The 72,089-nt window shown below is 39.0% G+C and overlaps 3 protein-coding genes and 1 non-coding gene across 7 annotated transcripts; 1 reads left to right on the top strand and 3 right to left on the bottom strand.

Moving 5' to 3' along the window:
* Positions 1-21,895: 21,895 nt before the first annotated feature.
* On the bottom strand, positions 21,896-24,893 carry LOC111919643 (uncharacterized N-acetyltransferase ycf52). Of its 4 annotated transcripts, XM_023915206.3 has the most exons (6): positions 24,234-24,893; positions 23,995-24,053; positions 23,744-23,800; positions 23,555-23,652; positions 22,111-22,252; positions 21,896-22,038 (listed from the first exon to the last, which is right to left on the bottom strand). In XM_023915206.3, exons 1-5 carry the CDS (start codon positions 24,744-24,746, stop codon positions 22,215-22,217), a joined length of 765 nt encoding a protein of 254 aa, XP_023770974.1. In that variant the 5' UTR covers positions 24,747-24,893; the 3' UTR covers positions 21,896-22,038; positions 22,111-22,214. The 4 variants fall into 4 exon arrangements, with proteins under 4 accessions (XP_023770974.1, XP_023770972.1, XP_023770973.1 ...); XM_023915204.3 differs by lacking the exons at positions 21,896-22,038; positions 22,111-22,252 and adding an exon at positions 23,240-23,417; XM_023915205.3 differs by lacking the exons at positions 21,896-22,038; positions 22,111-22,252 and adding an exon at positions 23,240-23,417 and having other exon boundaries at positions 24,285-24,893.
* A 432-nt stretch (positions 24,894-25,325) lies between these two features.
* Positions 25,326-26,885, top strand: LOC111919642 (probable nucleoredoxin 3). The gene is made up of 3 exons (XM_023915203.3): positions 25,326-25,560; positions 25,658-26,122; positions 26,205-26,885. The coding sequence occupies exons 1-3, from the start codon at positions 25,471-25,473 to the stop codon at positions 26,784-26,786; spliced, it is 1,137 nt and encodes a 378-aa protein (XP_023770971.1). The 5' UTR covers positions 25,326-25,470; the 3' UTR covers positions 26,787-26,885.
* Positions 26,886-27,525: 640 nt separating this feature from the next.
* Positions 27,526-33,124, bottom strand: LOC111919641 (cytochrome P450 714A1). Its single transcript, XM_023915202.3, has 5 exons — positions 32,765-33,124; positions 28,998-29,224; positions 28,661-28,914; positions 28,224-28,572; positions 27,526-28,148 (listed from the first exon to the last, which is right to left on the bottom strand). The coding sequence occupies exons 1-5, from the start codon at positions 33,072-33,074 to the stop codon at positions 27,723-27,725; spliced, it is 1,566 nt and encodes a 521-aa protein (XP_023770970.1). The 5' UTR covers positions 33,075-33,124; the 3' UTR covers positions 27,526-27,722.
* Positions 33,125-54,049: 20,925 nt separating this feature from the next.
* Positions 54,050-54,156, bottom strand: LOC111921520 (small nucleolar RNA R71). The gene has a single exon (XR_002860195.2). It is a non-coding gene; the product is annotated as a small nucleolar RNA R71 (small nucleolar RNA).
* Between the last annotated feature and the right edge of the window lie 17,933 nt (positions 54,157-72,089).

Raw genomic sequence — 72,089 nt, 5'->3', positions numbered from 1 at the left:
AATTCCATTCAGTTCTTCGGGTAATTCGAGCTTGTAAGCTTGGTTCCCAACCCTCTGAAGAACTTTAAACGGTCCAATAAACCTTGGACTCAACTTTCCCTTTTTTCCAAATCTTATAAGTCCCTTCCACGGAGAGACTTTAAGCAAAACCGAATCTCCAACCTCAAAAGTCATCAGTCTTCGCTTTTTGTCAGCATAGCTCTTTTGAGGATCCTGAGCTGCTAACATCCTTTCCCTTATTATTTTCAACTTTTCAGCAGTTTGATGAACCATCTTCGGTCCCATAAACTGCTTTTCCCCAGCCTCAAGCCAACAAGACGGCGTACGACACTTCTGTCCATACAAAGCTTGATAAGGTGTCATCTTAATGCTCGAATGGAAACTATTATTATAGGAAAATTCTACCAAAGGTAAATGTTCATCCCAATTACCTAGGAATTCCAAGGTACATGGTCTCAGCATATCTTCAAGTGTTTGTATCGTTCTTTCACTCTGACCATCAGTCTGCGGATGGTAAGTTGTGCTTAAACATAACTTGGTACCCATTTCCTCTTGTAGACTTTTCCAAAACCTTGAGGTAAAACGGCTATCACGATCCGATACAATCGTTAACGGAACACCGTGAAGCCTCACAATTTCCTTCACGTAAGAATTCGCAAGCTTTTCCATAGAACATTTCTCCTTGGCTGCTATGAAATGCGCACTCTTAGTGAATCGATCAACGACCACCCAAATCATGTCGTGACCGTTCTTTTTTCTGGGCAGTTTAGTGACAAAATTCATAGCAATGTCTTCCCACTTACCCATAGGCACAGGCAATGGTTCTAAACTCCCGTACGGTTTCTGATGTTGTGTCTTGACTCTCGCACAAGTCACACACTCGGCCACATACTTTGCAACATCAAGCTTCATCGTCGGCCACCTGTAGTAGGGTTTCAGGTCCCTATACATTTTAGTGCTACCGGGATGAATCGAGTACATGGTTTTGTGAGCTTCTTCCATCAGAAGATCCCTAATTCCTCCCGACTTAGGTACCCAAATACGATCTTGGAATACCTTCAGTCCATGACCGTTTGTACCAAACACCAACATTTTACCCAAACGTTCCTCCTTTCGGTCATTTTTCTCAGAAGCTTCCTCTTGAGCTTTCTCTATACTTTCCACAATGGTCGAGACAACTTCAATTCTCAACGCTCTTGGCCTTTTCCTTTCAAGATTGACTTTCCGACTGAGAGCATCAGCAACAACATTAGCTTTACCGGGGTGGTAAAGTATCTCGTAGTCGTAGTCTTTAAGTAATTCTAGCCAGCATCGTTGCCTCATATTCAATTCCTTCTGATCAAAGAGATATTGGAGACTCTTATGATCAGTGAAAAGTTTGCACTTCGTGCCATAGAGGTAATGCCTCCATATTTTCAAAGCGAAAACTACCGCTGCTAACTCCAAATCATGAGTCGGGTAATTCTTTTCATGCTCCTTCAGCTGTCGAGACGCATATGCTATCACCTTTTCTCTTTGGGTCAAAACATAACCCAATCCAACACCAGACGCATCGCTATAAACAGCGAAGTCTTCAACTCCATCGGGTAGAAAAAGTATCGGTGCCTCGCATAGCTTCTTCTTTAGCTTCTCGAATGCTTCTTTATGCTTATCACTCCAAGCATAAGTAGCTCCTTTGTGGGTCAAAGTTGTCAATGGAGTAGCGATCGAAGAAAAACCTTGGATAAACCTTCGGTAATATCTGGCTAATCCTAAAAAGCTTCGAATCTCTGTGGGACTTTTCGGTTGTTCCCACTTCATCACAGCTTCGATCTTCGCTGGATCAACCATTATCCCTTCTTGGTTGACCACGTGAACCAAAAATTGGACTTCACGAATCTAAAAATCACATTTGGAGAACTTAGCATACAACTTCTCCTTCTTCAAGACTTCCAACACTTCTTGCAAGTGTCTGCCATGCTCCTCCTGGCTTTTCGAGTAAATCAGAATGTCGTCTATGAACACTATCACGGATTTATCAAGGAACGGATTACAAACCCTATTCATTAAATCAATGAATGCTGCGGGAGCATTGGTTAGTCCAAACGACATAACCAAGAACTCGTAGTGTCCATATCTAGTTCTGAATGCAATCTTCTCGATATCTTGCTCTCTTACTTTTAGCTGATGATATCCTAACCTAAGATCGATCTTCGAGAAATAGCTCGAACCTTGCAATTGATCAAATAGGTCATCAATCCTCGGCAACGGATATCTATTCTTTATTGTTGTCATGTTCAGCTCTCTGTAATCAATGCACATTCTCATACTTCCATCTTTCTTCTTTATGAATAACACCGGAGCTCCCCTGGGCGATGAACTAGGTCTAATGAAACCTTTGTCCAACAACTCCCGAAGTTGCATCATCAGCTCCTTCATCTCCGTCGGTGCTAATCGATAAGGTGCTTTTGCTATTGGCGTGGTTCCTGGTAACAAGTCAATACGAAATTCCACTTGTCGATCAGGCGGTAATCCAGGAAGATCTTCGGGAAATACTTCCGGATACTCACACACCACTGGAATACTCTGCGTCACCTTCTTTTCTTTCTTAGCATCAATCACGAATGCTAAATATGATGTACATCCCTTGGTCAAACACTTTCTGGCTTTCATTAGGGAAATGATTCCAGAATTCACTCGCCGTTTGTCCCCATACACCATAAACGAATCTTTCCCAGGCGGGTTTACTTTAACTATCTTCTTCTTGCTTAAAATTTCGGCATCATTGGCGCTAAGCCAATCCATTCCCAACACGATGTCGAAACCATTTACTTCGATGGGCAATAATTCCTCATGAAACTTATTCCCATTAAGGTTGATTAAGATGTTTTTCATACGATGGCTAACAGGTACAAACTTGCCACTAGCTACTTCGACTAATAAAGCATTATCTAGTCTATCAATAGGCAAAGCTAGCTTTCTACCAAACTCATGCGAAATAAAGGAGTAGTTGGCTCCAGAATCAAACAAAATTTGAGCAGGTAATTCGTTTACGAGAAAGGTACCTGAAGCGACATCAGCTTCATCTTTCGCGGCCTCAAGTGTCATCTGGAAGGCTCTCGCCTTCGGCTTTGGTGGAATGTTGGGCCTAGCTGCCTCCTTCTTCTTCGGAAAGTCCTTCAAAATGTGCCCCTCTTCATTACAACCAAAACACATCCTTTTGTTGTTCGGACACTCATTGGCAAAATGTTCAACCTTTCCACACTTGTAGCAGGTTACATCCTCGCTACATTTCCCAAAGTGCTTTTTCTTACACTTATCACACCACTTCGCTTCGCCTCCTTTTCCTCCATACTTTTTAGAATCAGGTTTCGAAAATTTGCCTTTCTTACCGAAACCAGATGTTCCCTCAAACTTTCTCTTCTCACCAACCTCAACCTTGTCGGTGGTTCTCCCCTTAATCATGTTCTCAACAGACTTGGCAGCCCAGATAGCTGCCTCTAGAGTATGTGCCTGACGTACTGGCACCTCGTACTCCCATGGGAGTCCCTTCGCATACCGGTCCACCTTTGTCAGCTCGTCTGGGACGATACGCAAGGCAAACTCCATTTTATCGGTGAAGTTATTGGTGTATTCATCAACTGACATGCTGCCTTTGGTCAATGCCAAAAACTTGTTCTCCAATTCCAATAGATTTTGAACCGAGCATAACTTATACTTGAACTGCACCAACAACTCTGCCCATGTCAATTGTAGTGGCTCATTAGGGCTTAACGTCTTCCGTAGATTGTTCCACCAACGAACGGCTCCACCTCGGAATTGACGCACTGCATAGATAGTCTGTAACTTGCCTCTGCAGCCACAAGACATGAAGGCTAGCTCCATTTCGGAGATCCAATCCATAACTCCAATCGGATCCTCCTTTCCATTGAAGGTCGATGGTTTGCAAGTTAGAAAGTCCTTGTACTTGCATCCCATTCCATCATTCCTTCCATCATGGTTATCTTGCCTAACTATCGGTGGGTTGGCTTGACCAACAAACCCACTGAAGTTTCCACCTTCCGAGTGCCCTTCATTTAATTCAGGCTCTTCCACACGAATTGACAGTTCTTCACGATTCTGTTGAAGCAACCGTCTAGTTTCATCCATCTGACGATCCAACATCGTCTGAATCATCATTTGCACACCAGCCATGGTTATTGGCTCATGTGCTGCTGCTACGACAGGTATTTGTTCAATCACTGGTGGTTGATTCCTATTTTCGTCAGCATTTTCCAACTCCACTTCTTGTTCTCACCATTTTGATCTACACACCAATAAGGTGAAATTAGATCCTCAATCACGATAGATATTCGAATCATCCTTATCACTACGAAACGTTTACATGCTAGTTCTAATATCGTAGACGCACGCTTAGAATCCTACACACATAAAGTTTCTAGATCCGGTCGGCAACATACCATAGATCCGAACAAATAATATCATATATGGCAACATATAACATTTAGCACATAAAGCATTTTAGGCAACTTTCCTAAAATACACTAGTGCTCGTGTCTAAAACATAACAGACACACATCTCAAAACTTCACTTAGCATTCTAAGTTTAAGTCTAGAAATCCTACAAATTCCTAGTTCGCTTAAACTAATGCTCTGATACCAACTGTGACATCCCCAAAATCTCGGCCAGAAAAGACCGATTTTCATTTATGCTTTTAAAATAATTTCAGAGTAAATCCTTTTGATTTGAAAGAGTTGCAGAATTTGTTCCCAAAAACAAAACATGATAAAACAATGTTTACCAAAGCATTTCATAAAAGAAATGTATTTTCATTATATAATCAAAACTCGGGGTGTCATGTTCCGATACAGACCAATAAGCATAAACGATAACATTACAATTCATTCAACAAATATATACATATACAAACTTGTAAACAAAACAACTTGATGGTTCATCCATCTTATGCCCTCGCGCCACTTCCTATAATACAAATAAAAGTGAGTGGGTCAGGCTTGGGAGCCTGGTGAGCATATAGGGTTTTCAACCCACAATAAATAATTAAATTTAATTTCCACCAACCAACAATAACCCAATTACCCATTCCCGTTATTCTCACTTTATGTCCCTAAGACAACTAACATAAGGGACCTAGTCTAAGAATATTTCATAGGGGCGACAACACATGCTTCGGGGGTTCCTCAGCACTATAAGTCAAATAAGGCAACCATGAGGGGGATGGAGTACAGCGAATGAACACCCAAGTTCATTAACACCTACAGGTGGCGAAGCTGCTAATGTTCCACAAGACTGTCTAGAAAAGTCCGTGGTCGTCATCTAAACTCCGCTAGATGACTGAATCAAAACAACAACAAGGCCTCTCAACTGTTTATTACACACCAACTATCTACCCATGTTCTACCCAACATATTAGTAGATAAAAATATACATTTTTATACATAGTTTAAAAACCTGTATAGCATGCTTTAATCAATACATATTCCACATAACAGACGAGGCACATAACACGTATTTCATAGAGAACAAATCAGATCCATGAGATAGAAGAGAGTGAATATACATTCACACATATAACACAAAATATACACATAACACGTATTTCGTATAAAATACTTCATAATTATGCGTTAGAAGAAAGTAACCGCACACTCACACCTATAAACAACAATATACTTAATACACTCAAACCATACTTATATTATTATCGTCTTTATGAAAGGTAGTATACACTCACTTGATCAGAAGATGATCGGACAGCACTACGACTTGCAGAAGTGGTAATCTTCAGCAGATCTGGAAGATCTTCACAAAAATCGAACTTCTCGCGGGTAGAGCTTCGGCTCGGGAACCGCACTTCTCGGGATCTTCGGGATCTCGGGACTTGCTTCGGGGCTTGAGAATAATACCGGGGCTTCGGGATGGCTTCGTGGGTTTACGCGCAGAGCTTCGGCACAAAAACGAGGGGAAATGAGCAAATAAGCCCAGAACTCTCGCATCCTATTTATAGGAGGCTGGAGCCTCGGAGTACGCGGGGCGTACTGCTCCGAAATCATCATGGCGTTCGTCATCCGAAGTCCTCGAGTGCGAGTGTCTACATTCCTCGGTGTACGCGGGGCGTACACGAGTACGCAGGGCGTACTTCGGATGAGTCCGATGACTCGTCCTCGGATAATACCGGAATTAAAGATTAAATTTAAATACAAATTATTTAATAAACTTTGTAAATTCATATCTTCTTCATACGAACTCCGTTTTCGACGTTCTTTATATCCACGCGAAGGTAAGACTACGCTCTACAACTTTCGTTTAGACTCCGTCGGCTAATTTTAACTTTATTTTTATTATTTATTTTTAATAGGCCGGGACAGAAAAACTTCATTATAAATTCATAACTTCTTCGTTTGACGTCCGTTCTCGCCTAACTTTTTGTCGCTTCGATACCAACAACGAGACCATCGATCCTCGTTTAGATTGCTTCGGCTAAAAACCGCTCGATCTCAAATCGAGTATTGCAGACTGCATACCGCTAAGCCGAAACTTCGATAAATCATAACTTCCTCATACGAAGTCATATTTGGGCGTTCTATATATATTCGGAAACCTCGTTTCAACTACTACAACATTATTCAAAGATATCAAGTTTATTTTACACTTAAATTTTGACGCTTATTTTTATTCTTAATTAATCAAACTATATAATTAAGCAATTAAGCACAAAACACATAATACTCAAATAATACAATCTTATTATTTCCAAACGGGTTAGAAAGGTTAACCTAGACCATTACATTGCTAAAAATGGCAAGCCCGGAAACACAGGCGTTACACCACACCCTGTGATAAGTGGCAGTTCTGGAGCTACCATGTGTCGTTCTCTGATCGACATGTCTTCTCGTGACTCACAGGCGCGCCACGCCTTTGAAGAGGCGCCCCGTGCTTTTACGATTTTTTTGACTTTTTTTAATAGCAACATACTTTTTGAATGACCATAACTTTCTCATACGACTCCGTTTTTGAAAAACTTTATATCCCCGAAATCATCTCCGAGTGAACTACAACTTTCTTAGCTTTACTCTTGCATAGAGTAAATCGATTCTCAAACTTCTAGGTCGTTACATCTTAAGTCCTATATTTCAATGACCTTAATAAGTATTAACCATTATCTAGGCATATATACTTTTACTTTGTCTTAATACAAATGATCTATTTAACCTCGAACGATGTCGATCATGGCAACCGACGACATTACCACCTCAACGAAGAAGATCGATAGAAGGTGCAGGAAAAACTTTGTAGAAGGAGACGTGAAATTAATTTGGGAGAAAAAAACGAACGACCGGAAGGCCTTCAAAAGAAATATGAAATCGGTAAAGAAGAGAAAGATCCCTTCAAAAATCTTTTGGAACAATAAAGATAAAATGGAAGACAGTGATAAGTAGAAAATGATGAGGAGACAATACGGTGTTTATCTGATTTTGAAGACGGTGGTTTCTACACACAAGAGCAGGGACTAAAAGTGATAATCTATATAATATAATGTGGCAAAAGTCTTAAGCTGATAAACTATACTATTGTTAAGGGCTTTAAGGATTTATATATATATATATATATATATATATATATATATATATATATATATATATATATATATATATATTAATAACTAGTATTTGGTGATAAATGTTAAAAGATGGTCATTTTGTGTAACATTGCTCCATTTTTGGCCATTCTAGTGATAATATATATATATATATATATATATATATATATATATATATATATATATATATATATATATATATATATTAAAAGAGAAACCTGATTACACTATCTTCAACAATCAGACCCATTGATTGCATTTGATTCTTGTATTTTGTATCCTTGGATCATTTTGCTGACATCATCATTTGGTCAAACTCTTTTACTTTTTATCCATCAATTTGATAAAGCGTGTCTTAGGTTTAAAATTAAGAAACCTAATAAAGAAAACTAAGACTCACCAAAAATAAAAGGTTTAAAATTATGAAACCTAATAAAGACAATTAAAACTCACCAAAAATAAAATTAATAAGACATAAGTGCCTAATTCAGTCATGTGTCATTCTCATTAGCATGCCTCCATTCTTTTCTTCTCATCAACACACACATGGAAGTAGGGGTGAGCAAAAACCGCACCGCAACTAAAATTAACCGCAAAAACCGCAACCGCAATAAAAACCGAAGGTGAAGTTTTCTGTTTTCCGAAAACCGCAAATTTGCGGTGCGGTGCGGTTATTAGTTTCCAAAAACCGCAAAAAAACCGCACCGCACCGCATATATTATATACAATTTTTTTTATCAATTATTAGTTTATTAAATATTAAAAATAAGACAAGTTTCATAAATGAAAGACAAATAAAATACTAGAAAACAAAAGTGTTGGTTTTTTTATGTTTAACTTTGAAAAATGATGAAATTAGACAATTTTAAGATATTTATTGTTAATTACTAATGATTTGACGTTTTTAAGATATTAGTTGTTTGTGGTTTAAGTTAAATAGTTAATTGTCTTATACCTTATGGTTTTTTTTTCTATTATTACAAGTAATATATTTGAACTCTTAAAACTATTTGAGCTTTAAACTGTGGTTAAAAACCACACAAATTAATCGCACCAAATCCATGCGGTTAATAACTGCAACACTGAAAAAACAAAACCGCACCGCAAAAATAACCGCCCATGCGGTTTTGAAAATGGATTAACCGCATTTGCGGTTAGTGGTGAGGTTTTGGCTAATAACCGCACCGAACCGCACCGCGCTCAACCCTACATGGAAGTGTCATAATCCTCCGTCCTGAGCTGTTGAAGCTTCATTCCTCCTTGCTAATCACATACCACTGTGTTTATGTTTCAAATGTGATGAACAAAATCCTAATTCTACTCTTGCTTTCAGGATTATGAAATCGGTAAAGAAGAGAAAGATCCCTTCAAAAATCTTTTGGAACAATAAAGATAAAATGGAAGACAATGATAAGTAGAAAATGATGAGGAGACAATACGGTGTCTATCTGATTTTGAAGACGGTGGTTTCTACACACAAGAGCAGGGACTAAGTTGATTAGTTTTAGGGATAGATAGATAATGATAATCATATGTTTTTCTAATCATTTTTATTACAAATTCTTACTTATCCATCCACATCCTGATTAATTCTTAGTTTCCTAGATAAATTCATTAATCAACTTGCCTTAGTTTCTAGATTGAAGATTTAAACAAAATGAATATTATGCAAGTATACCATGCCATATGTTATTGCATATTGCAAACATTTAGAAAACAAATAGTGTCACATCACTTTCTGTGATATCACAACTCACAAGAATTCTATCATTTTTGTATATTTTTGATCTTATGTTATTCAAATTAGCAAAGTCTTGGTTAAGCGTGCATGACTTGTTTACTAGCATAGTTTGAATGTAGAAATGTGCGTGGAAACATATATTCTTTGTTTGATGAAATTGAAAATGTTGGTATTATAGTCTCATCTTATTACCCTTCCCATGAAATTGATAAAGAACGGAATGATAGAGCAATTGATGGGTTGCAAGATAAAGTCAAGCACTTTCCCACGTAGTAGCGATTCCCGCCTTCATATTTGGCCCCAATAGAGTTTCTTGAGGTCTAGTTACATCCTATCCAACCCAGGATGAACAGAGTACTTGGTCTTGTGAGCCTCATTCATGACAACGTCTCTGTACCCACCAAATCTCGATGCCTAGATTTGACCCATTAGGTAACGAGCTCCGTCATCCTTGACCTCAAGGTTTTTATCCATTCCTCATAAGGCTTCACTTGCGACATTCTCGGGTTTCAAGGCTTCAAGTTGTGCCTCCTTGATATGTGTGGACAAGTGTGAATGGATGGTCATGATCAATGTATTTACTTGGCGTCCTGAGTACTCCTTTCAACTTAGAGCATCTGCTACTACGTTGGCCTTGCCCGAATGATAGTGAACTTCGCATTTGTAATCATTTAGAAGTTCCACCCATCACTGTTGTCTCATATTAAGTTCTTTTTAATTGAGAATGTGCCGGATACTCTTATGGTCAGTTAAGATTGTGCATTTTGTGCCATAAAAGGTAGTGTCTTTAGATTTTCATGTAAACACTATTGCCCCCAAAATCAAGGTTGTGTGTGGTGTAGGTTGACCTTATGAGTCTTAAGTAGTCTCGAGGATATCCTCTTCCGGAACTCTGAGCTTATGGTTGTTGGATTAATGTCTAAGTCCATAACTATATTTGGTATGTACTTGATGCGACCCGACATGGTCCATTTGGGTTGCACTTCACCGACACAATTTATATGGATATTTGAGAATAATATATTTATGATTTATATTAATATATTATAAGTTCTCATATATTAATATATAATCATATTATTTAATTAGCATTGATCAAGAATTAATTTATAATTAATTAAGTGATCAAAATGAACTAATTAAATATGAACTCTTAGATATATATGTGTAGTGGGCCAAGTTCATTTAGGTTGGGCTAAGTCTTCATGGATAGTCCATGGAGCTTTAACCCATGGATCCTAGGAAATGAAAGGTCATGGGTATTAGGGTTTAACCTTAATCCTCCACACTATATAAAGGGTCTTATGGTTCATGAAATGTGGCTAGTGGCTAGTCTGGATACACTAAAGAGGGCAATAACCGATTTCATAAGTGTGAGCCAAGTATCCATATTCTCTAAAGGTTTTCCAAGGTGTTTTGGTGATTTGTGATTCCACTTGAGGCTTCCACACTATTGGGGCTAAGCTCTTAAAGTTCAAGACTTCAAGCTTCATTAAAAGGTATGTATTATAACTTGTTATATTAACCAAGTATCAAGGATTGGATGCTAGATAGGGTAATACCTTAGAATATTCTTATTTGCATGTATAATAGAGAAAACATAGATCCAAGGTATTTAGGGTTGCATGTACACTTAGGAGTGTTAGAATGCTCAAAACCCAACAATGGTATCCCGACCTTAGATAAACTTTCTAAGAAAAAGCTCTTTCCTTGAAGTTAGTTGAACAGATCATCGCTTTAGGGTAGTTGGTTGAACAGATCGGTACTTGAAGTTGGTTGAACAGATCAGTCCTTGATGGTGAGTTTGTTCGAATCCTGACAGCCATCACACATATGGAATGATCTGCCTTTCTTCTTTATGAAAAAGATTGGGGCTCCCCAAGGTGAGAATCTCGGTTTGATAAATCCTTTACTCATTATTTTGTTCAGTTGACCGAACAATTCATGCATTTCCTCTGGCGCTAATTGATATGGGGATTTGGCTGTGGGAGTGGCTCAAGGAATCAAGTCGATTCTGAATTCGACTTGGCGCATGGATGGTATTCTCGGAAGGTCTTCTGGGAATACATCGGGAAAGTTACAGACTTATGGAATGTCCTTGGTGTCTTTCACTTCCTATTTCTCATCCACAATGTGGGTTAGGAAGGCGTGGTACCTCTTGTGTAGGTACTTCTGAGCCTTGATGCAAGAGACGATTTGGAGGTCTATGTCGGGTTTGTCATCATAGATGACAAGGGTTTCGTTATTTGGTAAGTTAAGTTGAACGACCTTTTCATAACACATGATATTGGTATGGTGAGGACTTAACCAAAGCATCTATATGATCACGTCGAAGTTTCCTATTTTCACTGGTATTAAGTCAATTTGGAAGAAATGATTGTTTAGAATTGGGGTGCATCCTTGGTATGTGTCGTTGGTGGTTTCAGTTCTTCCCCTAGCCATCTCTACTAGGAATAATTTAGTGAATGTTTGAGGTTTTTGTTTGAGTATGTATTTATACTTCATGACTCACAAGCCTCCTCTTCGCACCCCTATCGTAAAGTATGCATGCATATGAGTTATTTGAGGAGAAACATACCGGTAACCACTGCGGGGTCCCTCGTTACTTTCTCATGTCCCGTTGTTGAAACTCTCCTTACGCATCTGATATTTTTGTTTCTAGTCTTTGGGCTCTCCCTTTTGATATGCCCCGCCTCTCACACATCTCGCGAGTGGCCTCCTCCGCTCTTTGTTCCGCTATGACCGCCCTAGCTTCAGTTGGAAGGATTTGTTTTCTCATGGCGGCCATCTCCTCCTCTAAGGAGGGTAGGCGATACTTATTGCTCTCCTGATCCGTTTGTAGGTTCAGCATGGCATCCGTATGGTTTTCTTGTTCCTCGTGGATGTGTTGAATTCACACCTCCGCATTTCAGGCTTCACCACTGATCTCCATTACCTCATGATGGAGAGCCTGAACCCGAGTGTCCAAGCGGGCCACTCGTGGTTCAATAAGAGGTAGTGCTCGATCTATGGGGGTACCGGGGCCCGGAGCATGGTGTAGTGGGTGCATGTCAAATGTGGACCGTCGACCATTTTCTTTAGCCCATGCATGCAACTGGGTTGCCGATTGTGGGGGCACTTCCTGGGTAGAGGTAGATGACAGCAATGAAGTTTGCCTTTGAATGGGAAATATTCTCTTACGAGGAATGTTCATCCAAAGAGGACCCCCATTGGGGTGTATATATACCTGGAAGGAGGGGGTGGAAAGGGCTCATGCCTGCTCCTGATAAGGTAAGGTTCATTAACGATCTCCCCAACGCCTTCCTCCTCGTCTGATCCCTCAACAGAATCCTCATCCTTATAATCCATCTCTTAGTACTCTTCAGGATCCTCTTCTGGATCCTCCTCATGAACCTCTTCTAGTTCCTCCTTGATCCATCCATTGGCTGCTATGGCAGGGTAGTAGGGGTCTTGGCTGTGAAATTCGGCCATGTTGTCTGTGTGAGAATAGAGGTATAAGAGACACATGAAGAATCTAGGTGTATTGGTCTATAGTGTCATAAAATACTCCTATAGTATTTTAAACTTTATGTTTGGTTCTTAGAGTTTCTTTGTATGCAGGGTTGGTAAGTTTTAGATTCGTTGTTCACCACGACCATTCCCAAACACATGTTAGTCATATCCCGCATAAATATGGTTAATCCGACCATATTTATCCCATATATGATTACACACTATCTAGGTTTAATCGTAGCGTCCAACTTATCTTAATACTTTTTATATGGTTCTTATTATGACACTGTTCTACGTAACACCCTAAACCAGGTTTGACTTGAAAACCGTCAAAGAAGTTACATTTTATATAAATAGTCCCTTGAGTACGTTGGGCGTACTTATGAGTACACTTAGCGTACTATGCATGGTTGGTCGCGGAGGAGTTGGACGTACGTTGGGCGTACGTGCTGAGGGTGCAAACCCTAAATTTCGGACTTGTGACCTATTTAAACGTCCTTAACCTACTTGAGCCTCACCCTCATCATGTCTCTTCACCTTCAAACGTTCCTGGAAGCCCTAATAGCCTTTGTGAGTGTTTTTTAGCCTTAAGAGTGCATTGTGGTCCTTTTTAGTGTTCATCCCAAGAGGAAGAAGCGGTCAAGCAAGCGTGGGACGAGTTGGAGCTTCAAGAATCTACATCTTGGTCATCTTGAAAAGCTTCTGGATGTAAAAAGCTTGCACCTTTCCACTTAAATCTCTAGATCTAGCTAGGGTTTTCTAGTGTTGTCCCTTTGGTTGATTTTGGACCTCCATCTGCGAGTTAAGCAACTCCAGAAGATGGGAATGGCAGATATGAGGTCCCTTGGTCCTTTAGTATCATAAAAATGGAGTCTTGGTGGTAGTTTTGGCCTCATGCATGGGTTAAAGACTTTGGAAAGGTCTTAATAGAGGTGTTGGGTGTATATGAGGCATGCAAAGGCATAAAGTTGCCAACTTTATGCCTTAGGACGTCTTAACAAACTTATATCTGGCTTTTGGACGTAAAGGAACCGAGTATTAAGTACTGAATGGAGAAAGTGCTTAATCTGGTAGTATGCTGGGTGTAACCCAATGTACGTTGTGCGTACCAGGAAGGTACGTCAAGCGTACACATCTCAGTTGGGCCCGAATCTGTTTTGGGCCTTTGATACTTTGGGCCTCATTTGGTTATTGGGCATGATGGTATTCTGGGAATCATGAGTCATATCAGTTATTATGGGCCATGGACATATTTATTGGCACTTATTGGGACAAGAGGCCCATTAATGACCTTGGACTTGGAATTTGGGCCCATTAACAAGGAAAGGATAGTTGGGCCTCATGGAAGGGTTTGGAGTTTGGGTTTCTTTTGAATAAGTAAGGTTCTGACATTGATTAATATTATTATTCCGCACGGGAGGTTACAGACTGTTAAGAGAGCAGATTCTGTATTCAGCAAACAGAGGTGAGTCTTCTCACCATACCCATGGGTCTAAGGCACCAAGGCCGGCCCATTACGTGATTATGATATATGTGTTAGTCATTCTGTGATTTGATATGATATGTGATTGTATGTTTTGCATGGAAGACCCCGGGGGAAGCCCGTAACATTGGATGTAAGACCATGTGGGGTAGCCCAAGGCAGTCCTAGGTAAAGACCATGTGGGGTAGCCCATGACATTCCTAGGTAAAGACCATGTGGGGTAGCCCATGACATTGGATGTAAGACCATGTGGGATAGCCCGTGGCATTCTTACAGGTTTTATGTATGCATGGCTTATGTGATATGTGTGTAGCTTTAATAGCTAATAGGATATGTGAATGTGGATTGTGTGTGGTATGCTCTAGGGAACTCACTAAGCATTCCGCTTACAAGTTGTTGATTTGTTTCAGGTACATCTGAGCCCAAGGGCAAGGGCAAGGCGTGATGGCGCGACGTGCACTCTATCTCTCTTTCACTGATATGGTTTGGGGACACTCTGATGTTTTAAAAATAAAATTGTAATGAATGTGGATTAGAAAATAATTGTGTTGGGATTTCATGATTTATGCAAATGTGTTTGATTAATTAAAATGAAAATTTTCTTTGTAAAATTTGGGTCGTTACATTCTAGTATGTATGCATGTACGTATACTTCTATAAAAAAATACTATTATATTTTAGAAGTATACTTCTTAGTAAGAGTGTTTTAGTCACATTGTATTTATAGTTGTATATCTTACATGGTTTGATATACTTAGTTCACTATAAACAATGCTCAGATACCAATCTGTCATATCCCCAAACCAGAACGGCGGAAACGTATGAGGGTGGATGACTTCATGTACAATATCATAACATAATGAATAATAGTGATCAAAGTCATACAATCATCATGATATAATTAAGGAGATTACATTGTATCCAAAACATTGTTTGTTTCAATACCAAATACATATGACAAAAGTAATTAACATGACGTTGTGACGCCTCATCCACAAAATCCCTTTGATACCTGTTTATTAATTTCCTGAGAATACAAGTAGTTTTGAAAAAGTGTCAACAATTAAGTTGGTGAGTTCATAAGAGTTTTGTATGAGAAAAATCGGTAACTTTTCCTTGTAAAATGATAGAATGCGCTTTTAGAAAATCCAATATATTCTTTTTTTTAAATGAGTTGTAAGTCTTAAACCCAAAGACCAAAAATGTAAGTAGTGTTGTACTGGAAAATAGTATTATGTAGTTTTATAATTATATAAAACTAACTGAATGTATGTTAGCCCCGTAAACCAAATGTATTGTTAATACTCCATGTGAGTTATTATAACTGTGCTAACAACTAGTTGGTCTGCTACGGCGTTCTTCAGGCGTCGGAATGTTAGACATTTGTCACTCTAGACCTACCGGTCTAACTATAGCTAACTACTTAGATGCAGTGTTGTCAGTTCCGTATAGATCTATACACAAGTGTCACGCTCTCTTACGAAGACTCTGGTTATAATTCAGGAACTTTAGTATGTACTCAAGTAGGTACGGTGAAGGCTCTGCCTCACAAAATTGTATTAACATGTTTACGTCTAGTGTAATGAAAACCCTTTTTGCAAATGAAAGTATTACCCTTCCATAGTGGTTACATAGTGTAAAAATAATTATACCTTTAAATAATTATATGGTTCGTTCAAAATGATAAAGTAGTATTTGTGACCCATAAACTATACCAATTATTGTTTATTATGAATTTTTCGTTAAGTTCATTTATATAATCCAATATATAAATACATGTAAGTTATCATGTCTAGATGTTTTAAAAGATTATAAGATATAAACTTCCATCTAAACACAAGTATAAAAACATTTAGTATGATAAAGACAATTTCTAGTTTTTGACTACTCTGTCCGTGTTTTTAGAAAAAAAATATAGAAAAACCATAGTAAGTCAAAATTTGGATCCGTAAACTCTCAGAGCTTAGAAAATGAGTCTACTTTGTCCAAAATATTTTTCCCTGACCTTAAGTGGTTCCTAACCAGAGTGAAAATATTCATTTTTACAGACTGGTCCGAAAATGTTTTGAAATGATAGGCAGTTTTGTAAAAATCATCATAAATTGTATAAAAATCGTATGAACGCGTGCGAGTAGTCCTTAAAAAGGTATAGAACTATAGACCCAAAATATTTGCATATGGAACAATTTTGAAATATATGAATTTTAAGCAGGGTAAAACAGTCCGTGAATAAACCACAACGTTTCTGTAAAAATATGATTTTTAAGCTTAGATTTGTTTTAGTGACATAACTTCTATTTTTAGTTTGCAAAGCCTTTAGATCATCCAAATAGGATTTTTTTTACTTGTATTCCCCCTGCCCCTCCCCCTAAAACTTGGAAAAACTCGAAAATGAAGGGGTATGAACTCACCTTGAGTGTTTTTGTGGTTAGTTAAAGAGATAAAGATGAAGATCCTCAAGCTTAGAACACTTGAAGATGGTATTATCCTATGAAATTTAACACATGTTAATGCGTGTAAAAGTAACAAAACTTGTATGAATGTGTATAAAATCACTAGATTAACAAGGAAATGCTTACCAAAAATCCAAGAACCAACTTGAGAAGATTAATCTATGGAGTATGAACTTGTTCTTGAGAGAAAAATAGAGAAATGAAGAAGATGAAGTGAGAGTGAGGGGGAAGGGGTTGGGGTTGGGCTGACTTTAAAAGGAGGGAGGGGATGGGGTGGGGTGTTGCATGGTTATTTGGTGGGTAAAAGCTTGGTTATTTGATGGGTAAAAGCTTAGATGTATGTTATGTAAAACTTGGTTATTTGTTGGTTATTAACTTAGAAGTTAGATGTATGTTGTGTAAAGGGTTTGTGGGAAAAAGTAGAGACAATTTTTGTCTCTTATGAAGTTTTATAAAATTGAAGTCAACTCTATTTTATTTTATAAAAATTTTGACATTTTTATAAAAAAATGTGGTATTTTTATAAAGAAAATATGATATAAATGATGTACAAATATTTAATTTGAATTATAAAAATTCAATTTGTTAATAAAATCATTATTATCAAAAATGATAATACGTTACACGAAAATTATGTTGATTCCTAAATTCTTTCCATTAAAAGTTGGACGTTTTAGGCCGGATATATAATTTGTCGCATTTGGTGACGACTTACCAAAAATTTGTATTTGTACCCTTTGTTATGAATTTGTCATGTAGCATAGAGTTTATGAACTTCACTACATTGAGTTATAAATGTTATTTATACTAAAATAATATAAAATTGAATTACCGAATTGTTACAATACTAACCTTATTTAGGGTTTATACTCGAATATTTTCCAATAAGAGAGGTACTTTGTATTAGAATTTGTCAATCGTACACTGGACGTATTAGGGAATATCCATATTCACCTAAAAACACAACTTATATGATGAGAAAGGTTGTTCAACTAATAAAACAAAAAATGTTGTCTTCAAAGAGGTTCTTCAACAATTATAGATATTCATGTATTTCATTATATTTTTTAGAAATTTTAATATAACCAACAACGCAAATTCTCTTTATGTTACTTTATCTTTATTTATTTATTTATTGTATTGGCTTTTTATAACTTTATATGTATTTTTTTATACGTTCATCCACGTTGTATGTAAATCATAATCTAGTATTTATATAAATGAAAAAAATTAGCATTTCATAAAAGAAAAAATAATGGCTAAAACTAGGTTAAAAACGGGTATAATATTTAAATTAGGTTGCATCTGTTAGACAAGATGACCAATCACTAATGATCATGTATTGTTTTTAGAATTCTAGTGGCTGGCCTACATTTATTAGATTAGGAGTGATGTGTAAGATGATAAAGTTTGTAAAAAGTGTGTCCCAAAAGGTAGCTGCTAAATACACAACCCATAAACACCCTATTAACATTTTCTACTAAATAAACACTCTATTAAATCTTAATGACAGTGGAGCTCTGACAACATTGTAAATTGTGCAGCAAAAACAATCCATGTATTGTATTTGTTTTTAACATGCGTACATTTTTTTTACATCTAATTAATTTTTTTTCACTTAATATTTTTTCAGTTAGTAATATAATAACATTATTCTAATAATATACATTATATATTTTCAAAAATTGCATTTTTCTTCTACATGCGTACATTTTGTTTACATCTATTATTTTTTCAGTTAGTAATATAATAACATCATTACAATAATATACATTATAGCATAAGAGTCCTCCAACCATTCCCACCGCTGCTGCCTGCGACTATTGCCGTCCGCCGGAGACACGGTCGGCCACCGTCGGGAGATAATAGAAATAGAAAAAGAGAGAGATATCAACGAAGATAAAGACAAAGAGTAAAATGCTGGGAGTAGGTAGTGGTGGATGACGATGCTCCGGTGGTGCTGGTGGTTTTTGTCGGCGGCTATAATATTCTCTAGGGATGAGCATCGGAACCGGGTACCCGCTTTTGGAACCGGAACCGCCTCGGAACTGTCGGTTTTGGAACTGGAACCACCTTAAGTGATTCCGGTTCCGGTTCCTAAAGTTATGGAACCGCCTTATGCGGTTCCGGTTCTGGTTCTCGTTTTTTCGGAACCGCTACCTGTTGGGTACCCGCCGGAACCGGTTTATATATATATATATATATATATATATATATATATATATATATATGTGTGTGTGTGTGTGTGTGTGTGTGTGTGTGTGTGTGTTACTTAGTCCGTTTTATAATATATTGGTTCGATTTTGTCTGCCTTTGGTCCAAATTGATTTGATTTGAATCGAACTAAATTGCGATTTTATTGACAAAAGATAACAAAATTAATGTAACTGGGTTACCCGCTCTCGGAACCGGAACCACCGGTTCCGAGACTGGTTCCAAACATTTAAGAACTGCCTAGAGCGGTTCCGATTCCGGTTCTAACTTTCTAGGAACCGCCGATTCCAGTTCCGGTTCTCGCCAAATGAGACGGATACCCGCTTATGCTCATCCCTAATATTCTCCAGATTTAGAATTGCACATAATTTTAGGGTTTTGAATTTAATTTTATAAGTAAACGATGGGCTGGACTATTTGTGATGGGTCGGTAAATTTTTTTTCAATAATTTGTTATATAACATATTTACTAACAGTTTCACAAATAAACGTTTTTAGAAAAAAAAAAAACTCATTATTTTATATAAAAAATCTATATTTTATTTCTTAATGATTACTTTTTTGGCTCATATTTATGCTTTAATTTATTTACTTATTAAAAAGTAATAGTATAATTATTGTTCTATTATCGGAAAATGTTTTTAAATTATTAGAACATCATTAATATAATAATGACATTTGATCAAAGGTGTTTTTTTTTTAGTATATGTTGTTTTTCTAGCAAATAAGGGTGTTTATTTAGCCATCTCGTCCCAAAAACTAAGGGTGAGCAAACCCAAACCAAAAAACCGACGAAACCTACTAAAACTGACGAAACCTAAACCGAATAAATCGAAACCGAAGCAAAACCAACAGTTTGGGTTTGATATTTCTAAAAACCGAAAAATCGGGTTCGGTTTCGGTTTTTACTCCGAAGCCGACCCATCCAACACAAGAAACCGACTCATACTTAAAACCGACAAACCGCCCCATCCAACCCAAGAAACCACCCATACTTGATTGTGTTTTGGTTGTAATAGACTATTTCGGGCTTTGGTTTTAACTTGTAGTAGACTATTTATTGTAAGACTAATGTTTTTTGAAGTATTTAACTTCTATTTGGTGTTTTTTAAAATATTTAACTTGTTGCTTCATTTATGGAAAATCGGTTAAAACCCAAAACCCATAGGTTTAAACCTAGAACCTGTGAGTGTATGGGTTGAACCCAAGAAACCGAAAACCGCCCAAACCGACCTCAGAACCCGAGAAACCAAACCGACCAAAAACCGATCCTATTGGGTTCTGAAAACCAGAAACCGACCATTTATGGGTTGGGTTGGATTTGGGGCCAAAACCGACCCAAACCGACCCATGCACAGCCCTACCAAAAACATAATAAAAAAGCATTGCTTTTAATTTCTCGGAAATGCTAAACAAAAATACGTTTTCTTAATAGCATTATCCACAATAATTAAACCATTTAATAAATTTTTAGTTTTGGCATATTTGATCGATGAAAACTTATTCATCAAATGGTACCGATCTTTATTTTTCCAAAGTTTTTTACTTTTGGTATCTCATATTTTCACCGACCTTTTGTATTTGAAAAAAATCAAATGGTGAATGTTGTGTTCTTAAGGTTTTGTACAAACATGTTGACAAAACTTTTACTTAGGGTGTGTTCGACACACAACTTTTACGAACTTTGAACTTCTAGCTTTTAAGAAAAAAATTAAAAAACAAAAACTTCGTTCCGCAGCACAGACATGCCCGTAGTACCTCTTGGTAGGGATGTCAAAAAGTCCCGTGGGACCCCGTTTCTGTGGGGGCCCCGTCCCGTTTGAGGGATTTTTTTAAAAAAAAATCGGGGGCGGGGACGGGGGCGGGGGCAAGGTTAACCACCGTTTTAATTTCGGGGGCGGGGGCGGGGGTAGGCAATCCCGTCCCGAAATCTCCATGGGGACCCCGTTAATAATTACACATATATTTACATATATTAATTTTATAAATATAATAAACAATAAAATAATTTTGAGCTTCCAAAATTCATCAAAAAACATGTTTTTAAGTTGTTAGCATAATTTTTTAAAATGTCATAACTTTTTTATTTTTAACATATAAAATTCCGATATAAATAATTATTTTTTATCTAAAAAATAGCTTCTTTTAGCCTAAATAACAACTTCTTTTAGCAAAAAAAAAGTAGCCCAAAATAAAGGGGATTTGGGGGTAGGGGCGGGGTAGGAAGGTTGAGCATTCCGGGGGCGGGGGCGGGGGAACGGGAAAATTTCGGGGGCGGGGGCGGGAGATGCACTCCCCGTCCTGTTTGCCCCCATTGACATCCCTACCTCTTGGCTAGTGGTATTTTCTACAAACTAAAAGATATAAATTTCAATAAATTATTTTTGTTATCTAAGTCTGCAGTATCATTAGTTCCGTCCGCAAAAGAACCTCTACGAATTCGTTAGTCCGCAGAAGAACCTCTACGAATTCGTTGGACTTTCTTAGAAAGGGGAAATTACACATTAGCCCTATGATGGTTTGCATATTTGCCTATTAAGTCTCTTAAGTAATTTCCGTGCTTTATAGGAGCATAAAGTAGATGCCCATCTGCTTTTTTGGTCAGTGCAACTTGATAAGCAGGTTTTATAAGCCACATCAGCAAACAATTGAAAAACATCCTTGTTGTTCGCTTTTTTCTGTATTTAAATTAAAAAAACACTCTCCTCTCTCTCTCTCTCTCTCTCTCTCTCTCTCTCTCTCTCTCTCTCTCTCGACACGTTAGAGAAAAAAACCCACACACATCTTCTTCTTCAACTGAAGCTCAGATACCATGACTGCCTTACTACCTCGATTTTTGTAAGTTTATGAGGATCATCTTCAAGATTTTGGGATTAGTCTAATCTTCGTCGAAGTCATAAACCGGTTCAGATTTCCAACCTTGATTTTTGTAAGTTTATGAGGATTTACTACATTTCAAAGGTTGACATCGTAAACATCATAATACAGAAATTTAGCCATATGGGTGATCAAAATGGACTTTCCGGTACCGGATGGTCCATAGAGGAGATAACCCTGCTTCCAAACACGTCCTAATCAGTGATAATACTATTTCAATTTGAGAAAAGCCTTGAAATTAGATTTTACCTTCTTTTTCAAATCCGATCCCATCGCTATTGTGTCGAGGGTACCCATATGTGATAACCGAACGAAACTCCACCGTGAAAACGTCTCTAAGTTCATGTAACGCTTCAGTTCCTTATATCTCGACTCAATATCTTCCGAAGCTCTGTAAATATGTAAATATGTTGAATATAAAATTGCAAAATCCTTCACATATCTTTTTTCTTCAACTTGAGCAAAAAGTTTTTTTTGTGTAGGTTTTTGTTCTTCAATTTTGTCGAATTTGTTTGTCCAGGAAACCCTAGCACTGAGAAAGGTGTATTGAATGGTCCAGGAAACCCTAGCACTGAGAAAGGTGTATTGAATGGTCTGATTGTCATCGAGGTAGAGGAAGATGCCGTTCGGTTTCTTCCCTAAGACAAAGTTTTTGAAGTCGAAATCTTCAAAGTGGGTTGTGTTATAGAAAATCTTAATTTTGACTATTTGGTTAACATTTTAGTGGGTTTAATTATTTTGCATAAAAAACATAAATAAAATAAAGTTGATGTGGCTTATAAAAACAGGTGGATATCTACTTTATGTTCTTATAAAACACAATGATTACTCAATGGACTGAATAAGTAAATGTGCAAAACATGATAGGATTAATGTGCCATTTCTCTGTTTAGAAACCCCTTAATGTTTTGGTTAGTTTTGGGAATGTCACTATATGTAACCCAATCACAACCTAGAAGAATTAATGTAACAACAAAGCACATAAGGAAGACAAATGAATTAATGTAACAACAAAGCACATAAGGAAGACGTGTTGCACTCACATCTGTTTTTGACTCAAGTTTTCAACATTTAGGGGGTATTTGGGATTGCGTTTGAAAAATGCTTATAGGCTTATTGGCTTTTTGAAACACTAATAAATCAAAAAAAATGTTTGGCAAACTTAAAAATACTTTTGAGAATAGCTTTTTCATAAGCTTCAAAAAACATTTTTTAATAAACATGGAAGATGTGACTTTTTAAAATTGTTTATGGCTTTTCAACCAAAATAACTTCAAAAAGCACTTTTAAGGCAAACACTTTTTAACTTATTAATTTATTGGTTTTTTCACTATAAAAGCTTATCCAATCACTTTTAAAAAAACTCATTTTACCACCATTATAAGCAAATAAACATTTTTATCTAAAAATATTTTTAGAGTTCAAAGATGTAACTTAAAACCCTTGGAGCAAAAATCATAGGTTTGTATTACATAACAAACGGAAAAGGCTGAGGTGTGTTGGCTTGCCCGTTACTGGATCCATATTACTAGAGCCCGGTAAGCTTGCGGAGATATCTCGCAGGTTCAAAAAAAAAGCAGGGGTTCACAAAATTACCCTCGAATAGCATGTTGATTATCTTAATATATAAAAGTATGAAATATTAAAAATGGTTAGGGTTTTCTAAGTGGTGGAACCATTAGTACTTTCCTACCAGCACTTTTAACCATGATATGATTGCCACTCCTGGTGTACATCATTGTTGTTGATCCGAGTATATCATCTCCAAATCCACATGCCTTGAAGAAACCCCTGAGGGTAATTTAGTCAATTCACGTTCTTGTTAGTGGTTTCAATATATTATTACCTATTTACCCATCAAAATTTGTTTCGATTTACTTACATTTCTTGATCAGAACATAGAGCTGCTATGTCATATATGCCTTTATTTGTAAGCAATCTGCAACCAAATGGACCTTGCATTAGCCATGATTCAAATAGCACATTTCCCATTTGTCACTTTTATTATATAAGCATCCAATCTGTAGTTCTGTACTTCAATTTTTCTAGGATGATAGATTTAAATTACCAAAAACCAATGAAAAATGCTGTTAAAAGATTGGGTAGCTGATGGAATTTGGAATTTTTACAAACCTTATAATCCTTTGAAGAATCATACGCCCGATTCCTCGACCTTGTAACGAAGGGATTACCTACACAGTAACTGACAAGAGATTACATGAACATACAGCCATTAAGGATCCAAGATATCGGGATTCAAGAAACTTGCTTATGGAATCCTGATCAATCTCAAGATTACATGAGTACAAGCATGATCTATTACATAAACTCCAACGATTGGAAAAAAAATGCCAACAAGTAATCGAACCTACTTTATGCTGAAAAGTGGATGAATAAGCGACCAATTTATTTAGGGTTTGTACCATGACATCGTAAATTGAAGCAGTCAATCCATTATCAGAAACAGCTCGGCCGAATCCCACCAATTTCCCGCTAAATGGTGTCAATGGAATCATTCTTCGGTACCAATCACCCCCAGTATTCAAATTTTCCGGTAACGAGGTGACAGTTTCTGGTCTAGCGAAGACGGAAACAACGACAGAGCTATGAGAGAGAGCGATGCGGAGTTTGTCGACGTCGACTGGCTCCACACGTCCGTCGGGGGAGATGTTAGGGAAACGGTGGCAGGAGTGGTTGCAGGAGCTATAAAGGTCTTGCAAGTGAATTGGGTTTACGTCTGAGAGATTCGTGGATATGAAAATTGGGGGACTTGGTGGCCGGCGATGGAGTGTTGATCTTTTTTGGCTGTTGAATATTTTGGCCGGCGGTAGGGTTTGGAATTTGGAGTGGAGAGAACCACCGTTAACTGAACCCACGACCGCCATCTCTCCCTCTCTCCGTCAGTTCAGTAAAAAACTGCGAGTTAAAAAGATATTCTTTTTTCGTATGTTCATTTTCTTTTAATCAAAAGAGTCACAATCAATCGGAAAACGTACGTAGATAGCCACTTTTCCTGATCAAACAATTAATTAACGTCCACTGCAACAACAAGATAAGAAGAAGCAAGTAGGGCCTCTAGGGGGACCTTATCAGTAGCCCATAACCCAACTTCTACTATTAATTCCTTAACCCTAATAAGTAATAACTATTGTTGCTCAACTTATCGCATCTAATAATTAGGAACGAACGATCGTTTAAGTACTCGTTTATGATCGGAACACCTATTATACAATTCCTGTGTATATATGCACTCTATGTGCTCGATGAATTGCCAAGAAGGGATCGGGATCTCTGGCATGTTCTTCAATAAAAGTGATTCAAATATGCAATCTATTTAAATCTTGTGTTGCAAGGGCAAATTTGTCATTTGGTCATTTTACTTCTTCAAGTTTCTATAACATGATTTATTAAAAAAGCATAACAGAATATGCTAAAAATCCATGCTGATAATATGAAAAGCATGAAAGGGTATAAATTCCAATAAGCTGAATAGCGTGAACCATAAGCCAGGAAGAAAAGGAAGGGTGCAAAATATCTTAGACGTTGACTAATTGACCATCTCCTCCTACATCAAGAAACTTGGGTCAAGCTTCTTCACTTGAAGCTGCCATGGGAGGACCTGGTTGTGAATCTGTTGATAACTTCAAAACTATCCTGGAACAAGAAGGAATTTACCATCTTTTATCAGGTGAACTCAAGGTATGATCATGAATCAATTCCAACAAAACAAAAAGTAATCTTTATGCTGAATTTGATCCAAAATATACTCTCTTTTGATTGATTTCTACTTTTCTAGGTACCTTTATCATCATGTAAACAAAAAACAGTTTGTTTATTGTTCTCTGCAAACTGGAGTAGACCTTGTAAGGCTTTTATACCACAACTTATGCAAACATACAACGCCCTAAAAGATGTTGACTATGAACTCGAAATTATCTTCATATCATTTGATCGAGATGAAAATGGATTTAAAGAACACATGAAGTCCATGCCATGGCTTGTGGTTCCTTTTGATGTCAATTTACAGAAGAAACTTGGTAATTTATACAAAGTTAATCAAATCCCATCGTTTATCCCATTGAATATCGACACAAAATTGCTTGCAAAAGATTCCGTTGGACTCATAAAAGACTATGGCCCCGATGCATTTCCGTTCACCAAGAAAAGACAAGAAGAGTTGAAAGCTTTTGATGAAGCAAAACGTCAAGAAGGGAAGTTGGAACATCTTTTTACAAATGGGATTGATAGTAAAGGAGAAAAGGTTAGGAATTTAGGATTTATTGGGTTTTCAATTAGCTACCAAGATTGGATAAGTTTAAAGCTTTTTGTGTTCTTATTTGTAGATATGTTCATCGGAACTTGTGGGCAAGACGATTGGTCTTTACTTTGGTGCAAATTGGTGTCCACCATGTCGTGACTTCACCACACAACTCATTGAAGCGTATAACGATATTGCCAAAAATAAGGATCAAGAATTTGAAGTTGTATATGTTTCAACCGATAGAGATGTTAAAGAATTTGAACTCGGATTGACCAAAATGCCATGGGTAGCAATTCCTTTTAACGATAAAACAAGGCAAGATCTTTGTAGAATCTTTGAAGTCAAATGGATTCCAACTTTGATAATTTTAGGACCAAATGGGAAAACAATTACCACAAATGGGCGAAAATTGGTTTCGTTATATGGTGCCAAGGGTTTTCCGTTTACTGAGTCAAAGATCTTGGGGGTAGAATCGTCTTTAATGAAAGAAGGAGATGAATTGGCTCGAGAAGTAATGGACCGTAAACACGAACACATTCTTAAACTCGATATGGCAAAACGTTACATTTGTGATTTTTGCAAGAAACGAGGGTCGTTTTGGGCGTTTTCTTGTAATGTTTGTGGCTATGACCTTCATCCAACTTGCATTGAAGAAACCCATTAGAAAGATTTGATATATGATATGCTATTGTTATGTAATATGATGTATGGACTTAATTATTAATTAAATCAATATATATTATATATGTTTGAATGAATACAAGTAGTGCTTAATGTGCTAAACACTTAATTCAATAACTATATATGGTTGTTTATATCAAACTTAATCTACACATAATGATTTAACGTTTTAAGACGAAAACATGACTTAATGTATTTAAAGGGAAAATGATTTAAAAGCCCAACAAAGTTTCCAAATAATTCAAAAAATCTCAATCATGTTTTGTCTGTTCAAAAAAACCCAACGAACTTAACTTTTTATCTAAAAAGTTCAACAAAGTTCCAAACCGTTCAAAAAATCTCAATTTTGTTTTGTTTAAGTTCATTGGATTTTTTTTAAACAGTCAAATCATGATTGGAGTTTTTTAAACGTTTTGGAAACTTTGTTGGTCTAACAAGTCATTTTCCCGATACGGTAATAAGCCACGTCATCTATTTCTCTTATTTGACTTTCAGTAAAATATAACTTAGTTGGGCTTTTTAGACAAAATGTTAAGTTCGTTGGGTTTTTTTTGGACAAACGAAATATGATTGGGGTTTTTTGAACAATTTGAAAACTTAGTTGGGCTTTTACGTCATTTACCCTGTATTTAAACGCCAACCAATTACGTATCTCCACTTCTTTTTTCCTTCCAACTTATCTTATGTTAAAACTGTTAAGAAGATAATACCTGGTTGGAATGTAAAGGTAAAACGGCCATTTGTCTTATTCATATGGTTTATAAAGTCCTGTAAAAGAAACATACACTATTATATATATTAAGTTATTCACACCTTAATGTATACTAACACTTCATGAACACATATATCATTATCTATTCAGGAACAAGACTTGATAGAGAAAAATGAAACAACCGCTAAAAATGAGTTATATAATCCGCTACGACTTTTGAACGATGATGTTGACACCATGGCCGGGTTGTACAACCATTCTATAAGCAGGAGAATGTTGATAGTTTGGAGATAACGAAAATTTGAACTTGGAAGTGATGAGTGAAATGACAACTTTCAGTTGGGCCATAGCGAAGTTTCGGCCCAAACAAGACCGGGCCCCAACCCCGAATGGAACATACGCTTGTGGGCTTTTGCATGCTTTTGTTACACCATTAATGAACCTCTCGGGTCGAAATACATGGGAATCCGGGCCCCATATTTCCGGGTCACGATGAAGGGTCGGGATCAAACTCCATATGCATACTCCTTTAGGCACGTCCACGTGCCCTATCTGCGTCCTTTCTAGTGCCTCACGTGACACAAACGCTGCCGGCGGGAACAACCGCATCGCTTCTTGAATCACCATCGTCACCTGCGCATTCAATAAGGTTATCACTTGTACTCAACGCATGAATAGTGGTACCCTGTTGAGAAAAACGGAGTTTACCGATTTCAATTTAGGGAGTGAATCTACATCGAGAACACCATTAGGGCAAGCTTCGGACATTTCATCGGAGATGTGAGTTTGCCATTCTGGGTGTAATGCGAGCAGCATCAAGCACCATGATGCAGCGACACTCGTCGATTCGTGTCCGGCGAAGTAAATATTCTTACAGTTATCGACGATGAAATGTTTGCTTTCGTCTTTGCTGGCGAAATGATCCATGGCTTCTTCCAGGATCATTTGCAGAAGATCTTTCTTCAACAATGGTGTTTGTTGACATTTTCTTTCGCATACAGCTTCCCATATCAATGAATCTATCTCTTTTTCTAAGCTCTTTACATCTTTCCTCAGTCTGTATCATATAATAATTAACTTGTTATTCAATATTCATCCATCAGTTTGATGTAAAAAAAGTTTTACTTTTTTCGCAGCTAGCTTACCCATAAGTAGGAAGGCCAAAGAGCATGCCTTTAGATGAGATAGTTTTCTGAAGGGTCCTAAGCTTGGAGAAAATCTCTTTGCCTTTTGTATAAGAGCTTCCAAAACAAGCCCTTGAAATCACATCTGCAGAAACAGCCCTCAGATCATCATCTACTCTTATATCGGCTATTCCACTACCTTCACCTTCGATGCAAGCTGCTTCCCATTTCCTCAAAAGCGGTTCAGCCGATTCCGACATTAGCCCCACCATACCCTAACCAGTCAACACATAGATATGTTAAAAGGTAACAGATACAGATACAGATACAGATTGAGTAGGGAAAAGTAGGGAGGTACCTTGACTTTATCCATGAAAAATTCAGGGGCAATAATTTTCCTTTGATGAACCCAAAAATGGCCATTTGATCTGAGGATTCCATTGCCAAGGAGAGGAGAGAGTCTTTTGGTAACGTAAGAAGGTTTACCAAGTCCAAGAGTGATGGACTGGTTCATTTCTTTAACAAGCTCTGGATCATTTATATAAAGGTGTTGTTTATTCCCTGTTGAGTATGTATATATTGAACCTGCATTCAAAGTTCAAACACTTACACTTGACATCACTAATATGGTAATTAACTTAACTTATATGTTAAATAATGTCACTAGAATTATAATTCTTTGGAATTGATAACACTTGGATAACTAGCTACCTTATAGATGCTGGTTTGGGATTGTTTCGGTGGATCCAAAAATTACAGTTACATCATATATATAAAAAATAAAATTCCGAGAATTTTGGGGTCCCACATTGGGGTTATTACTTATTCAGGAAAAGATGAAAAAAAGGGGGTTTTGGTTTTATCTTTTTTTTTTGGGTAAAAAATAAAATGAAATTCACTTCCAAATCGGAACAACGCACCCCCTTGTAATGAGTTGAATGGATTTTTGTGATGTGATCCAGTCAGCATATATATATATATATATATATATATATATATATATATATATATATATATATATATATATATATATATATATATATATATATATATATATATATATATATATTAGTTTATAACACGTGGAAACCACGGTTACAAAATTAATTAAATATTCATAGTAAAAAATTCAAAATTATTAATCAATTATTTTATATAAAATTTTAAATACATTATTAATTAAGAGATTTTTTTATTAGTTATGTAAAATTATAATTATTAATTCAAATAAATATGTGGAATTAATTTATCATATATATTAGACTCTTTTTATTTGTGGACTAATAAAAACAATAATATAAAATTTAAAATTTAAAATTTAAAATAAAGAATAAATAGATTGACAAATAATATCACATTGATTAGGAGGTTTAATGAATTTAAAATAGAGAATTAATAGAATGACAAGTGACATCATATTAACTAGGAGTTCTAATATTATGACACTTGGCAAAAAGACTACTATTTTATTAGTATATATATATATATATATATATATATATATATATATATATATATATATATATAGGGAAAAGTGAATATATGGCTGTCATGTATATAATATTAGGTATAGAACCATCAAAATTGAATTCATTTTGATTAAAAAACATAATTTTTTTTCTTTGTTAGCTTCTTCTTATTACTTTTAAGCTCATATTATTCCTGATTTCATAATTTATCTCCAACATCTATGTATTTTGAATGAGTTGTTTTTATTAGACCTCTAGTAGGCTTTATCGCTTTCTTTGACACCTACCATATATATACTTGCATGATCCTTTTTGATGTGTTATGAGAAGAAGTTTATTGGGTTTTTAATGAACAATTTTAATTTTTCACTATAATTTTCTATATTAAATTTGAATATGAAGATTTATAGGTAATTGATAATGTATTTTTATACATGGTTTGTGGTGTAAAATAAAATATTTAAACCTCCATAAAAATATGTACAGAGTCTATCATCTACCCTAATCGTGAATATAAGAAAGATGGTAAAGAGATTTGATTGCATTTTGTTAAAACTATGTAGTTATTGATGGTTCTATACCTAATATTAGGTACATAACAGCCACATATTCCCTAAGCCCATATATATATATATATATATATATATATATATATATATATATATATATATATATATATATATATATATATATATATATATATATATATATATATATATATATATATATTAACTCCAAAACCTCTGTTAACCGACTAACGAATTCTTTCACTTTATACATACATATTTGCATCCCATTCCATGGATAGAAATCGTAGAATGTGCAATTTTTGTCTTAAAAGGACAAAAAAATGAAAACAACGACATCTCATATCAACAACACTACTAATGATTCCATCCAGCTCATAATATCAAAATTTATGGGTACGTATTTGAATTCAAAGAACCTCTCATTCTCAAGCATTATCGCTGCTTAGTGGACTTGTACCTAACCCTAGCTGTGCTCACTTGTACCTTGGAAACTACAATAGTAACATTAAATCTATTAAATTCATCCTTCTTAAAACAAGATAGCGACAATGCAGTGGGCTCTTATGTATATAATTGTTTAATCTACAAACGTTTTTTTTTTTTTGTATAAATAAATGTAAATATATATTATGACAGCTATTAATATTTATAACACTTAATTATTACTTACACAAGATGTTTCTAGACCCACTTGATTTTTATTTAAATTTGAATAAGAATCAGAAAGGACGTTGGGGGAACATTGACACATCGGTTTCATGAAAAAGATAAATACAACGGGTACCAATCTAGTATTATCTTTTCTTAGAAAAAAGAAAACGAAGTTGGTGATGAAATATATGTTCTATTAAATATTTGTTCGTATATGATATTTAGATGAATTATAAAAGATAACGTTGTGTTATTCTATCTACCTATGAAAGGTTATTTGACATTCAAATAAAAAAAATGTCGTCTTAGTTCTTTCAAAGAAATTATATTATCACTAGTTGTGCGAAATTTGATCAATTGCTTATTTATTTATTTATTTACCAAGCTTTTTGAACAAAAATTAAAGACGGTGTGTTGACTTAACGTCTCTATCTTATCCTATGCTAAAGTGTGATTTTTAAATAATAAATAATTAATCATTGTATCTTAAAGAATTGGAAATTGCAAAGATTTGCAAAGATATAACCAATCAGATCAGAATAGAGAATATATTGGTATTTCTTTATTTAAATAATAAAAATAATTTATATGTATATAGTGACATGCATATTGTGACTACACGCGTCATATGTCCCACGCGAACAATCTTCATAGACAAGATAGTTTTCAAGTTTATCATGCATTCCTCTTTATAATGTTTGTAATTTACTTTTTTGAATATTATGATTTTTTATGTTTTAAAAATTGTTGTTTTGTGTTTCTTAAAAGTCGTTATAGATTTAAAACTTTAATTTATATATTATACCTTTTTATCAAATTTTTTAATTTTCTCCAAAAGATTGACGTACAAGTTATTGACTTATTGTCAAGCTTTTATTATATCGTATGATATGATATTCACTATAAAAAACTATAAAAAAAATTGCTTTGCATTAACAATTTCAAGCTTATTAAGTAGACTCTTTGACATTTATGCTCTATTTACCTTTTTTCCAACAATCTTCGTTTAATATCTTGATCATAATAATTATATCGTCAAAAAGTATGCATGGGTTGTTATCTTCGTAAAAAAATATGGCAATAATTATTGCTTTCATCTCTTTTTATTTAATAAACTTAATATTTATGGAAACCGTATTTAAAAAAAGAACAGGCAATCCGTACAAATGTATTTATATAAAAGTAAAATTATAATTATTTAAATATAGCATTGACAATATTAAAATAACTATAAACAAGATAAAAGACCCACAAAGATTCGGTTCCAACTTTTCCCAAATTGCCAATGAGAATTAGGATGATCAACAATTGTAACCATCATATCGTTTTTATTTTTTAGATTAAAAAAACCATTATAATTGCATACATCCAAAGAAAACATCATAATCCAAAAAACTAGAACAATTGTATCCCAAATTTTGCAAATATTCAAGTTTATAAAGAATTAAAATAAGTGGTGATAAGGCATAACATACCGTATTGCTTCCTCCATTGTTCAAAGTATGGGAAGAGAGTAGACGTATAATCATCACCTACAAAATCTCCATCGCTTGACTTTGAAGCTTTCATGGCGATTGCAGCCGCTTGAATCTTCTGCATCTCACCCACATTCCCATATGGAAAAGACGGTTTTGGCCCTCTGATTCCTTGCTTTTCGAGCTTTCTTCTTAGTCTTTGCGGTTTCATCCATATAATATTCAAGAAGTAGAAGGTTATAATGGTAATTACAGGTAACCCCACATGAATAAGAAGATTAAGAACCAACGAAGAAGAAAGCGTTTTCATTTTTATTTGATGGGAGCCACTGCGTGTTCACTTCACGAGATGAAGGGACTACTTATAATAGAACAGCCTGCATTGTGGAAATGGAATTTTCTAGTTCGTAAATATGTACAAGTGTTTATGAATGATGTACAAGTAGATGATTCGTGCGTGGTCTGTGAATTGTGAGTTTAGGGTGTGGAGAAAGGGATGGTTTTATAATACTTGAACAGTGAGACTCTTCTTGTGGGTCATTATGTGTCTTTTACTTTGATACCCCTTGTACTTTTGTTAGTTTAAACTTTGGTTCCTCTAGTTTAAATATATTGCATCGAGGTCCCCATTAGATATACTAGAATTCTTTTTTGTTTAGAGTAAATTACACGAATGGTCCCTATGGTTTGGGTTAATTTACATGTTTGGTCTCTAACTTATTTTTTTAACTTGGAAGGTCCCTACTGTTTTTTTTTTGTTACGTGTTTGGTTTCTGTCTTATCTAAAAAGACTATTTTTCCCTTGATTTTTTAATTTATTTAAATAAACACACCCCCAACTCCACTCTCTCACCTTACCTTACCTACCTCATTATTTTTCTCTATTTAAATAATAGTCTCTTTAGATAAGACATGGACCAAGCGTGTAACAAAAACAAACAGTAGGGACCAAGCGCGTAAGAAAAAGAAACAGTAGAGGCCTTCCGAGTTAAAAAAATAAGTTAGTGACCAAACACGTATATTACCCCAAATCATAGGGACCATTCGTGTAATTTACTCTTTTGTTTATAGAAACTTTTTTCAGCTTCTTGTATGGGGATCGAAGGTATTAATGTTTTATGAGGTTGTCAAGGAAGCCATAAAAGGTTTTCTATAACAGTGTTATGATGTTTGCAAATGTTTCTCTTTTTTGAAAGAACAGTCTCCTTTAATAAGGATGTCTTATTGTTTCACAATTAATCTCACGTATAAATATAAAATTATACATCATATATCATGTCCTTGAAATCACCACAAATAAATCTGAAGTCACCACAAACAAAGCTTGATGGCTACAAGAACAAAGGGCAATAACCACATTTGAACTTAGATAGATGAGATATCATATCCCCCAAAATGTTTATATTGCCAAAAGTTGTTGGTAGGACGAATTAATTTGATGACAATTTATTAATAATAAAATAAATTGTAGTTAGTTTAGATTGCTGGGTGTAAAATAAACAATGACGTTTTCTATTTTTTATTGTATATATTTTACTAAATATAGAAATTCAAAACTATGTTTCCTAGCATTTAACACTTAACTTGCCAACTGTCATAAATCGTCATTGTTACTTGGGCTATTTTTGACTTTTAAGTAAAATTAAAGGAATATAATATGAGTTGAGAGTTGGTTGGGCGTCTTTAAGCCAAGTACCCAACATCAAAATTCATTTTCTACATCATTTTAGTCTCGAATCTATTCCAACCGTAAAAATAATATAATATCAAATTTAGTATTATATTACAATAAAATTACATAAAACTTTTCTTCAACATTTTTAATAGGGTTTTGTATCGGACGATTTGATTCGGGTATTGTTCAAAATCAAACCATAACCATTACAATTTTTTTTTGAATAGCGGAAATTTATTAAAAAAAACTAGCAAGAAGCTAGAAAAAAAAACATTACAACAAATTACAAGTAAAGGCATGATCATGAAACCACGAAGTCCAACCTATATTAGTTTTGTTACACCTATTGGAAACAAAAAAAAAAAAATTGACCACATCATAAAAAATGACCGATTTCTTAGGCAACACCGTTCCAAAGATAATGGAATTACGGAAATTCCAAATACACCATAAAGCAGTCATTGATCATTGCGTCGAAAACTTTCCGTTGGCAACTTCTCTGATCGAATAAATTCGATCAAACAAAATCGAATCCATGGATAGATGTTGAGGAAGCTGAACACCCCACCAAATGGCAACTCGAGTCCAAAGATTAATCAACTCACTACATCCTACAAACAGATGATCAGTGGACTCAACTATAGTGGAACAAACTGGACATAAGATCGAATCCAACAAAATACCCCTATGAGAAAGATTTGCTCGAGTAGGAAGCCCATTTAATCTTAATCTCCAAATAAAAATATTCAACTTAATTGGAACCCAATTATTCCAATAAGTGAGGCCACCACCTATAGGCAACATACCATTATCAATATAAGACCTAGTTGAAGAAACTATAGAATGATCTGACGTATCCAAGAACCATCCCAATCGATCCGAACTGGAATGAAGATGTAACCCCTACATCATAGTCAAAAAAGCCTCCCAATGGGATTGCTCAATACCACCCCGAGGCACTCTCCAAAGAGACCTTGTATCCCAGCCCATCACCACCCTGTCACGAACTAAAGCGTATTTATGAGTATCCAATGCAAAGATCCTATAAAAAACCTCTGCAAGAGACCGATCCCCTTTCCAAGTATCCTGCCAAAAAGAAGTGTTGCTACCATCTCCAATCCAAATCGGACATAGAGAAAGCAAATCCAAACCACGATCTCGCAGGTGAGACATCATATGAATAACACCATTCCAAGGACCCATCCAACCTTTTTTAGGGAGTGAAGAATCACAACCTCCATCAGAACCATAGATAGCTTTGACTAAATGAACCCATATTAGATCAGGGTTGTGAAAAAAGCACCACCTCTACCTAAAAAGCATAGCCCTATTAAAAGAGAAAAGACTATCAACTCCAAGGCCGCCTTCTTTTCTACCAACCAACACTCTATCCCACTGGGCCCAATGCATACACCTGTCATTAGGGATGACAATGGGTATGGGTATACCGGGTTTCGTGTTCCCCATCCCCATACCCGAATCCCGATCCCATCCCCATCGGGGATTAGAAATCTATCCCCATCCCCATCCCCAATGGGTAATCGGGGATTTTTACCCATTACAAATTTTTGAACTTTTATGAAAAATAACTCACAATTATATATTAACCAACAAAACAAAAACTAGCAGAACTAATATAAAACACTATAATCACTGAATGTCTTCAAACACGAATAATAACATTCAAGGTTATAAATTAAATCATTTTTTTTGCAAAAAAGACATTAAAAGTCTTCCCAAAACTATACGTTTGATTATTAAAAAACCTTACTTTGTCTACTGAACATTTGCTTATGCATTATTAAAAATAAAAACATAAGTAACTATATATATCGGGTACCCATCGGGGCCGGTTTCGGGTACGGGTATGGGTACCCGACATGTAGAACCATCCCCATCCCCGCCTTTTGTATTCGGGTAATACCCATCCCCATCCCCGTCCCCGGTCAACTCGGGGATTTACCCGGTCAACTCGGGTTAGGGTTTCGGGTACCCATCGGGTATGGGTTTTTTTGCCATCTCTACCTGTCATCCAACTCTGCACCCCAAAAGAATCTAGAAGGGAGTGTCTCCAAAGACTTAAGAACCGAAAGGGGAACCATGAAGATGGGCATCAAATAACTTCCCAAGCTCCCAATAACATACTTGATCAAAGTCAAACGACCGCCAAAGGAGAGACTTTTCACCTTCCACTCCGATAACTTGGAACGAAAACAACCAACAATAGTGGACTAAGCCGAGACCCTGGACATACATTGACCTACTGCCACACCCAACTGAACAAAAGGAAGGCAATCCGGGGCATAACCTAATTTGCAGGCTACCAACTCCACCTAATGATTAGAGACACCAACCCCAATCAACTTGCTTTTTTGCATATTAATTTTAAGCCCAATAGCTAGGTAAAAACAATGCAAGATACGAAGAACTAAATTAGCATTCTTGGGATCCTTAGGAGAAACCAAAACAACATCATCTGCATAAAAGAGATGTGAGATATCAATCCCACAAATAGAAACGCCCCCTAAAACATTTTGGAGATGGGCTTTTTGTAAAGCTACATGTCAGCCCTGCACTGCTAAGATAAAGAGAAAAGGAGACAAAGTATCTCCTTGTCTCAAACCTCTCTGAATCTGAAATTCTCTAGTAGGTGAACCATTCACTAAAACCGAAGCCCTAGCCAAACTAAGAAGCTCCAAAATCCAAGAACACCAAATGGACCCAAAACCCATAATTTGCATTATCTCCAAAATATAATCCTAAGACACCGAGTCAAAAGCCTTTTCAAAATCCACTTTAAAAATTATCAGAGGATTTTTCGAAAACTTGATCCAAGCCACCACCTCATTAAGAAGAAACAGACCATCCAAAATTTGTCTACCTTTAACGAAGGCAGACTGCTCCAAACTCACCATAGAACCAATAACCTCTGCTAACATATTAGCTAAGAGCTTACCAATAATTTTATAATGGAAACCAATTAAACTAATAGGTCTAAAGTTCCTGATAAACTTAGGATCACGGACCTTCAGGATCATAGTGAAGAAAGAAGAATTACATCCAATAGGAATGGAGCAATAGCTATAAAAATGATGAACAAAATCTGTTCGTCCTCTGAAATAAGATCCTAATAACGCTTCAAGAAACCAAAAGTAAACTCATCTGGACCCTGGCCTTATATGACCCACAGTCCCATACAACTTTTTTAATCTCATCACTAGAAAAAGGAGCCTGAAGAGACTGGAACCCGAGCCTCAGAAAGGGTTTGAAAAAGAGAAGCATTGGTAGAAGGGCGCTTGCCATTTTTCTTTGAAAAAAATATTCCTATGAAAATGTTGGAATTCATTTTTCACTCTTCTCGGATCATCCACCCACTCGCCATCAATCATAACACCTTTGATAGCTAACTGCCTCCTCTTCTGATTAATTACACCATGATAAACCCTGAATTTTCATCACCCTCAATACTGCATCGAACTTTCGCCTTTTGGGCTAAATCAACCCTCGAAATATGGTCCAACTCTAACAAATCTTTGAGAACCGAAACTCTATGTTGACGGAGCTCATTAGTGCCATCATTAAACATAAAAGAAGCATCAATCGCCTCAATCTCCTCCTTCAAAACTCTAGACTTGCCAGTCAAACGATCTCGGATAGAAGAATTCCAAATCCTAAGATTAGATTTAAGAACCTGAAGTTACTTCTTAAAAATGACCCAAGGATTATCCACTGTGACATCCCCAATTTTCACGGCCAGAAAAAACCGATTTTGTTTATGCTTTATAAAAATCAGAGTACTTCTTTTAATAAAAATGTTGCGGAATTTGTTCCCAGTAAAACATGATAAAGACGTTATCAAAGAATTTTTGAAGAAATGTATTTTTATTCATTTTAAAACATTTGGGGTGTCATCGTCAATACAGAAACATAAGCATAAACATAACTTACATTTATTTACACTAGTGATCTACATCTCTTTAATCTCTCAGTGTAATGTGACTTCATATCAACACCTATGATATAAATAAACTGAGTGGGTCAGGTTGGGAAACCTGGTGAGTACATAGGGTTTTCAACCCACAATAATATAATTATTATATTTAAAAAATCAAGCAATCAACCCAATTACTCATCCCCATTATCTTCTTTACTCTTAAGGATCTATCCTAAGAGTCATCTATCTTGCATTTGTTTATTCCGAGGTCCCTTGCTTCTAGGGTTATAGGACTGACACTAAATCCATAGTTGCCAATGCTCGTTCGTAAAGCACTAATTCCATAGCTGCTATAGTTTATTCATCGGGTACTAAATCCATAGCTACCAGTGTTTATCTAATAGTTACTAAGTCCATAGCTACCAATTCCTAAGAGGTACTAAATCCATAGCTACCAGTGTTTATCTAGTAGGTACTAAGTCCATAGCTACCAATTCCTAACAGGTACCAAATCCATAGCTACGAGTGTTTATCTAGTAGGTACTAAGTCCATAGCTACTAATTCCTAACAGGTACTAAGTCCATAGCGACCAGTTCCTAACAAGTACTAAGTCCATAGCTACCAGTGTTTGTCCAATAGGTACTAAGTCCATAGCTGCCGATGTTATTTGTTAGGCACTAAGTCTATAGCTGCCAATGTTTACTCACATCATCTTTTATCTCTCATCGTTCATCTACCCATCTAATACCCAACATACTTGTATATTTAAAATATGTATACAGTTCAAATCATTTAAAACATGTATAAAAAAACGTTCATCCAACATAGACAGTAAGTATTCAGATAATATGCACACATAGCACGTAGTTTATATAAAATATTTCATATTTATGTGTAAGATGAAAGTAACTATGCACTCACTTGAGAAGGTGGTGACTCGGTACTCGGACAGCGCTTCTTTTACTTTAAAATAATTTCCTTCGACGAAACCTAGTATTATTACCACTAGATTTTAGTCTAATATTTACCGTGACTAATTATTAGTCTTATTATTATTATTATTATACAAGCGTTTAAACAATACTTTCCAACCACTATGTACAGACAGGGGCCAGACATAAAACACCAGAGGGCGGATCATTTTGGCGTATAGCACTTCTGAAATCCAACAACCCTATGCGGCCCTTTAAACCAGATTCCCCGTACCGCAGGTAGTTAAAAAGATATTATAACGACACTTATATAAGTCATAATAATAGCTCAAATATTTATTATAAATTTATAATAACAATACTAATTTTAAATATAAACTATATTTAAAATAGGGTAAGCATAACTTACTTACAAGAGGATTTTAGCTAGGATTCGGGCTCTGCAGGGGCAGAACTTCGTCGCTGAATCTTTCTAAGAAAGATTTGTGCAGCGCTTCAGCGCTCACCTTACTATACTAAAAACTACAGAAAGAGAAGTCGAATCACGAGGGACCGAAATGATCAGGGGATAAGGAGAGAAAGACTCTTGAATCAAGAGAATTGTGCAAGAAATATGAGAGCCCAAACCTCTTATTTATAGTAATTGAATTTACAAAAACCACCCTCCATAATTACTTAATGACCTTATAGTTATATAAACAACTAAACACCCCTTTATAATACTATTTTAAATAGATTTAATGATATTTGTACTAAACTAATGTCGAAATAACTCAACATTAGTCTTATAATGATCGCGTTGTCGATATCTTTCTAATGATATATACATATGTATATGTATATATATATATATATATATATATATATATATATATATATATATATATATATGTATATGTATATGTATATGTACGTATATATGATTTATACTTTATTTTAATACGTAAATATGCTATTATAATTTGTAACTCGTTCATACGAACTCCATTTTTGACGTTATTTATATCCACGCGTAGGTGGAGATGTACTCTACAACTTTCGTTTAGACTCCGTCGGCTAATTTTGACTTTATTTTTAAAGTTATATTTTTAACAGGTCGGGACATGATTGATCCGTTAAAATCTCATAACTTCTTCATACGATGTCCATTTTCGTCTGTCTTTTTATCATTACGCTACTAATAGTGAGATCTTCAATTCTAGTTTAGGTTGTGTCGGCTAAAAACCTCTCGATCTAATACTTGAACTTCTGGTTGTACACCGCTAAGTCGAAACTTCGAAAAATCATAACTTCCTCATACGAAGTCAGATTTGGGCGTTCTTTTTATGGATGTTCTCGGTTTAACGTATACTACAACTTTGGTTTAGATCAGATTTGGGCGTTCTTTTTATGGATGTTCTCGGTTTAACGTATACTACAACTTTGGTTTAGATCACCAAGGCTAAAAATTCCTCCAACGTAAATTCACTATTTACATCTCCCGGTGTCGTGCCGGTTTTGCCGAAAAACTTCGACGGGCCATAACTTCTTCGTTATAACTCGGATTTCGGCGTTCCTTATATGTACGGAACCCTTGAGACATATTCTACAACTTGGTTAAGATTATTTATTCTAAATAATTTTTTGTCAAAAAGTCGTTTTCGACCCCTATTATCTCTAATAGATAAACAATTCATGGTTATGTTTTATTAAAAACCTCTCCTTCAATAACATTTTTAACATGAGAGTAACACCCATCCATATTAAAACCAATATTTTCCCCCAATTCCAATGTTTTTTCAGCTTCCATGTACAAAGAATTTATATTCACTGATCCATTTGAAATATTATCATCACCAATGATTTTTTTTGAAAAACCAAGAGGATGAGTGAGCGAATTTGAATCTTGAGACAGCTGAACACCCTCCATATGACCAAACCCGCCCGAAAAACCAACCGACCTAGTAGAAAAAACTGGAACCGCAGAATATGAAACTGCAACAGAAGATGATGGTAAAATTGCAGCAGGAGTTGATAGGGCGAGAACAGGAGCCACCAGTCCTTCTGCCAACGACTCGTCTATAGGGGAAAGTGTTGGGGACCTAGACATTTGCGATTCTTGAACCTGATCTAGAGCAAGAACTTTTTGGCCATCTGGAACAGTAGCAGGAGATGCTACTATCTTCACCACAGGAAAAATGGAAGAAATATTAACACAGTTCCCATTTTTCCCCTGCATAACATTTTTGCACTTTTCTGCTTTTTTCACAACATCCTGACCGGGCCCGACACATAAGTCAAACCAAATCATCGAGGGGCCCAAGATATCGCTTTTAGCCTCGTAGGATAAAAGGAACATATAAACTTCGACTTATATGCTTGTACTATTTACTTATCAAATTGTATACAACAATGCGTTTTATAACATCAAGTTACTGATGCGTTTACGCATTATCAATGCACAACCGAATCGTAAACACCAACTCATATATCTAGGTTTAAAGACTATATGATATTATCATCTTACAATCACTCGTGATTAAATTCCATGAAGTGATTCATGTGAGTGTTGGTTTAATCCAATACTCAAATCATATTTCATAAGTACTCATGAACGTTGTAGCAAACTTTTGCTATGTCTACACACTTAGACAATCTACAAGACAATTCATGACAATCTTCTTTCATACATACTTCCAATGTATGGTCGACTGTGGATAGTTTAAATAATCTTATTATTTAGGAAGTCAAAACATGCAAAGTGAAACAATAGTAAATAATTGACATAAGACAGTAACATTACTTATAAATAATATAACTTTATTCAATCATCAAAATGTCAATTACAATTTATCTATTACAAGTTTCTAGGGCTATCTAATCACTAAAACTAATATCGTCCCTCAGCCCAATGCTCTTAGCGTGCTGCAAGTGCTTAACCCTACTCAGTCCCTTCGTAAGGGCATCTGTTGGGTTCTCTGATGGGTTTTATGCATAAGAACAATCCTATGTACGGTGGATGGTGGCAGCCAATGGTGGCAGAAAATGACAACGGGTGGCAGCCACCACCTCACAGTGGTGGCAGTGGGTTCTCAGCCACAAATGCACACAATCCACACCACAAAATACCGAAAACAACCATTACAATCAACATAAGCACCATCAGCCTCCACTTGGCGTCAGGTGTCACCAGAAAATGCAACAGTGGCACATTCAGCCACCTTTTAGGTGGCAACGATGACTCCGACTTCACACTCACAGAAGAACGAGAGAGAGAAGGAGCAAGGATGGGTTACAGGTGAATTAACCGTGGGTTTCTGGTGACTCACGACCCACACACGACGACCTAGTGCCTCCTTCTGATTGGCGTAACTCCCGACTGATCTCGGCGTCGCTGGAAGCGGGTTGTGGTGGTGGTTCTTCAATAACACGGTTGCGAATGGCGGGTGACACAGCAGGTGGCGGAGACCAAGAGAGCTCGATGGAGGTGACCGATGAAGATTTGGTTTAGGGTTTATATGCTCCAACAAGAAGGACAAGGAGTCACCGCCCAATCTCATGCCTTCATTAAAACATTTGATCTTTTTTACAACATTAGCCCCTCCCCCACAAGATCTTTTCAAAACCGGACTATAAGTTACCATATAGCCCTTGATTATATAATTTCCTTTCATTTTAGGTCCAAAACTTACAATTCAGCCCCTGAGCCTTACAAATCTCTTCAAATTAAGTCTCAAGAATTTACCAACTTCTAAAACTGTATCAATTGGCTCCCCAACACCAAGACCCCGCTAAACATTATTTACTTTAGGAGTATTATTCATAATAACCCTTATCTATTTATTTATTTAATATACGGGTTGTTACAACTCTCCCCACTTAATTTAGATTTCGTCCTCAAAATCTTTCCTCACCATCCCTTACATGCCCGACAACTTGAACGACATGGCCACAAGCCCGATCATAACCCCAGTCGTTCAATCGAACATAGTTATCTCAACCAACCACATGTACATGCAACCACCAGGTTCTCTTGCTCCAAGATATATTACAACCGATCTGTAGTCACACATCATTTTCAACCTCTATCGTCTAACACTCGCTAATTCCATGCGTGCTACGATCATTCTCAAACCAAACGAACCGACCCTCCCAGGTCTTAGAACATCATATGGAAACCTTAACCACTCAAAATAAATCCATCAGGAATCCGAAATCTCAACTCCCCTATCCTTAACACAGATAGGACCAAACTCGAACTCGAGAATCCAGTTCAATAGCGGAATTGGAACCACTCATCTCCAATTTGATACTCAACTCACGACTCATGATCCGAGAATCTACGCATACATTACTTCTCCAATTTCCTTCGAATTGTGATAACCTCTCCCCAATTCGAGATATAACGGGTCCCGACGATCATGGAGACCTCAGTCTTGCCCCTGGCCCAGCCACCAGGTTCCTAAAGACTCAGTCGTCAAGGCTACCTAAGCTTGAGAACTCCTCTGCGTCATGCCCTGACTATTGAACACCACGACTGCCCGCAGTGTTATAACACTCTATTACTGGCTAATGCATGTTACGGCTCCCCACAGACTTGCGACACTCTCACACTGACTCGTGAATGCTACGGCTCCCCGCAGACTTACATCACTCACTCACTCACCATGGGCTCTCCCCATGGTTTTTCCCTGAGAATATAAAGTGATTACTCCCACCTGGATCCGCCCACTCTCTTACCTTTCCACTAACTCATCATTAAGCCATCACCATATTGCGTTCGCTAAACTCATGCTCTGCGATCCATCATGGACATGTGCACACACCCACCCGGATTAAACATCACTACCCCTAACAACAATCGCCGCTACAAAACACTTTACCTTGACACAATTCACATTCTTGAACAATCCCCGTCCAATGAAAATTAGTTGATGGGTTCCCACTGTAAAAATAGTCATTAGGTACTCCACTTGCCATCTCATAGACTCGAGTCTCAAAGTAATCCCACAACTTAGGGAATCACAGTCGGATACCCCGATACACCATCACAGAAGTTCACGCTTGCTTACCTCAACCACTGATCTTCCTCTCACGGCATCATACTCAGATACCTCAATACATCATCACAAAATCTCACGCTCGCTTACCTCAACCACTGATCTTCCTCTCACACGACTCATAACCTCGAAATACTCCACTTAAAATTGAAACTCGGAGGAATCGTCAATGACTGGGAATATGTTGACGACCATCTGAAACCCCATTCTCTTACTGATCAAAACCCATGCAAAGCTACTCATGCCGACCCTGAAACTAATTGACAAGTCAATTGTTGCACCTCCCGAAGTATAGATAACAATCTATACACTGAAGTGGCAAATCCCAACAATTGAAATTGGACCTCAACAAACCAAACGCATCGAACTCAACCATTGCAACCCCGAAGAGTTCCTGACCACAATAAGATCTATGACTCATGGCTACTCGTCGTGGATACACTCGTTCTTTCCTGAACATGTACAATATGCATCATCCCGCTCTGCACCTTGCCTCGGCCACCAATAAACCCAAGTCTCATATGTACGTACCGTAGATCCCCATAACTAAATCTTCTAACTGCAATTTGAACATATTGTTGATCCTCTCAACAGAATACCCAGTTCTCCCCCACTTAGGGTTCGAACCATCACCCAATGTCATACCCAAACAACCACACTACAGACTGGCTCTCCAGATGTGTCATTCCTGACTCAGGGGACGTACCACGTAGCACTTGATGACTTTCCAGAAAATGACCTAATAACTCCAAGTACCCCCGTACCCCATATGAAAACCTTGGAATCCTCCCAATGTGGCTACCTCCAGTCACCCAGAACCTCGTTCGATTGTACCTGCAATTATTTTGACGGTCCTAGAATAGTATTTCCTCCTTTTCTGGATATAATGGACTATCACACACTTCATTCTCTTAATCCTCAATAATCACCCACTGCAAGAATCGACATAGCACGGGAGACTCACTCTCACAGTCGATCCGCTGCATAGCCACGAAAACCATCATCTCGATATACTCCTCTCGTTTTCCTGAAACAGTTGCTAGTATACGACTTACCGAACTCAAACAAGGCATACTGTAGCCCTTGTTGGTCACAGTCCCCCCTGATGAATTCATCCCGACATAAGAATGCAACCCAATGCTCTCATACAATGAAAATACTCTTGATACCAATATCGTAACTACCTGGTGCCCCACGGGGTCTTCCTCTAATCTCTGACATCAGAAGCTCGCTCACCCATCCTCTCAAAATGGGAAGCAGGAACAATATGATCCTCAATATAAAACCTTGACATCACAGGCCATCGCCCGACCACTCAACTCGGACTGCAATCCTCCACGATGCATTATCTTCACCCCCTATTTGAGTCTTGCGACTCCAACTGGTACCTTACCAGTCAAAACCCTCGAGATCTAAACTCAAATTTTCTCACCCAGGGCATACCCCATTTAAGCTTAACCGACATGTCCCTCTGGTCGCACAATCTCCTATACCCACTCCCAGTCTTAGTAATCACAACCGGATAGTTGATAAAGGCGAAAGCACACTCTGCTACGAAGCATGGTACCCGAACCATGTTATTTCTCCTCATCCTACTACTTAGAACCTCCAGAATTCTCCCTGTTTCGAGTATGGGTCCTCTGCTTTCAGTAGTACGGGCCAATACTACTTGCCACATCTACCCATACTTCTCACAAGGATTGTCCCAGATTATTAAGTAGCCGCTCAACCTTCTCGATCACCATTCCCATTACACATGTTCGCTCTCTAGCGAATACTTACCTCTAAACAACATACTCCTCAGACTAGAATTACTCCCTAGGATCTCACACTTCTCTGCCATCAGCTGCTGAAGAACTCCTCGTGATGCCAACCATCTACCTCATGAATATTGCCATATTCACTTAGTAGCTGACTCACATCATACCAAAGTTCCACAAAGCACAAAGCAAGAAGCATTTGGGCATCAAGTAACCAACACATGAAACCACTCTAGCATACCACTCCAGTCGCTCTTTTCATGACACAAAGGCATCACCGAACTCAGGCAGTCCTTACTCTAGTAGATCTCTAACTACTCTCTCAGTAGATTCCTCAAATGCTCGTCTGGGTATCTCTTCTAGCTTACTCCTCGACTCAAGGCTCTCTCTAAAAGATTCATGCTAGGTGGTTCTACTCAGTACAAACAGGGAAAATAGCAGATAATATCAATCAATAGCATCCCCTAGGCTAAAGCATCATGAATCATGCAACTCTAGCCCTAATTTTTGAAATACATATCCTATCATCTAGCATGCAGCTCTAATATCTCATAATACAAACAAATAATGGTATTTTGGGAAATCACCATTCAGACTCTGGCTGATTGTATACACTGCTCCATCTCGTTTTCTCTTTAAGACTCTTACTCGTTTTAGAAAAAAAATCATTTCCTTTTAGAAATTTTTTCGCAAATCCTTAGTTTGAGTTCAGATATAACCGAGAGCACATCTGAATCCCTCAAACCAAAGTTCTGATACCAACTTGTAACACCGTAAATTTTCATACAAAATTTTCATTTTAAATTCATATAAGTCACATCAACACATATCACAAAATCCCCAAAATGTCAAATTATTAAAACATATGTTCTTAATTGTTTGAATAAAGTCCAGGATCCTTGGAACATAACTCCATCTCGTGTATACAATCAAGCAGCGCCTTCCTGTGATCCTGAGAAGTACCTAAAACACATAACACGTAACACGGTAATCACGAAGCTTAGTGAGTTCCCCAAAATACCACACACATCACATTAGCTACTCGAGGCTAGCTCAATACAACCCTCCGATCAATGTGTCTCAGTGGAACCCTCTGGTACAAGATAATATTAGACATAAATCACAAAACAAAATGCAAGATATCACATATCTCAGTATAAGCACATAGGATCAACATATACACATATTACTATAATAGCATAGGTCACAAAGACATCATGCATGATAATAGGTATCACAATATACCAATTAAGACCCTCTGGTCAATAAAGTACCAAGACCCTTCGGTCAATAATGTACTAAGACCCTCCGGTCCATAACATACTACTCTGACTGGACCCTCTGGTCCCATGTCAATACTAAACAACACAACATAAGCATAAATCACAAAATGCATATCATCACATGTCTCAATATAACAAATAAGACCCTCCGATCGCATAGTGACTACTGCTCATGCAAGTATAGTTAGAAGACTCATCTCGGCTCGCGAACAGATCCTATAAATGTTGTTGTTGTACTCCGGTCTCTAACACTGTGTCAAACCCACAATTAACCCCATTAGGATCTAAGACCAAACCTTCACATATTAGGTCTAAATATTGTCCACCAACTCGGTCCATAAATAACACCAAGGCCCAACACCAAATGGATCCAAAAAAGTCCATTAATGGCCCAACTTTGGCCCAATTTTCCAAATTGGGCCCAACCCTCATATGGGCCTTACCCTAAAGCCCATTTAAATATTCCAGTCCACATGATTGCTCTTGGATGGCCCATCAATAGCCCAATCACCCAAACCCAATAGAAAGGCCCAACTCAAGGCCCAAGCAAAATTAGGGTTTTCACATAAAATGACGATTAGGGTTAAGTGTTTCTCACTTAACCCATTAAGGACTTAAAGCATTAAGTCCATCACTCCACTAGGCCATTCACACAATGAAGTCGGACCTAATTCACAGTATCAATCGAACAGTCTAACCGCGGGTCCCGATAAAAATCCAAACTAACAAACTCAAAATTAGGGTTTTCTAAAGCATAATTAGGGTTTCTAGCCCAATCATAAAGAAGCCCAGTCCAAGATTAATTGTTTAGGCCCATTAGGGTTCCACTAGATCAGGCACCACCCACCGCCACCTCGGGCGGTGGTGATCGGTGGCGACTCATGGCGGCGGGCGGCGGCAGCCACCATTTCCAATGGTGGTGGTGGTTTTCGCCCAAAAATCACACATACCACTTCACACATAATAAACACACACCCACAGCCACCTCCTGCGGTGGCTGGTGGCAGCCAATGGTGGCAGAAAATGACAACGGGTGGCAGCCACCACCGTGAGGTGGTGGCAATGGGTTCTCGGCCAAAAATGCACACAATCCACACCACAAAATACTGAAAATAGAAATTACAATCAACATAAGCACCATCAGCCTCCACTTGGCGTCAGGTGTCGCCGGAAAATGAAACAGTGGCACATTCAGCCACGTCTTAGGTGGCAGCGATGACTCCGGCTTCACACTCACAGAAGAACGAGAGAGAGAGAGAGAAGAAGAAGCAAGGATGGGTTATAGGTGAACTAATTGTGGGTTTCCGGTGACTCACGACCCATACATGACGACCCAACGCCTCCTTTCTATTGGCGTAACTCTCGACTGATCTCGGCGTCACTGGCAGCGGATTGTGGTGGCAGTTCTTCAACAACACGGCAGTGAATGGCGGGTGACACAGCAGGTGGCGGCGACCAAGAGAGCTCGATGTAGGCGGCTGATGAAGATTAGGTTTAGGGTTCATATGCTCCAACGAGAAGGAGAGACACCGCCCAATCCCGTGCCTTCATTCAAACATTTGATCATTTTTACAACTTTAGCCCCTCCCCACAAGATCTTTTCAAAACTGGACCATAAGTTACCATATAGCCCTTGATTCTATAATTTCCTTTCATTTTAGGCCCAAAACTTACCATTCAACCCTTGAGCCTTACAAATCTCTTCAAATTAAGTCTCAATAATTTACCAACTTCTAAAATTATATCAATTGGCTCCCCAACACCAACACCCTGCTAAATATTATTTACTTTAGGATTATTATTCATAATAACCCTTATCTATTTATTTATTTAATATACAGGATGTTACAACCGCACCTTCGTTATCGCAGAAAATCTCCATAGGCTCCTTTATGGCCAATACAACTCCAAGGTCTCCAATGAAGTTCTTTAGCCATATTGCCTCCTTTGATGCTTCGCTCGCTGCTATTCTGATTCGCACGTTGAATCAATTATAGTCTCCTGCTTGGAAGTTTTCCAAGTTACTACTCCTCCATTCAGGGTAAAGACCCAGCCCGAATGCAAGCGGAAATTATCCCGGTCATTCTGAAAACTAGCGTCACTATACCCTTGCACTTTCAAGTCATCACTCCCACAGAGGATAAGAAACCATTCCTTAGTCTTCTGAAGGTACTTAAGAATATTCTTCAATGCGGTCCAATGTGCTCTACTATGCTTCCCTTGGTATCTGCTGACCATGCTCAAAGAAAAGGCCACATCATGGCGAGTACATGTCATAGCATACATGATTAAGCCAACTGCGGAAGCATAAGGTACTCTGCTAATCTCTGCTATCTCGACATGGGTATTCGGGCTTTGAGTCTTACTTAACTGGGTATTGCTTTGGATTGGTAACTCCCGTTTCTTGGAATTCTCCACACTAAAACGTTTTAACACTTTGTCTAAGTAAGTACTTTGACTAAGTCATATTATTCTTTTACTCATATTTCTCAAAATCCTTATCCCAATAATATAAGCAGCTTCTCTGAGTTCCTTCATAGCGAAGCACTTCCCAAGCCAGGATTTAACCTCATGCAAGGTTGGGACGTCGTTTCCTATGAGCAGTATGTTGTCCACATACAAAATGAGAAAGCTAACTATACTCCCACTAGTTTTGACATATACACAGGACTCATCCTCGCTTCTCGAAAAGCCAAATTCTTTGACTTTCTCATCGAAAAAAAGATTCCATCTGCGAGACGCTTGTTTCAATCCATAAATGGATTTCTCACGCTTACACACTCTATTAGGGTGCTCTACATTGAAAAAAACCCTTTGGCTGACTCATGTAAACATCCTCAGCCAACTTCCCGTTAAGGAAAGCGGTTTTGACATCCATCTACCATATTTTATAATCATGAAACGTAGCTATGGCTAGCATAACCCTTATAGTTTTAATCTTCGCAATTGGTGAGAAGGTCTCATCATAGTAAACTCTGGGAGTTTGAGTAAATCCCTTCGCAACGAATCGTGCCTTATATGTGTGTACTTTCCCATCCATATCGGTCTTCTTCTTGAAGATCCATTTGCACCCGACCGTCTTACGACCCGATACATTGTCAACCAAACTCCAAACTTGATTGTCATACATGGACTAAATCTCGCTGTCCATAGCCTCTTTCCATTTTTCAGACTCCGGGCCGGCCATGGATTCCTTGTAGTTGTTCGGTTCATCCAAATTTATCAGTGTACTATCACTAATAAACGTATCACCCTCATCAGTTATATGGAATCCATATAATATGGGTGGAAGACTAACTCTACTGGAATGTCTAAGAGGTAAGGACTCGTCAATCGGTTCAACAGGAGTTTCCTCCTTGGGTTGAGCGCCAGTGTTACAGGTTCCTTCATCGCTTGATTCTTGAAGCTCTTCAGGATCAATTTGCCTCCCACTGCCTCTTGGCATATGAGTTCTCGCTCTCGGAAAACCCCTTTCCTCGCAACGAAGACAACATTGTCACTCGGTCTATAGAAGAGATATCCAAAGGACTTTTGCAGATTGCTGATGAAAATACACTGCTCACTACGAGGTTTGTGCTTGTCGTGAGTCTCTCATCTTATGAAAGCCTCGCAACCCCAAACCTTGATATTTGCCAACGAGGGAGGTTTCCATGTCCAGATCTCATGAGGTGTTTCGGCAACCTTCTTAGTCGGGACTAGATTTGTCACAACTAGAAGTTTCAAGCCCAAAACCAAGCCAAAGGAGTCTCGTATATGTAATAGTTATAACTACATTACTATTATGATAAGTGTAATGTAAATTTTGGGAATTATATTGCCCTAAACTCTAATGAGAAATACAAACAAATAAGAGATTTAAGTTATGTCAAAATAGGGAAAACATCAACATGAAACCAATATATTAGAGTTCATATACATTCTGGACCATGAACATATCCCTAGAAAGTACCTAAGGCCGTTAACCCTACTTCTTGGGCTATAGTTGGCCGTGAACATCACCTAATGGGCCACCCTTGACCGTGAACCACCCTAAGCCATCTAGTCTTGACCATGAACCACCCTAAGCCATCTATTTTTGACCGTGAACCACCATAAACATCAAAGGAAGGACCGTGAACACCCTTAAGGAATAAGGGTTTAACGTAAACACCTTAAGGGACCACCATTTGGTCGTAAACCCCTTAAGAGACCCCCCTTGGAGTGTAAACCATTTTCTAAACCCATTTAGATCGTGAACTCTCTTGATTTCCAAGATATTTATAGTTGTCTTTCGCCATTTCCCCATACAAATCCCAGTAAAACATGCATTAACCCTTAGTAATAAGGCATTACCCAACAGTAATCCAAGTAAACATCCCATCAAATTCTTATTCCCATACAAGGAGCATAAACCCCATTCCTCATTTCACCGAAACTCATTTCATTTCTAGGAATCCTCCGTGAACTCTCTCAATAACTCAAGAAAAGCTCCAGAAGCCATTCCTCAAAAATCTCTTCTAAATTCTTGTAAGTAATTTGTGCCCAGCTTGATGCTTCACATGTTAATTGTTAAATTCTTCTTAATCACACATAACTTCATGTCTTAATAATATTAGGGTATCAGAATCTCCAGGGGATTAATCCAACACTTCAAGTGTTCTAGGCTCCAATATTCATCTCATCTCTTTAGCCACACTTTCTTCTACCCAAGGTGAGCTTTATACCCCCATTTTTTAGTTTTCACTATTTTGGGGGAGGATACAAGTCAAGGGTCTTGTGAAATATTGGTATATTTTGCTTGTCTATACTTGTATGTTATGATGTATGTGTTTAAGGCTATGAAAGTCCTTAAACAACTAATCTTAGTGATCTATTTGAAGGAGATGATCCACAGTCTTCAGATCTTCAAAAATTGATGAAATCAGAGAAGAAACAACTCCAAAATCGTATTTTCGTCGTCTGGTACCTCTGGAATCGCCAACTTAGGTTACAGGAATGCTATCAGGGTCAATTTATAAGTCCAGCATAAAAAACGGCGCACCTGCGATTGCATGTTGATATTGCCATATTTATACTTATTTTTAGGCAATATTTAAGTACATTTTTATTAAAAAGTTGGTAATTTGTTTAGAATAATGGTACTTATGAGCTTAAATGTTATTTACAGCCAAAAAGAAGACATTTTGAAGAAAAGGGGACTGAAAGTGTTAAAGAAAGAAACTTTGGGAATTAAAAGATTAAAAGTGAAGTAAATCTGGAAAAAGGTTATTCACGACGTGAGACGTAAAGGATTCACGACGTGAATCGTTGGTTCTAGAAGATATGTATGCGGGTGAAGGAATCCTTGACGGGCACGGTTATCTACAACTCACGACGTGAATTGCTTACTATTCACGACGTGAATTTATGGATATCAGCAACTATATAAATCCTTGACAATTACGAATAGAAGAAGCTTTTGGCAGAAGAAAGGAATTCCAGAAGACGATTTAGAACGAAAGAAAGGTTCTGGAAGAGGGTTTTCAACACCAAAAGAAGTAAAGGTTTATTTTTAGTCAAATAAGAACATGTGTTTCATTAGTTTTAGTTGTGTTGATTTAGTTGCTATGATGAGCAGCTGAATCTAGCTACTCTTGTTTAGCTAGATGAAACTTTGAACTTATGAATAGTTATATACTTATGGATTAAGTTTAGTTGGTAAAAATTGCTTGTGTTTGATTTGTTTAACCTAGCATGTTATTATTTGTTTATCTAATTGCTTGATTGCATGTTCTGTGTAGCTTAGTGACCATTAAACTGCATGAACCTGTTTACCTAATGATTTAGTGAACATTGAATTGTTAGAGCTAGGATTGACCAATCTTAGTTAGTAATTAGAATAAATAAGCTTAGTTGTGCTAGAGAACGTGTACTGTGACCATAATTGCGTTTATACAACAAATCTTACATAGCATATTTACATTCATAATTAGTTCTGTGTTTAATTATGTGTGAACATACATGGTTTGACATGAATTAGTTAATTATTGGTAAGATAGAACTAAATTACTAATACAACTAAAAACCAGCTTAATAATCCGTAATCATTAGCTAGTCATAAGGGAGAAGTGGATTCGAACTAAACAAGAGTGTGTGTTTTTAAATATTGAATTTGAATTTAAGTTCATCTGATCTTGTAAAATCAGATAAAACCCCTTTTAAACTTGTTAAAAATTAGGTTAATTTAATAGTAAGTAAATTAATTAGTAACACCGTTCCCTGTGATCGACACCCGACTTACCCAAGCTATACTGTAATCTGACTTGGTACACTGCCTATAAGTGCATAATTAGTTAAGTTTGTTAGGATATAAATATTAAAATTAGTGAGTACTTTTGTGCACATCAAGTTTTTGGCGCCGTTGCCGGGGAACGGCTTTCAATTAATTTAGTTTATTTGATTATTCGTTATTTGTTTTTAGTTAGTTTTTTTTATTATTATTTTAGTTTTATTTTCGTTGATATCATTTCACTTGCATAGATAGTATATTTTTTCTATCACAGTCTTGCTTAGGATGCTTCCCATCACTTTCAAAGGAGCTGCTAAGGAGTGGTTAAAAGCACTCCCACCGGGTACAATCACCACTTGGGCTCAAATGCGTGAGAAATTCCTGGACCAGTTTTGCCCGCCATCCAAGATAGCCAAACTCAAGAAGGCAATGGCCAACTTTGAGCAACAGCCAGGGGAGTCCCTATATGAAGCATGGGAGCGGTACAAGGGCTTACTCAGAAATTGCCCTCAGCATGATCTAAATGTGCAGCAAGAGATGTCAATCTTTTATAATGGGGTCAACGTGATGACAAGACAACTCCTTGATTCTCAAGGACCTTTGACAAAGAAAAATCCAAGGGAGGTCAAGGAGCTAATTGAAGAATTCGCGAAGCATTCTCGCGAATACCACAACCCGAGGCAAGAAGGAATCAAAGGCGGAGGAGGGTCCCAAACTGAAGAAATAGCAACGTTCATGGCCATGTTAAATAATATGGACCGCAGGATAACACAGATGGACCAGTCGGTACATGCCATAAGAGTAGGTTGCGAGAGATGCAGTAGTCCACACTTGACAAAGGACTGCAATGTAGATGATTATGGGAACAGAAAGGTTCAAGTATGCTACTCTAGTGGGGATAAATTTGATGAGGACTGGAGGAAACCGAAGAAGGAGTGGCTGCCATATGAGGAGTATAAGAAGCAAAAAGAAGAGAAGTATAGGCAGACAGGTCGAAACCTCTATCAAAAGGAGCAGCCACCAGCCGAGAAGAAACCCGACCTAGAGACCATTTTAATGAAATTTATGGAAGCATCGGAAAAGCGACACGATGCCACTGATTCTGCTATTATGGAACAACAAACTTTGATAAAGAATCAGCACGCCTCCATCCATAACCTTGAAGTTCAATTTGGTCAACTAGCCACTCTAGTTCATGAGAAGTTATCCCCGAAGAATCCCGAAGTAAAGAACCAATCTCATGTAATGGCCATAAACATCGAAGAAGAAGCCATCTCGGAGTTCCTGGAAGCATTGGAAGAAGAACCACGGAAGCCCGATCAAAAGATGAAGAAGATCAAGCTCGAAAATCATGAAGCTGCTGAGTTCTAGAATTTACGACGTGAACCTTATATGTTCACGACGTGGGCCCATCATGAACAGAAAAATTATGCAGTTAGTTTGGTTTATCAGCTGCATTTGCCTTTTCCTTCCCAAGCTACCCTTAGTCCACCGGAGAGAGAGCATAGAGAGTTTGTCAAGCATGTGAAGGGGATCCCGATTAATACTCCCTTTGTCGAGTCCCTATCCAAAAATCCCGAGCATAAAAAATTACTGCAAGACTTGATAGACACTCGAAGGCAATTAAAGAAGCAGTCTACAGTGATTCTAAGTGAACAAACTTCAAAAGTTGTGTTAGGAGAAACACCAGAAAAGATGGGGGATCCTGGACGCCTCACTCTACCGTGTGAGTTTGGTAATAAATTGAAGGTTAATGCTTTAGCCGATTATGGGGCTAGCATTAATTTGATGCCTTTTTCATTTTATCAAAAATTAGAGATTCCGAAGATGAAGGCTACAAGAATGAAGATTCACATGGCGAATCATTCGGTGACACAACCCCGCGGCATCGTGGAGGATATTTTGGTGAAAATTGGAAAATTTGTTTTTCCAATAGACTTTGTAGTCTTAGACATGAAAGAAGATCACGATGTTCCAATTATCCTTGGTCGGCCATTGCTTAACACTGCTAGAGCTCTTGTTGATATCCACGAGTCTAAGCTAACTTTGAGGGTTGGAGATGAACAAGAAGTCTTTGGGATAAAAGATGACTTTCAAGAAGATAAAGAAGAGGTTTTCACAATTAATGAAAAGAATGAGCTAGAAGAACTGGAAAAGCTTATGGAAGAAGAGATAAAGGCAGTTCATCAAGTCAAAAGGACAAAACCAAGGGCATCTGTTCCATATTTGATTGAAGTCATAGTTTACAAGAGTCCGCCTTCTTGGGTAAGCAAAGAGGATGAGGAAATAACAAGTGATGAAGAGGAGGTCACTTCCAGAGTAACAAGGCCGGTGGTGAAAGAGGAGGAGAGTGACATAAAGTGCAAGGAGGAACCCAAGGGCACAAAACGCAAGCTTGAAGAAGAGGGAAAAGCTAAAAAAGAGAATTCAAAGAAGTCATATAAAAGGCGAGTTCAAGCTTACAAGAGGCGGTTCAAGAAACAAAAGATCTTGGTGGAGGACTCTTCCGAAGACTCAACGTAGGAGGCACGGAGTCCAGCTCAAGACTCCAAGAAAAAGAAGCGCTTCTCGGGAGGCAACCCGAGTTTGGTTTGAAATTTTTTTTCTTTCTTTTTGCATTTTAGTTTTAAAATAAAAACTTAGATCAAGTCATCCAACTCTATTAGAACAAAATGTTGGGACCTTAAAATGGAAGTAGTAATAATTGAGAACTTAGTCACAATTGATTTTTTTTTCAGACTTTATTCACGACGCGAATAATTAGCCGTTCACGACGTGAATTGTGAATGAACCGGACACATAATCCATGATATGGCTTAACCCATTAGACTAGCAAGCCCAAGATCAGTCCGTGAGTACATGGCCTAAATTTAAGTCCAGACACTATTCACGACGTGAATCGTATAGAATTCACGACGTGAATGTTTAAAGGTACGGGACCACATGATAAGTCCCTGGAAACCAGTAAACCCTTTCATTTGTTTATTGTTCATGAAGTGGAAACAGAAATTGGTCCCTCTTGGTCCCCATTGCTGCGATTTTAGCCGACAATTCTACTAATCACCCTTGTGCTTACGTAATACTTCCAACAAAGGTACCAATTATTGATTATTAAGTTTAATTTTTGGTTCTAGTAGAGGAACTTAGGGTTAGGGTTTGTTAAATGACAAAATTAATTCTTTACAGTTCGTAAATAACCTTGAAATGTTCATGCTAAGTGTTTGGAAGTGGTATAAGAGTAAAACCCAAGGATATTTTGATTGGATTTTCCCCGATTGTTAAGATTCTGCCTTCTGGGATTACGAACTCACGACGTGAATCTTACATGATTCACGACGTGAATTCTGGGGCTGAACAGAATTCACATTCATCTATGTTTAATTTGTGGATATTTGTTCTGGCTGTTTCTTTTCCGTGTTTTTGCAGGAATGGCTCCAAGAAGAGAGGTTCCAGCTGGGGTTGCGGGTTTGCACTCGTTTTACAATTTTCCCGCAACAACGGCCCGTGATGTTTTGACCCGTTGGAACAACAGATTGGGGTGGCTTTACAACAGGGAAATTGAAGTTGCTCCAACAGTCAATTGGACAAGATCGAGGGAAAGTAGGGCTCGTAGACCGGGTGGGCCCGTTCTTGACAAAGATATTCATTAGAGATGGGTATTCGTTCACCTGTTCTGGTTGGCAAAATTTGTTCCGGGTGCAAGAGCGGGTCTACAAGGAATTGTGTGTCGAGTTTTTCGCAACGGTGACATTTCAGGAAACGGTCCAAGATCCACATTGGCCACAGGCGTTGGTATTTCGATTGGGGGGTGAGTACCGGGAGTGCAGCCTGATTGAGTTTGCTTGGAGAGTAGGATTGTATGATAGACAGGAGGCTATGACTCCCAAGTTTGGCATGTTTTTGAGTGGGGCTACTAGAGGATATGCGGAGGGTGTCACGGGGTATTCTTTTTGGCATAACATTGCCTCCGGGATGTTTAATTCCGGAGTATCTCCCGAGAGCAGTATTCGGTCCCCGATCCATCGTTTACTCCACCGGTTCATCACCTTTTCCATCAACCATAAGAGGCATGGAGATAAAGTGACTAAGCAGGACTTATTTTTCTTATGGTGCATCTTACAGCCTGGTGTCTGTTGCAACATCCCGTATTTTCTAGCCTGTTTTCTGGCCGGGTCTGCCGCGAGTTCGCGCCCTGGGAGCCCTATTTGCGGGGGGCATTTTGTTACTCGTTTGGCTTGTTCCCGATATTACTAGATCCATGACGTGTGTGGACGAGCATGACTTTGGTATGGGATATTTGGAGACTATGCGGGTGGTTAGAAATTTTGGTTCGCATTGGGGCATAGTTCCATCAGATGTTGAGGGTGATGATGAGGATGATCAGCCAGCCGATCCACCTGCGCCAGAACCTAGACCGAGGCGCAGGAACGTGAGAGGAAGAGGAGACTGCGGGCAGCCGATACACCCACCTGCTTCCATGGTTGGTGCGCCTTTTGGGGGTGATATGGCTGGTTACTTTGACCAGTTATCGTTGAGTGTGAATTGGATAGGCGGCACGATGGAGAATGTTGTTCGACATCTTGGGGTGGAGCAGCCGCCTCATTTAGGGTATCATTACCCGATTTTCCCACGATGGTCGGAGTATGGTGGTCGTGGAGGTGATGGAGCTGGTACCAGTGGAGCGCATGATAATGAGGAGGATGATTGATCGTTATTTATTTTGTTTGATTTGTTTTTAGTTTGTTTTTAGTTTGTTTTTATGGAATTGTAAGAACTACTTTGAATATTATGTTACTTTTATTCTTCGTTGTTGATTGTTTCTCAGAAATTGCTAAGGAGCGACTAGGAGGGATAGCGAGTTATGAATGCGTACGTTTTTAGTCGGGAGTGTTTAATGCCGAGAGTCGAGACCCATATTTTCAAAATAAGTGTGGCGTGAGTTAAGAGAGTGGAGTGTCAGCGAAAGAGTCATAAACTGATGACTTTCGAAGAGTCTTAATACATTAAGACATTAGAAGAAGAATTGGGAAATGTTTTCTGCTTGTCCAGTTTTCACGACGTGAACATTTATTATTCACGTCGTGAGTCAGTTATCAGGAGGTTCTCAGAATACGCTCAATTTCGATCTCACGTCGTGAATTATTCCACACTCACGTCGTGAATATTAGATTTTTACAAGATTCAAGGCCCTTGACATTTTAGTCTTCTATGGGTTAATGCTATTCTTCTTGTCAATATATTCAAGATTATTTTGGCTCATTTTTTTTTACCACCATGCAATGTGGCATACGCTTTCCCATATTTGAAGACTTACACCATATTTGAAGACGATTGAAGGCTCGATTTCGTGTTTTGCCGGTACACTCCTTATTTTGCGAGTTCAAGAACCAAGTTTCTATTTTTGGAGTCCATATTCAAGATGCACGTTTTCCACACTTTTGGAGATCTTCACGCCACTATCCCAGGGGAGTGTGTTCCTTTTTCTCCCTTTTCTTTAAGTTTCTTTAAATTTGATGCATACAATGAGGGCATTGTATGAAAGAAGTGTGGGGTAGGGGTAGAAGAAGTAAATTGCTAGAAAATTTTGAAAATTTTTAATAATTGAATCTAGTAATATTAATTAGAGCTATAATTGCTAGTGTTATGTGGGATGATCCAATGAAAGTTCAAATGTTTAGTTGAGCCAATACACGTTATAGTGCATTTGTGGCCTCCCTTATTTTAGTGAAATTATAGAACAAAAACATAACCCCGCTTGGTTTGAGGGATGCAATATGTTTAGCAGCCTAAACTTGAAATGTATCCAGGAAAATTATTATCATTAACCAATAAAGGTTGAGGTTGAGCGCCTCTGCTTAAGCATGTAGGTTTTGAGTGAAAAAAGTGAGGTACATGTAATATAAAAAAAAAGAATTACGAGTAAAGTAGAATTTCGGAGCAGTTAAGTATGAAATCAAAAGATCAAAATTCTAAAGAAATCCAAAAAGTTGAAGATACCAGAAATCAAATAAGGTGGTGAATTCAAAGAAATCAAAGATCAAATGTCAAAGAATTGAAGAATTCCAAAAGAGCTCCATAGTGGTATCGAAAAAGTTGTAATTCTAGATTATGTATGCTTAGGTTGCTCAACTAAAAATACCTTGAGGTTAGGAGGTTTTTTGCGGATGGATTCGGAGGGTTGCATAAAATGAGCATTGTTCGGAAAAAGTGGGCGAGTATTTATGAAGATTGTGAGTATTTAAAATATGGGGGGGGGGTACTTTAGGAAAATTTTAGACACAAATGTATGCATTGAGGTCTTGGCATAATGGCTGAACTAGAGTTGGATTGTTCCATGTGATGTTAGTAATCAAGGATTAAATTTAAATTTGCTTGAGGGCAAGCAAAGCCTAAGTGTGGGGTATTTTGATATTGCCATATTTATACTTATTTTTAGGCAATATTTAAGTACATTTTTATTAAAAAGTTGGTAATTTGTTTAGAATAATGGTACTTATGAGCTTAAATGTTATTTACAGCCAAAAAGAAGACATTTTGAAGAAAAGGGGACTGAAAGTGTTAAAGAAAGAAACTTTGGGAATTAAAAGATTAAAAGTGAAGTAAATCTGGAAAAAGGTTATTCACGACGTGAGACGTAAAGGATTCACGACGTGAATCATTGGTTCTAGAAGATATGTATGCGGGTGAAGGAATCCTTGACGGGCACGGTTATCTACAACTCACGACGTGAATTGCTTACTATTCACGACGTGAATTTATGGATATCAGCAACTATATAAATCCTTGACAATTACGAATAGAAGAAGCTTTTGGCAGAAGAAAGGAATTCCAGAAGACGATTTAGAACGAAAGAAAGGTTCTGGAAGAGGGTTTTCAACACCAAAAGAAGTAAAGGTTTATTTTTAGTCAAATAAGAACATGTGTTTCATTAGTTTTAGTTGTGTTGATTTAGTTGCTATGATGAGCAGCTGAATCTAGCTACTCTTGTTTAGCTAGATGAAGCTTTGAACTTATGAATAGTTATATACTTATGGATTAAGTTTAGTTGGTAAAAATTTGCTTGTGTTTGATTTGTTTAACCTAGCATGTTATTATTTGTTTATCTAATTGCTTGATTGCATGTTCTGTGTAGCTTAGTGACCATTAAACTGCATGAACCTGTTTACCTAATGATTTAGTGAACATTGAATTGTTAGAGCTAGGATTGACCAATCTTAGTTAGTAATTAGAATAAATAAGCTTAGTTGTGCTAGAGAACGTGTACTGTGACCATAATTGCATTTATACAACAAATCTTACATAGCATATTTACATTCATAATTAGTTCTGTGTTTAATTATGTGTGAACATACATGGTTTGACATGAATTAGTTAATTATTGGTAAGATAGAACTAAATTACTAATACAACTAAAAACCAGCTTAATAATCCGTAATCATTAGCTAGTCATAAGGGAGAAGTGGATTCGAACTAAACAAGAGTGTGTGTTTTTAAATATTGAATTTGAATTTAAGTTCATCTGATCTTGTAAAATCAGATAAAACCCCTTTTAAACTTGTTAAAAATTAGGTTAATTTAATAGTAAGTAAATTAATTAGTAACACCGTTCCCTGTGATCGACACCCGACTTACCCAAGCTATACTGTAATCTGACTTGGTACACTGCCTATAAGTGCATAATTAGTTAAGTTTGTTAGGATATAAATATTAAAATTAGTGAGTACTTTTGTGCACATCAAGTTTTTGGCGTCGTTGCCGGGGAACGGCTTTCAATTAATTTAGTTTATTTGATTATTCGTTATTTGTTTTTAGTTAGTTTTTTTTATTATTATTTTAGTTTTATTTTCGTTGATATCATTTCACTTGCATAGATAGTATATTTTTTCTGTCACAGAGTTCACGACGTGAGTTTTATTTTCATGAATTTCTACTTTACCATCCTCCACATGGTCTTTGATGAAGTGATACCGTAGTGCTATGTGCTTTGTCTTTAAGTGTTGCATTGGGTTATGACAAATCCTAATTGCACTTTCGGAGTCGCAATATAGTGGGATTTTCTTCATATTCAGCCCACAGTCCCTAAGTTGACTTTGAATCCAAACGACCTGAGATGTGCATGATGCAGCGACTATATATTCAGCTTCAGTCGTGGAGAGAGAAACACAATTTTGTTTCTTTGATTTACAGCTAACCAATTTACCATCAAGAAATTGGCATCCTCCAGTAGTGCTTTTACGATCCAATCCACAACCCCCTAAGCTAGCATCTGAGAATGCTTGAACAAAGAAACCTGAGTTGGTTGGATACCATAGACTGTAACAGCCCGGAATTCCAGATATTGATATAATTATGATTTTGGGGTGTTTTAAGAGGGGACTCAGCGAGTTGGAGCTCAGACTCGCCGAGTGGGGTCGCAGATCTGGTCGCGGGTTCGCGACTGGACTCGACGAGTCCGGATATGGACTCGGCGAGTCCACGCTGTTTAGCGAAACCCTAACCGTTCAGGTTTGGGACGTATATGAGGGACTTTATGGCCGTCATTGTTCACTCTAGCCTTCTGAGAGAAACCCTAAATTGATTGTGAGCGTCTGGAACAAGGTTGAAGGCCATTGTTGATTTTAGAAGAGTTATTGTGCAAGGAAGAGAAGGCTTGATTAAGGGAGCAACAAAGGAAGTCACGTTCTGAGGAGTGGGGACACAGAGAGCACATTATTCAGGTAAGAATTCGAGTTATACTCTGCTATGTTGATGGGTATATGGAACCCTTTTGTGGCTAGATTGAATGTTACCCTAGTCCCCCAAACGATTGTAACCCTGTATTAGGACCTTTGGAGGTCCAGAATGTCCCATGCTTGTGCATTTCGGAAATTGATGAAGGTTTTGGATTGGAATCCTTATGCCTTAGGTCAATATGTAAATTATAAGTCTTGGGGTGTACCATGAGCACCAAAATGAGGACCTTATGTGATGGACCAGTCTAGGAAGGCCAGGCCTATGAATGGTCGGAGCAGTTCTGCCATTAGAAAGCAGTTTGAGCGGTTGCATGGCATGGACTCGCCGAGTCCGATGAACAGACTCGACGAGTAGCTTGAAGATTAACTGGGACTCGTCGAGTTGTTCTTCAGACTCGGCGAGTTGAGTCGGGGTGGCCCCGCGATTCTTCCAGGAGGAACTCGTCGAGTAAAAAGGGGATACTCGACGTGTAGAAAGGGAATCTTAAGGAATCGGTGAGTCAAGGGCGAGTGGACTCAGAGTCGTTGAACTCGGCGAGTCTTGGGGTGACTCGGCGTGTTAGGTCGCGGGTTAAGTGAAGTTCTGAGTATGGGGACTCGGCGAGTCATAGGGTTGACTCGGCGAGTAGGGTCAGTCAGGGGTTGACTTTGACCTTGTCTTTGACCAAGGATTGACCAGTGGTTCCAGGGGTATTTTGGTAATTGTTGTTTATTGTTTGAGTTCAGTGCATTGGTGACTGTCCAGAGGTGGAGATCGTATCAGTGATCGGAGCAGCTTGAGCTATCTGTTCAGTCGGCAGTTTCGAGGTGAGTTATCCTCACTATATCGCTAGGGTTTATGGCACCAAGGCCGACCCTTTTTATCGGATGGAAATCCGGGTAGTTGTCATTGTTATGATATAGACCGGAAGGCATTACATGTTATGGGCCGGAAGGCTTTGCTATGTGGACCGGAAGGTCATGTCCTGGAAAGGCGTATGTATGCATTTAGTATGTTGACTGATTCATAGGGTAATGTTATGATAGTGACCGGCTAGACCGGTATCTTGTTAGAGTAATGCTATGATATGTAATCTGTTGATCGATTGTTGTCTATGAACTGCTATATGATTATTCGTTATGTTGTATATGCATTTTATGCTTATGGGCCGAAAGGCAATATATGTTATGGGCCGGAAGGCAATATGTTATGGGCCGGAAGGCGATTATATTGTGTGATGGACCGGAAGGTCGGCGTGGGTAGGACCGGAAGGTTTACCCAGCAGGGACGGAAGTCCCCTGAGACACATGGACCGGAAGGTCAGGGCCTGGAAAGGCGTATATGTGGTTGGTATTCTGGGGGTATCTCACTAAGCTTTCGGGCTTACAGTTGTGGTTTTATGTTTCAGGTTCTCAAGAGTCTGTGGCAAGGCAAAGGCGTGATCGTACCGTTCCTCGCGTTGGTGTTTTATGATATGAACCTGGGAAATTACTCTGTTTAATAATGTATTGAAAACCTTTTTGTAACAACGTTAATAAAATGGGTGATTTTGAAAAGTTTTAATTGTTTTGAAATTTTGGATGTTACAAGTTGGTATCAGAGCCTTGGTTTGAGTGAATTGGGGGAAACATTCGTGTGACTCCAGTCTCAAATCGAGGAGGATTTTAAAAAGAGAAATTTAAAATGGTTTTCACATTTAGTAAAAGGAGGACGCGGAGGTACGATCAGCCGGAGCCAGTAAGTAACCCCAAGATACCATACACGATATTTGTTTATTTGAGCTTGATAGCACAGCATGATAGAGTTAGGCTAGGGATCTTCAGGAATTCATGATAATGTTGCCTGATTTGTGATGCCTGTAGCCTAGGGTCCCTTATGGGATGTTCTCAGTGTTCCTCTAATGGTGAGGGTTGATAGTTGTTATGCATGTTCCCTTGGGTATTGTGGTAGTACTTCATACAAATATGGGTAGGTGTGGAAGGTAGTATGGGCCCGTACTACTGAAAGCACAGGACCCATACGCGTATCAGGGAAACCATGGTCTCTAGGGTAGGGTTGCGAGAGTTGGATCCCAGGATTGTGGGAAGTGTCTGAGATTGGTAGGGTGTCTTCAGTATGGAGATTTTGAGGCATGATGATAGTGGATCCGGATCAGGATCGGGAGCTGGAGAGCGAGTTCCGGGTGGATCGGTGCTGTCGGAGGTTATCAATCAGACGAGCACAAGCGAGTTGGATGCGAGGATTCGCAAGATCCTGCGCGATGGGGTTGTTGCATTGTTCCGGGCTGAGTTGCCGGAATTGTTTGGGTCGATCAAGACCGCCAGGATTCAGTATTTTGATGAGCGATATGCGGCTCTCGCAGAGACGGTTGCCGCGGCGGCTACAGCAGGTGTAGCAGTGGCAAGGGGAGGAGCTAGTCGGGGTTTTCAGTATCGGGACTTCTATTATACGAAGCCTCCCACATTCGATGGAGTTTAGGACCCGATTGTTGCTATGAGATGGTTATCAGACGTGGAGGGGTGTTTCTCCACGAATTATGCCCTGCTGATCAGAGGGTGAGGTGTGCTCTGAACCTATTGAGGCTCGGAGCGAAGGATTGGTAGAGATTGACTACGGGGTCATTTTTCCGATGTGCAAAGAGCTGCGGTTTCATGGGATCAATTCAGAGAGATGTTTAGTACTCGCTATGTTCCGCGGGATGAAAAGGAGAGATTGGCTCGGGAATTCCTTGAGCTGAAGCAGGATTTGGAGTCGGTGATTGAGATCACCAGGATGTTTATTGAGAGGGCGATGTTTTGCCCTGAGTTCGTTGTGGAGCAGGCTCAGATGTCCCGATATCTGAGTATGCTCAAGGGGGATATCAGACAGTTCGTGTCTGCGCAGAGGTGTGAGACCTTGTTGGTGTTGCAGGAGGCCGCCATGCGGCGTGAGTTAGAGGTTGAGTTGCAGTTGCGTGAGCTGAGGCAGGCTCTGATGCAGTCGCAGCCAGCGCTGAAATGGTCCAGTACCGTTGATGTTAGAATGGGGGATCGGAGTGGCCACACTTGTGGGAAGTATGGGAGGGGTCACACGGGAGTTGCTGGTCCGGTGGTGCATGCCACAAGTGCGGAAAAGAGGGGCACTATGCGCGGGATTGTCGGCAGTCAGTGCCGATTCGGGATTTGAGGATTTGTCATCATTGTCGGCAGGTTGGACATTTGAGGGTCAACTGTCCACAGCTTTCTGCAGGACCGGTGCAGGCTCTAGCACCGGCCACCTTGAGGAGTTCAGGAGGAGGACAGGATGGAGCGGAGCCCCAAGGGCTCAGAGTCGTGTTTATCATCTTGGGGCAGAGGGAGACGGAGCGGTGCCGGAGACAGCTGCGGGTATAATGCTTTCTTGATGTCTTGATTATCTTGCGTTGATTGTGACGTATTGTTTGTGCTGGTATCTGGTGTGGATTTCGATGCGGTATTCGTTGTTTCGCGGGTTTGGCATGGTTATAGTTTGGTGTTTTGGTGCCGGTAGCCTTGTGCAGTTTTCGATGTGGTATTCATCCTTTTGCAGGTTGTGGGTTTGGTTACGGGTTATTGTTTGGGAATTCCGTTGGTTATCGTTCGTGAGGGTTGATAGTAAAGATGCGGCACTGGGTTGAATGTCGGGTAGCCTCTGCAGTTGTGGAGTGTATAATTGAAAGACCGGATTCTTTTGAGCGGATTGATCAGGGAAGAGATGTGTTTTGCTGAGGGTTGCTTATGCTTGTGGGAAGCAGTCAGTGTGTAAATGTTCTCTTTGGGCAGGATTGTTCTGAAAAGTCGTTAATGGCGATTAGTGGCTGTTAGTCAGTGCTTTAAGTGGGGGAGAATTGGAGAATTCTCCGGGAGATCGATGAGTATGTGAGGGTGCTTAGCTGTTGGGATTCAGCAGTGTTTGTCAGCTCAGAGTATAGGCCGATGAGAGCGAGTGTCGGGTATGCGGGGCGGGATACAGACCTAGGGCATTTGATTGTGGAGGCCTGAGAGCAGGCCGGGATCAAGTTTGAGTAAGTAACCGGGGTTATGCGATCAGAGTATTTGTATGCTTGATGTACGTGATGGGCTGTACTGCATTAATCTCACGGGATTTATGTTGTGCATGTTTCTAGAGTTGGAACCGGAAGGTTCCCAGAGTTAGAACCTGAGGGTTCGCAGAGTTTGGGTGTACGGACCCACAGAGATATAGCCTCGAGTGGCTAGTATGTGTTATGAGAGTCGGTCCAGTCATGCTGGAGACTCTGTTGGTATTGCTGGATCAGTTTGAGATTGCGGATTGTGTATGTTGCGGTGTGATTGCATTGGAAGGTCTGGCCCCGGGTTAGTGATCTTGTTTAGCTGAGGCAGTGATTTTGATGAGTGGAGAGAGTGCATGAGATTGAGAGCCCTGCAATGAGAGCCAGAGTATGTGAATAGCGGTTGCGCAAAAAGGGTGGTGTCGCTTGGGGCGAGCACTGTGACACTAGTTGGAGTGGTATTATGGCCAAGAGGGTTCCTTGGAAAAAGGAAAAGAGAAAGGTGTGTAACTCCGAAGGGGAGTGCAAGTTCACGAAAGTGAAAGCTTCGGAGCAGAAGTTATCGTTAGAGTATTTCGAGTATGGCTTTGAGCATCGTGTTCGCGGCAGCGAAGTAGGAAACCATCCGGTTTGGGATGTCTGTCGAGGCAGAAGGGATGCAGGGGGAGAGAGAATCTTGAATTCTCGGTGTGATTCCGATCAGGGTATAGGGTGGATATTAGTGGTTCATCCTGGGAGATGTTCGAGGATATCAGCAGTGTATCGGGTCTCCCAACCTGCGGGTGTTGGGGGCTAGTTCAGCAGGTGTATGTGATTGCAAGAGGAGAACTCGTGAGAGTTGCTTCGAGAGTGAGAATGGGTCCCTCAGTCGGTCCGGAATGGACAAAGTGGGCTTTGGATCGGGGATCCGGTGGTTCATGGTTTCCTAACCCTTATGGGTCGAGTGATTGTTGAGATTTAGAGTAGAGTTGCATCTTGGGTAATTCTCGGTTACAGAGAGCGATGGACAGTACAGAGAGCGGGCTTCAGTCGACAGAGCAGATTCAGCAGATGAGGCAGAGGTTATTGACCGCCCAGAGCCGACAGGAAAAGTTATACAGACAGATGCTAGTCCGAGCTTGAGTTTCAGGTCGGCGACTTCGTACTCCTAAAGGCCTCTCCTTGGAGAGGAGTGATTCGATTCAAGAAGAGGGGCAAGTTGGGGCCCCGGTATATTGGGCCTTTTCATGTGATTGCGGGGGTAGGCCGGATGGTCTACCGTTTGGAGTTGCCCACAGATTTTAGACAAATCCACGACATTTTTCATGTGTCGCAATTGAGAAAGTATATAGCCGATGAGTCGGCAGTGGTCCCATTAGAAGACATTCAGGTGGATGCGAGCCTGAATTATGCCAAGAGACCAGTGGTCATCAGAAATCGGAAGATCGAGGTTCTGAGGTATAAGGAGATACCTCTGGTGTTAGTTCGGTGGCAGCACCGGAGGGGATCGGAAATGACCTGTAAGCTGGAACGTGAGATGTGGGAGCAGCATCCGGAGCTATGTTCAGAGTGAGACTTCGAGGGCGAAGTCTAGTCCTAGTGGGGGAGAGTTGTAACAGCCCGGAATTCCAGATATTGATATAATTATGATTTTGGGGTGTTTTAAGAGGGGACTCGGCGAGTTGGAGCTCAGACTCGCCGAGTAGGGTCGCAGATCTGGTCGCGGGTTCGCGACTGGACTCGACGAGTCCGGATATGGACTCGGCGAGTCCACGCTGTTTAGCGAAACCCTAACCGTTCAGGTTTGGGACGTATATGAGGGACTTTATGGCCGTCATTGTTCACTCTAGCCTTCTGAGAGAAACCCTAAATTGATTGTGAGCGTCTGGAACAAGGTTGAAGGCCATTGTTGATTTTAGAAGAGTTATTGTGCAAGGAAGAGAAGGCTTGATTAAGGGAGCAACAAAGGAAGTCACGTTCTGAGGAGTGGGGACACAGAGAGCACATTATTCAGGTAAGAATTCGAGTTATACTCTGCTATGTTGATGGGTATATGGAACCCTTTTGTGGCTAGATTGAATGTTACCCTAGTCCCCCAAACGATTGTAACCCTGTATTAGGACCTTTGGAGGTCCAGAATGTCCCATGCTTGTGCATTTCGGAAATTGATGAAGGTTTTGGATTGGAATCCTTATGCCTTAGGTCAATATGTAAATTATAAGTCTTGGGGTGTACCATGAGCACCAAAATGAGGACCTTATGTGATGGACCAGTCTAGGAAGGCCAGGCCTATGAATGGTCGGAGCAGTTCTGCCATTAGAAAGCAGTTTGAGCGGTTGCATGGCATGGACTCGCCGAGTCCGATGAACAGACTCGACGAGTAGCTTGAAGATTAACTGGGACTCGTCGAGTTGTTCTTCAGACTCGGCGAGTTGAGTCGGGGTGGCCCCGCGATTCTTCCAGGAGGAACTCGTCGAGTAAAAAGGGGATACTCGACGTGTAGAAAGGGAATCTTAAGGAATCGATGAGTCAAGGGCGAGTGGACTCAGAGTCGTTGAACTCGGCGAGTCTTGGGGTGACTCGGCGTGTTAGGTCGCGGGTTAAGTGAAGTTCTGAGTATGGGGACTCGGCGAGTCATAGGGTTGACTCGGCGAGTAGGGTCAGTCAGGGGTTGACTTTGACCTTGTCTTTGACCAAGGATTGACCAGTGGTTCCAGGGGTATTTTGGTAATTGTTGTTTATTGTTTGAGTTCAGTGCATTGGTGACTGTCCAGAGGTGGAGATCGTATCAGTGATCGGAGCAGCTTGAGCTATCTGTTCAGTCGGCAGTTTCGAGGTGAGTTATCCTCACTATATCGCTAGGGTTTATGGCACCAAGGCCGACCCTTTTTATCGGATGGAAATCCGGGTAGTTGTCATTGTTATGATATAGACCGGAAGGCATTACATGTTATGGGCCGGAAGGCTTTGCTATGTGGACCGGAAGGTCATGTCCTGGAAAGGCGTATGTATGCATTTAGTATGTTGACTGATTCATAGGGTAATGTTATGATAGTGACCGGCTAGACCGGTATCTTGTTAGAGTAATGCTATGATATGTAATCTGTTGATCGATTGTTGTCTATGAACTGCTATATGATTATTCGTTATGTTGTATATGCATTTTATGCTTATGGGCCGAAAGGCAATATATGTTATGGGCCGGAAGGCAATATGTTATGGGCCGGAAGGCAATATGTTATGGGCCGGAAGGCGATTATATTGTGTGATGGACCGGAAGGTCGGCGTGGGTAGGACCGGAAGGTTTACCCAGCAGAGACGGAAGTCCCCTGAGACACATGGACCGGAAGGTCAGGGCCTGGAAAGGCGTATATGTGGTTGGTATTCTGGGGGTATCTCACTAAGCTTTCGGGCTTACAGTTGTGGTTTTATGTTTCAGGTTCTCAAGAGTCTGTGGCAAGGCAAAGGCGTGATCGTACCGTTCCTCGCGTTGGTGTTTTATGATATGAACCTGGGAAATTACTCTGTTTAATAATGTATTGAAAACCTTTTTGTAACAACGTTAATAAAATGGGTGATTTTGAAAAGTTTTAATTGTTTTGAAATTTTGGATGTTACAAGTTGGTATCAGAGCCTTGGTTTGAGTGAATTGGGGGAAACATTCGTGTGACTCCAGTCTCAAATCGAGGAGGATTTTAAAAAGAGAAATTTAAAATGGTTTTCACATTTAGTAAAAGGAGGACGCGGAGGTACGATCAGCCGGAGCCAGTAAGTAACCCCAAGATACCATACACGATATTTGTTTATTTGAGCTTGATAGCACAGCATGATAGAGTTAGGCTAGGGATCTTCAGGAATTCATGATAATGTTGCCTGATTTGTGATGCCTGTAGCCTAGGGTCCCTTATGGGATGTTCTCAGTGTTCCTCTAATGGTGAGGGTTGATAGTTGTTATGCATGTTCCCTTGGGTATTGTGGTAGTACTTCATACAAATATGGGTAGGTGTGGAAGGTAGTATGGGCCCGTACTACTGAAAGCACAGGACCCATACGCGTATCAGGGAAACCATGGTCTCTAGGGTAGGGTTGCGAGAGTTGGATCCCAGGATTGTGGGAAGTGTCTGAGATTGGTAGGGTGTCTTCAGTATGGAGATTTTGAGGCATGATGATAGTGGATCCGGATCAGGATCGGGAGCTGGAGAGCGAGTTCCGGGTGGATCGGTGCTGTCGGAGGTTATCAATCAGACGAGCACAAGCGAGTTGGATGCGAGGATTCGCAAGATCCTGCGCGATGGGGTTGCTGCATTGTTCCGGGCTGAGTTGCCGGAATTGTTTGGGTCGATCAAGACCGCCAGGATTCAGTATTTTGATGAGCGATATGCGGCTCTCGCAGAGACGGTTGCCGCGGCGGCTACAGCAGGTGTAGCAGTGGCAAGGGGAGGAGCTAGTCGGGGTTTTCAGTATCGGGACTTCTATTATACGAAGCCTCCCACATTCGATGGAGTTTAGGACCCGATTGTTGCTATGAGATGGTTATCAGACGTGGAGGGGTGTTTCTCCACGAATTATGCCCTGCTGATCAGAGGGTGAGGTGTGCTCTGAACCTATTGAGGCTCGGAGCGAAGGATTGGTAGAGATTGACTACGGGGTCATTTTTCCGATGTGCAAAGAGCTGCGGTTTCATGGGATCAATTCAGAGAGATGTTTAGTACTCGCTATGTTCCGCGGGATGAAAAGGAGAGATTGGCTCGGGAATTCCTTGAGCTGAAGCAGGATTTGGAGTCGGTGATTGAGATCACCAGGATGTTTATTGAGAGGGCGATGTTTTGCCCTGAGTTCGTTGTGGAGCAGGCTCAGATGTCCCGATATCTGAGTATGCTCAAGGGGGATATCAGACAGTTCGTGTCTGCGCAGAGGTGTGAGACCTTGTTGGTGTTGCAGGAGGCCGCCATGCGGCGTGAGTTAGAGGTTGAGTTGCAGTTGCGTGAGCTGAGGCAGGCTCTGATGCAGTCGCAGCCAGCGCTGAAACGGTCCAGTACCGTTGATGTTAGAATGGGGGATCGGAGCGGCCACACTTGTGGGAAGTATGGGAGGGGTCACACCGGAGTTGCTGGTCCGGTGGTGCATGCCACAAGTGCGGAAAAGAGGGGCACTATGCGCGGGATTGTCGGCAGTCAGTGCCGATTCGGGATTTGAGGATTTGTCATCATTGTCGGCAGGTTGGACATTTGAGGGTCAACTGTCCACAGCTTTCTACAGGACCGGTGCAGGCTCTAGCACCGGCCACCTTGAGGAGTTCAGGAGGAGGACAGGATGGAGCGGAGCCCCAAGGGCTCAGAGTCGTGTTTATCAGCTTGGGGCAGAGGGAGACGGAGCGGTGCCGGAGACAGCTGCGGGTATAATGCTTTCTTGATGTCTTGATTATCTTGCGTTGATTGTGACGTATTGTTTGTGCTGGTATCTGGTGTGGATTTCGATGCGGTATTCGTTGTTTCGCGGGTTTGGCATGGTTATAGTTTGGTGTTTTGGTGCCGGTAGCCTTGTGCGGTTTTCGATGTGGTATTCATCCTTTTGCAGGTTGTGGGTTTGGTTACGGGTTATTGTTTGGGAATTCCGTTGGTTATCGTTCGTGAGGGTTGATAGTAGAGATGCGGCACTGGGTTGAATGTCGGGTAGCCTCTGCAGTTGTGGAGTGTATAATTGAAAGACCGGATTCTTTTGAGCGGATTGATCAGG

Source organism: Lactuca sativa, chromosome 8 (genome assembly GCF_002870075.4).
Source record: "Lactuca sativa cultivar Salinas chromosome 8, Lsat_Salinas_v11, whole genome shotgun sequence".
Lineage (NCBI taxonomy): Eukaryota > Viridiplantae > Streptophyta > Magnoliopsida > Asterales > Asteraceae > Lactuca > Lactuca sativa.
This window is presented reverse-complemented; position numbering and strand designations above follow the sequence as displayed.

What these genes read in the sequence shown, in the direction of transcription:
- LOC111919642 (XM_023915203.3), top strand. Translation starts at nt 25,471, where the DNA reads ATGGGAGGACCTGGTTGTGAATCTGTTGATAACTTCAAAACTATCCTG. An exon ending in TTTTATCAGGTGAACTCAAG is followed by an intron (nt 25,561 to 25,657) that starts GTATGATCATGA and finishes CTACTTTTCTAG; the next exon opens with GTACCTTTATCATCATGTAA. An exon ending in TTGATAGTAAAGGAGAAAAG is followed by an intron (nt 26,123 to 26,204) that starts GTTAGGAATTTA and finishes TCTTATTTGTAG; the next exon opens with ATATGTTCATCGGAACTTGT.
- LOC111919641 (XM_023915202.3), bottom strand. Translation starts at nt 33,074, where the DNA reads ATGAAAACGCTTTCTTCTTCGTTGGTTCTTAATCTTCTTATTCATGTG. An exon ending in TTTGGCCTTCCTACTTATGG is followed by an intron (nt 28,573 to 28,660) that starts GTAAGCTAGCTG and finishes TATATGATACAG; the next exon opens with ACTGAGGAAAGATGTAAAGA. An exon ending in CACTCCCTAAATTGAAATCG is followed by an intron (nt 28,149 to 28,223) that starts GTAAACTCCGTT and finishes TTGAATGCGCAG; the next exon opens with GTGACGATGGTGATTCAAGA.
- LOC111919643 (XM_023915204.3), bottom strand. Translation starts at nt 24,746, where the DNA reads ATGGCGGTCGTGGGTTCAGTTAACGGTGGTTCTCTCCACTCCAAATTC. An exon ending in CATCCACTTTTCAGCATAAA is followed by an intron (nt 24,054 to 24,233) that starts GTAGGTTCGATT and finishes GTTACTGTGTAG; the next exon opens with GTAATCCCTTCGTTACAAGG. An exon ending in TATCATGGTTAAAAGTGCTG is followed by an intron (nt 23,418 to 23,554) that starts GTAGGAAAGTAC and finishes TGAACCTGCGAG; the next exon opens with ATATCTCCGCAAGCTTACCG.